Source organism: Bidens hawaiensis, unplaced genomic scaffold (assembly GCF_021521415.1).
Source record: "Bidens hawaiensis isolate Kalapana, Puna unplaced genomic scaffold, B.hawaiensis_p1.1 tig00006905_1, whole genome shotgun sequence".
In the NCBI taxonomy this organism is placed as follows: domain Eukaryota; kingdom Viridiplantae; phylum Streptophyta; class Magnoliopsida; order Asterales; family Asteraceae; genus Bidens; species Bidens hawaiensis.
Genome location: NW_027491471.1, coordinates 312,300 through 384,388, shown reverse-complemented (window position 1 = coordinate 384,388; position 72,089 = coordinate 312,300). Strand labels below are relative to the sequence as shown.

General features: G+C 37.2%; 1 protein-coding gene across 1 annotated transcript; it reads left to right on the top strand.

The window, feature by feature from the left end:
- Positions 1-15,095: 15,095 nt before the first annotated feature.
- LOC143633759 (uncharacterized) lies at positions 15,096-25,981 on the top strand. The gene is made up of 15 exons (XM_077102006.1): positions 15,096-16,260; positions 19,811-19,896; positions 20,036-20,236; positions 20,366-20,647; positions 21,548-21,653; positions 21,980-22,159; positions 22,244-22,443; positions 22,562-22,717; positions 22,803-22,979; positions 23,060-23,179; positions 23,260-23,400; positions 23,480-23,533; positions 23,797-23,856; positions 24,116-24,475; positions 25,441-25,981. The coding sequence occupies exons 1-15, from the start codon at positions 15,114-15,116 to the stop codon at positions 25,600-25,602; spliced, it is 3,432 nt and encodes a 1,143-aa protein (XP_076958121.1). The 5' UTR covers positions 15,096-15,113; the 3' UTR covers positions 25,603-25,981.
- Positions 25,982-72,089: the final 46,108 nt, after the last annotated feature.

Sequence of the window (72,089 nt, the reverse complement as noted above, 5' to 3'; positions counted from 1 at the left end):
AAAAAGAGTTGGATTGCTTGACACATTTGAAAATACAGGGGGTTCCTGCAGCCACTAGTTATTTACATCCACAGGGTTGCCGTGTGCTTGTCGACTTAGCTAGTACACTACTAATAATATGCGTATTCCATTAAAAGATATAGACCCCTTTTAGAGGAAGCTCGATTTTCAATCCGGCGTTTGTTCGAAATGAAGAACCAGACAATGAAGCGGAACTAGAAGATGTGAAAATAATAGTTCTGGGACTAAACAACCAAATTAAAAAAAAGTATATTCACGAATATAATGTCTACTCTTCCGAGCCAATCAAACAAGAAAGAGCCTGAGAAACGAGAGGACCCTTGGGGGCGTCCGAATCTAAACCAACAAGCTAGAAAACAGGAACCCCACCCCCCCCCCCAAATACAGCTCGTACGCCCCTTCCTTGTCACAAGATCCCCCCAAACACAACTTGTGCACTCCGTCCTCGTCACGGTATCCCAGACACAGCTCGTACACCCTGTCCTCGTCACAGAAACCAACACCCAAAACCCCCACCCATTCGTTATCGCATTCCCAGCCTCAGCCCCAATTTAAGATACCTAAGCCACCGAAACGTTCATCTAACAACCAATAGATCGTAGCTGACCTCGGTTTCCCTTTACTACTTAACCAAAAAGGCATCCTAATCATTGAAAAGTATATGCACATCATTCCCACCTGGTCATACCCGTTCTATCAGGAATCACCAATGTAAAAGTCAGATGGTAATTGCAGTTTCCAAGCAATCGCTCTGGGTTTAGGCATGCGTCAAGCAAACTGGAGGGAGGTTAGAGAACGCATGAGCGATGAGATGGACACAAAGAAATCCTGGTGCAAGTACAGGTTGAATTCAGAGATGTCGGGTAATTATGAGACGGTTCATCAAAACTAGACTAGTACACATCACCTTTATTCCAATTACGAAGTCATTGGTTTTCTGTACCCAGACATGTGGTTGCTTAGACGTATGACTGCGTTTTAATAAATCTACACCTGAGTTCAAGTCAAACCGGCTTCCCTATGAGACAGAGTCCGGAACCGCTGTCTCAAATTCTAGTTATAACTATCATTAACGTTGATGATAATCATTGGCTCAACATAAAACTGGAAGGGAGTTTTCCGGTGTCGGTGTTGGCATATCATTGGGCAGGATACACAAATGTAGTGGCACACGAATGGATGGTTTGTATGAAGATCGTATAAACGAGTATATACGAATAAAAGAAACTTGGCAAGTGCAAACTAAACAGTTCGTTGATTTTAAATGACATGGACGTTGTATCACAAATGCTATTGTTTTTCTTAAATATTTGAGAATTTATTAAAAAATTATGATAAAGATAATATAAAAATATCATTAAATAATGCATTACAAATAATATCATGTAAGAATATAATATTTTATAATAATAATAATATAATGTATAATAATATAATAAAAAATAAAAAAATAATATTATTATAAAATTTTAATATTATTATTATATATAAAAACGGTGCTATGATTTGACTTTTAGATCATATCCGCGGTATGGAGGCCTCTCCATCGCAGATATAATCTAAACCAAATCAATATATCTTTAAAAGTAGATGCCCCTCTAACATTCATCCCTCAAAACACAATCAAACACACTCAACCTTACCACTCAAACCACCACCACGGGTACACCACCACCAACATCACCAAAAAAATTTTGTTATGCTCCGGAGAATAATGATGATGGAGTCCGAAAATAGCATCTACACAGCCACAAAAAATTCTGTCAAAAATAAAGAAAATAATTGTGGTTGTGTAAATGCTATTTTGGAGTCTATTATAATTAATAAAGAATATATTACCATCGATCAGACGGTTGGTCAAATGGATAATGGTGTATGTGTAGATGCTATTTTGAAGTCCATTTAGTGATGTGGATGCATGTAGGTGTGCTCTTTCTTGATCAAAGTTTATCTTAAAAGACACATCAAGCGAATTTTTGGTGGTTATGTAGATGCTATTTTGGATTCATTTGCTACCAAGGCGGTTGTCATGAGCCCGAAGAACTTTTAATAAGCCGTCAACACCCTTAGTTGGGTCCCCTTTCATAAATCCCAATAGTGCCAATAATAAGCACTGTAAACTCCGTTGAAACATGGAGTGCAGGGTCGTGACCGTGCCCAAAATGCTACCAGTGGGGGAGGCAGTGTTGCGGATTAGAATTTGATGGGCTAAATGTATTTGATGAGATACCAATTTGTAACAATAGTTGCTGTGTAAATGCTATTTTGTAATGTATTATTACTTTTAATTTAAAATTTGTGTAAATGCTATTTTGTAATGTATTATTATTTTTAATCTCAAATTTCAAGTTTCTATAATTTCGTTTGATTATGATGTTAGTGATGTTGATGATGTTGATGTTGATGATGATGATGATGATGATGATGGCGATGATGATGATGATAATGATGATGATATTGATGACATTGATAATGATGATGATGATGATGTTAATGATTATGATGTTAATGACGATGATTTGATGATGGTGATGATGATATTGATAATGCTGATGATGATGATATTGATGATGATGATGATGCTAATGATGATGATTATGATGATACTGATGATATTAATGATGACGATGATTATGATGATATTGACGACGACGACGATGATGATGTTGTTAATGATGATGATGTTAAGATTAATTTTAATAGTATTACATAACACTATTAATATTATTATATAATAACATTAATAAAGACGTGGGACTATCCGCCGCGGGGAGACCTCTCCGAGGCGGATATTGTAACACCCCGGCTAAAGCAGAAATGCCCGAGTGTGACGTACAGATTGTTCAAAACACATGTGACACTATTAAGTGACAATATTATCATTGATTAATTTAATCATCATATACACAAGTTTGTAATCAAGAAGTATAAGAAAATATAAATACAACTAAAAAATTTTTTCCATTTGTTTAAATAATCTAAGCCTAGTGTCTTCACCAAGTATCATTCTCTAATCACGGTACCTATAACATATGTATAAAATAATGTCAACTATCTACATAGTTGGTGAGTTCCCACAGTTTTATATAAATACATAAAAATCATACAATTCATGGACAAGTGATAAACGAGCAAGTAAAGTTCTTTCCAGCTGGTATCAACCAACATACTCGGGTAATCGTGCAAGTAAGGTCCTTTCCAGTTGGTAACAACCAACGTACTCGGATAAGGAGGCCCTTTTACACTCACAACAAAATGGTCCTGAGTGCAAAGGGGAGCGTATGATCATACTTGTTGAGTCTACCACGTGCAAGTAAAATAAGAGCAAATAATCAAGTAACACACAAGTCCATATAGTGAATTGTAATTTGTAATCGAAATCATAAACACTTGAAGTTTTGTATGATACATATGCTACCCCAAAATATGAAAACGTTTAAAAAGGGGTTATGAGAAACTCACCTCGAAATCGAAGATAAACTTGCAAAATAAAAGGAAAGCGCGTTAATGAAACCAAAGCAATCGATCCTCACGAACTATAATTAAAACAAAAAAAATTCTAACTATCGGGATTGATAAAGTTGAAGAATAATTAAATTTAAAGGGATTTGCATTATTTTAATATATTTTATGGCATTATAATATTATATTTAAACTTTAACGGATTTTAACGATTTCTATTGTATTAATATTACATAATTAATAATCTAATATTAATATGAGAGAATACGAAGCACGGATTTTATCGGAATTTATATCTTGGGAAATCATCAACTTAGCGTGTTATAAAGTTTAGGAAAACAATTATAAAGTTAACGAAAAGGGAATTATAATATAAACGTTTTATAATAATTAAATATTATTTTAATTAGCACTTGAATAATAATTTTAACAATATTAAGAGGAAAATAATATGCGCAGATTACAGATTTTAACGGTCTAATTCTATTCCTGAAAACAACTATTTTAGCGAAATGTAAAGTTATTGAAAAAGGTAAATGATATAGCATTATATTAACTGTTGGTTGCGAAACAAAAAAGATAAAATTTAGTTTCAAATGTAAAATGATAAAATTTAATTTATAAATAATTTTATTTAATTTAAAAGAGTTTTATTTAATTTTATAATACTTTTGTTTGATTTTTTATTCATAATTTTAATGATTTATTAAACCTTAATTATTATAAGAAAAGAATGATAAAAAGACAATAAACAAAAACAAAACTGCTCAGACCTGGGTTCGAACCCGGGTCCTTTGGACCAAAGACTAGATGGTTAACCAATTGGGCTAGAGAGCATGTTCATACCATTACAGAAATAAATATACTTATATAAAATCTCATAGTCATCATCTTCCAAAAAACCCTATAATTCAATTACACAAATCGGTTCCATGTTTGCCAATTTAAGGTTAAGGGTTTTAGTTATCGGCTTAAAAGGATCAAAAACCATATATTACTTACTTGGTATTGTTCTTGTTTGATGGAAAACCTTGGCTGCCGGAATTCGAGCTTTGTCGGATTAATTATGTGTTAAAGAGAATGTTTTAAGTGAAAAGGATGATTGGAATGAGTTTAGATACAATTTGACGTAGGCTGTCGCGGTCTACTCAAACAATTAATTTTTATTAACTTAAATACCTATACTAGTACGGGTAAGTAAGGTCGTCTCCACAGGAACTCAAGGAAAGTGTTAATTTAATATTACTAAAATAATTATTTAACTAAAGCGGACAGACGATGTCAAGCGGTTTTTAAAAGATTAATTAAAACTAAACAATTACTTTTAAGAATTTGTAACTAATATTAATTAAAAGGTATTCATTCTGGGTTCGGGTAATGTGATATTCAACTTAATTCCAGATTTACTTATCTTGATTGCGCAGTAATTACTAGACCTAGTAGTTTGATTGTGACGACAAACGATACCCTAACCGAATTGTTGACACAATTGAACGCGATCTACCCAATTACCAATTTATGTTTTATGAAAACGAATTAAGTGACAATAGTTGATGATTATTAGTCAATGACACAAGAGCCTATCCCTAAGTGTTGATGAACAAAACCAAACAAGTGATGTACTAATCAATAATCGCAAACACAAATTGTTTTAACAACCAAGCAATAATTAAGCAAGACTAAATCATAAAACTCAATCAAGCTGTTAATCTTTAAGTATAATGAATCTGATCTTAAAAAGAATTACACAAAACCTTAAACTAGAATGAAGACAAACGTTTAGCCAAGCATCGACATATCGTTAAAATAACTTATCTTATTAAACATGCAAACCCGAGATGAACCGAAAGCTTCGGGATGGTCAAAAGTCACCCTAGGATACCTCTTTAGCTTCTGGAATTAATGGTATGACGAATGGGGGTTTAGATGGGTTTATATAGTGATTAAACCTAATTTTTTTGGTTTTAGGTCGGTTCGCGTCGCGTTAAGGACAAAATAGTCGGGCTCAGATAATTGACGCGAAGATGCCTCTCACAGATCCTTAGCGTCGCGCAAAGGACAAACTGACTTCATATTCAGATTCGTCTCATTGAGAAACTCGAAATTCATATATTATGGATTTCGTAACTCATTTTCCAGGCTGAGATATGCCTGTTTTACTAAAAGGCACTTTCTTGGTAACCCATCTTGTTCAATTTTCGCTTCGGCTTCAGGTTTCTCATCCAAACCTTTCCCGAGTCCTTCTTAACCATCCATATATGTTTCCCCATACTTCCATCTTCTCGAGGCTTGCTTAATCTTCATCTGGCTGGATCTGAATTAGCTAGTTTAAGCTCCGAACGTCCAATGTCCTGAAAACACATAACAATACTTGAAATACCAATGTTCATTCATTTATTTACCTAAAATTAACTAATTAATATATAATACTAACTAACTTTTACCCAACCATCACATCCCCACACTTATCCTTTTTCATCCCGAAAAATATTTTGCAATGGAACTTGAATTAGAGATCATTCTTACAAAATACTTCTTAGATTATCTTAATTAAGCACAAAGAACACTAAAACCGTGATTACCGATATTGTTGTCCACTTAAACCCATACCTCAATACTTACCGGGAAAAATAAGGCGTGGAAGTTTTCTTAGTTCATATGATTAAAATGAAACCCACACCTCAAAGGCCTGAAGCTGCCTTACCATGCTTCATTATAGTTTTACTAAACCAGATCACCCAACTTGACTTAAACCTTAAGATTAGACAATTAAAATTTTGCACATGTGAACAATTTTTAAGCCCATATGTAGTAGCTAAGAAAATCTTGGATATTTTATCGAATCAAAACCGAAACTTAAGCATCAAAGTCTACCAGAATGGCCATTAGATACGATTAAGTTGCAATTAAGTAACTAACTAGCAAATAATCCCCACTATATGACATACCCCCGTTATCAAGCAATACCTCAAAGTCCATCACCATAGGTGATTAGGCACGAATTCATCTGTAGGGATTACATATGACGTGTCCCGTGTGGTCCGTTTTTTAATGGTAATGAGACGCGAGCACGGGGATCCCATATGACTAACAGCATGTATGATCAAGTCGGTAGTGAATTTGTACTTTTAAAGCACGTAGTGATCATGTTTAATGACTTATGATTTGGCAAATAAACTGCGGGTTTGCTCTTTTTTAAGCTTTTTTAATATAAATAAATCCACTTAGGAAATATGCATACCCAGATGATTAACCGCATACAGACCCATGGTCTCCGAACCCCGGAGCATCCCATCAATACTAGATTTAAGGTTATAAAACCATACGCCTATGAAGTGTTAACCACTTAAACTAGCAGTATTGTTATTTAGGTTTATATCACAAGCCATTTAGCATACTCTAACGTTAAGTCTATCCAAGCATTGTACAATAACTATTCGTATTAAAATATATTTTTAGTGGTCAAATCTAATAAAAGGCTTGAGTATGGCCTAATCTTTCATTCCAGTCCTTACACAGGCTTAGCTAAACAAACAAAACCCTGAAGGTGTTTCCCACTAAAAATCAAGCCTTTTAACGGTTCAATTAAGTCTACAACCAAATATTATCATTTCATTCTCAAGGCTGAGTCTACCGACACATCCCAAATTAAGTGCGTTCCCGTTTTTATTATCTCATATTATATAATATTTTTGAAAAATAACCCCCGATTTTCTATCATCTTCCATTTATTATGCAAAAAATCTTATTTGAAGGAACATTTAAAACTTTTAATTTTTTTTTCCAATTTTCTCCCCCATCCGCACACTTGAGGCAAGCATTGTCCTCAATGTTTAAAATTTGACAAATAAAATAAGGACGGGGTTAAAATTTCACTTTGGTAATTTTAAAACCGGGCTTAATGTGATAATGGTAATTAATTATACACAAATACAATTACACTTTTAACACAAAAACTAATAAAACAAAGAAGGTTATAAAAACGAAATCACCTTACAGAGAATATAACTCTTATGTGCAACTCTCGTGCCCTCGGTGATGCTCTCGGTGAACTTACTTCTTCAACTCTCAAAATAAAATCTGCAAATTCTCAAACATGTAGAAGCATGCTTCTTACAAATTTTAAAAATATAGGTCTTTTAAACCGTTTGCAAAAACCATTCATTTTAAATTACCAATCAATTTTAAATAAATTCATAACCAAATTTGTTAAACTAGTAAAAATGTTAAAAGACCTAACTCACTTTCGTAGGAATCACGATTGCATTTAGCGTATACAACAAGCCCTTTAAACCCCCCGGTAGTCCGGGTGGACGAGTATGGTCTCGTGAGGGTTTATAATGAACTACACCCACAAAGTTCAAATACAAAATATACAAGTAACTGAATACAAGGCCGGGTTGCCTCCCGGCTAGCGCTAAGTTTTTGTTAAGGTCTTCAGCCGGACCATTACCTGATTTGGCGATTATGGTAGTCTAATGGAACATTTACCTATCGAATTTCCCGCATACACTCGGTAGTTAGGGTCCCAATGCTCTTCTTCCTCCTTCATGTTTAGCATTTACGATAAACCAAAACGGGCCGGTGTGAATGCATATTTACCTTTAGAATTTCCAACACATGCTCGATGGTTAACACATCGAGCCCACACACTCTTTCTTATCTTCGAAAAGTCAAATGTTGATCGGGGCCGAACCGAGCATTTTCCAACCGAGTTTCTCATGTAAGCTTAGCATTTAACTTGTCGTGTCCAGACTTGCTTCCTCATGGTTGACACATCTATAGTACCCACGTGAGACCAATTCTTACCATGTTGCCCATTATTCTTCATCTTCACCTTCCTCTTATTCGAGTTCAAATCATCATACCAGACTTTATCAATATGAATAATGTCTAATGGAGGATGATTGGGATAATCTGAAACTATCTTAGTCTTTGATTCTTTAGCGGGTGATACCTCTTCAACTGGGTCTAAGCATTCAACTCTATGCTTCAATAGCTCGGGCTCCTCTCCTACTACATCATAATCATCAAACACGACCTGGGTTACTTCCACAACCAGTTCTTCAAAAGATTCTATGTCTTCAACATGGTCTAAACTTTCAACTTCATGCCCCAAAAAAATTGAACTCTCTCCCTCTATATCATCATCTTCAACCACAACCACTGCACTCTTTGACTCTTCAATGATTGACAGAGTTATTGTGGTATTAATCTCTACAACCTCTTCCTCCACTTCATGCTCTAAAATCACTTGAACCTCATCTATCACTTCATTATCAGCCACAACACCACTAGCCAACTTCTCTCGTTCTCATTTAATTTGGGCCACCTCTTCTAATAGTTGACTCACCAGTTCATCTTGGGCCGCATTAGACGTTTCTTGAAGCTCTAACCTTTGATTTATAGCCTTATTCTAAGCTTTTTGATCTCTCTTCATCTCCTTCAGAAAATCCATAACGTCTTTCATAGACTCTTCATTGTTACCAGGGGAATCTTCTTGATCTTGCTGATAATTCCTTTGATAAGTACCACCATGATTATACTATCGAGGGACTTCTTCGTATATAGGTTAGGGGTACTCATCATAATAGTAGTCTTCCTCCTCTCGATAACTTACAAAAGTTGGCGTCTCAGGTCTATCACTATCATATTCACTTGACTCGTAGTAGCTTTGGTGAAGATGGTTCAAATCATATGAATGTGGATAGTCCGAATAATCATCCTCCACAACCTTATATCCTTCATGTGGGTCATAAACCCAACTCCACGTCTTCTTGAGTTACCTACACACATGAGACACACAAATACCTCGCGTAAAATCAAACGAATAAATAAAAAAATTAAAACAAAACAAAATTTAACTATCGGGATTGATGAAGTTAAAGAATAATTAAATTTAAAGGGATTTGCATTATTTTAATATAATTTATGGCATTATAATATTATATTTAAACTTTAATGGATTTTAACGATTTCTATTGTATTAATATTATATAATTATTAATCTAATATTAATATGGGAGAATACGAAGCATAGATTTTATCGGAATTTATATATTGGGAAATCATCAACTTAGCGTGTTATAAAGTTTACGAAAAGAATTGTAAAGTTAACGAAAAGGGAATTATAATATTAATGTTTTATAATAATTAAATATTATTTTAATTAGCATTTGAATAATAATTTTAACAATATTAAGAGGAAAATAATATTTGCCGATTACGGATTTTAACGGTCTAATTTTATTCCCGAAAACAACTATTTTAGCGAAATATAAAGTTATTGAACAAGGTAAATGATATAGCATTATATTAACTGTTGGTCGCGAAACAAAAAAGATAAAATTTAGTTTCAAATGTAAAATGATAAAATTTAATTTATAAATAATTTTATTTAATTTTAAAGAGTTTCATTTAATTTTTATAATAGTTTTGTTTGATTTTTTATTCATAATTTTAATGATTTATTAAACCTTAATTATTATAAGAAAAGAATGATAAAAAGAAAATAAACAAAAACAAAACTGTCCAGACCCATGTTCGAACCCGTTGGGCTAGAGAGCATGTTAATACCAGATGATTAACCAGTTGGGCTAGAGAGCATGTTAATACAATTACAGAAACAAATATACTTATATAAAAGCCCATATTCATCATCTTCCAAAAAACCCTAGAATTCAATTACACAGATTTGTTCCATGTTTGCCAATTTAAGGTTAGGAGTTTTAGTTATCGATTTAAAAGGGTCAAAAACCATATATTACTTACTTGGTATTGTTCTTGTTTGATGGAAAACCATGGCTGCCGGAATACGAGCTTTGTCGGATTAATTATGTGTTAAAAAGAATGTTTTAAGTGAAAAGGTTGATTGGGACGAGTTTAGATACAAGTATAGGTCCTATTTATACTAATAATTGGAGCGTATGTGCAATAAATGGGTTAATTGATTTAGGCCGAAATTCCGGCGATTTCTACGGCTCAAAACGCACAAATTGGGTTGTTATTGTTAATACGCATTATTATTGTTGAGTACGGACCGTCGTTGTAGTCTAAAGTTTTTACGAACATTTAATTAGATTGTAACGCGAATTTTAGCAGTTAATGAGGGCTGCCGAAAAAACGATGGGGACGGGAGTCACTGGTGGGATTGATTGTTTTATTATATTATAATTATTATAATATATTAATTTAAATATATTACACTTTAGCCCCTAAGGTTACGAAGTTCTTATAATATCATAATTAATATATATTTACATTTTATACCTCGAAGTTTATTATTGCTTTAAGAACAAGAATTAGATTATGATTTACAAATTGGATCCCGAACTTTGAAATGTTACATAAACTTTTTAAAAGTTAATTTATTTGGATTATTTTCGTATTACGCCCGATAGTTTGCGAATCGGTTAAACATTTAAAACTTTTAATCCCAAGGTTTCGTTAGTTGATCTAAAATAATGGAAAATGAACGAACGTTGAACGCCAATCATTGGGAATATATCATTAATGTTAAAAGGATAAATTAAATATACCGAAATAACAAATCGGTCGACTTAACGAATACAAATCTGAATATCATATGAAACGAACGTTGAGAACATCATAACATATATATATATATATATATATATATATAAACAAAACCGAAAATTCAAAAATGGGTCGGGTTTTCGGGTTTGAAAAGTAAGGAATATTACAGATATGATCTAAAATAATATCTGGATCCGAGACGGAGAGGTCTCTCCGTGGTGGGGAACACCACAGATAACCCCTCTCCGTCCCGGATCAGTTTCATACATACACACACAAACAACAACAACAACAACACACACAAGCATATTCAAGATCCAATCCGGCCATAACAACCCGTTCACATCATCTATTCAAGATCCAACCCGGCCACATCATCTATTCTCGTATTCACACATCGAGGTACATTTAATTCTCGTATTTCACTCGTTTTTTATCGGGATTTGATTTAGGGTTTCATTTACGGTTAGGATTAGGGCTTTGAAGGTTAGATTTAGGTACGTTTAGTGCTTTGATTTAGGTATTATTGAAACGGGTTTGGATTTGGGGTGAAACGGGTTTGGAATGCTTGGAAACGGGTCCTGGTTAAAACCTGTTTTGTTAGGGAAGAAAGCCTCTCCGCCATGAAATGGCCTCTCTGGCATATTGGTCTTTATTTGTTATTTGTTTTAATATTATAATTACATATATTATAGTAATATAATTATAATAAACTAACATATTTATAATAAAATCATAATAATCATAATAATATAATATAAGTATAATAAACTAATATATTTAGTTATAATAAATATAGATGGCGGACCACAAATACATTCCCGAGGATGAGTTTCTACTAGACTACGAGCATTTGTAGTTTGAGGAGAACAACACACTTTGTATTCACTTCAAGCGGCTCCGACATAGATGCTGCGGGCCCCCACGACTTTTCCCTGGAGCTATATCGCCGAGTGTGACGAGGGGGATTGGATGGCAGAGATTGTGGGGGAGGCTTCGCCATGGCGCAGATTGTTTACTGTCACCGAGGCCGCGTACCGGGCACTCATGCTAGAGTTTTACTTTACGTTCACTTTTAGGTTTTTTTTTTCTTTTCAATTAACTTGTAAACTCGATTTACCTAACGTGTCACTATTGTTTCAGGCCATGTCCGGCAGGAGAGCCGCATCATCTGATGTTGATTGATGACGCGAATCATGATCAGGCGGATGTTACTTTCCGTATTTTCGGCGAGGATTGTTACCAGTCGAGGAGGAGTTTATGGTGGCACTCGACTTATACACGCCGGAGGAGGTATACCAGCTGATTTTCACGGAGAGTATCCACGAGACACCGGATGACTTGTTGTGGCATTGGTGGATGGCGATTAACGATTAAGGTTTCTCGCACCCCATTACTGAGGTCAAGGCCTTATCTATCAGGGACCCGTTGCACAAATATATTATATTATATTGTGCAGCTACCTACACAAGATGATCGCTTTAACAATGCAGACATCAAGGGGTAGATCGCTGTAACATGCGCGATCTATTTTTTTGCGGTGCCTGCTAACACACAAAAACTGCAAACTGGCTTGCGCATTCGGCGATTACTTCGCGCTATATTGGCGTAAGTAATTCCGTGGGTCGTTGTTCGGTGGCTCATACGTGGCGCAATTGCGCACAGGTTGGGCTACGGGGCACGCCTGGCAGATCTACCCTTTCAACCGCCACTACAGCCACGCGAGCTGGATTGTCGTCAGGCACAAAGCATGAATATCGTCCGGAGGATTGACGGACATTACCGGCTGGTCAATTATCGGGTGGCTGCAGGCCCTTATGTCTTGGTCCCACTAGTCAAGCCTCTGCCATTCGTGGAGCAGGAGGCGCATATTCAGGACGTCGCGGTTGACGCTGAGGTCAGTGAAGATGTTGATGACGGCAATGGCGGCGATAAGGTACTTTCTATTATCGTTTAAATTACTTTTTATCTTCGTGTTATTAACGTTAATTTATCGTGTTGATAAACAGCCGTCGCACCAAGAGGACCCACAGCACGTTCCGCGTACATATCGCGCCGTACGTTTGGATGCGGCCACTGACGCCCAGGTACAGAGAGTAGAATAAAGGATGTTACAGCTCTAGGAGGGGATGTCATAACTCCAGCATCAGATGGCCTGGGTGGTTGGGTTTATGTCCGCCCCAGCAGCGTGGTCATGTGTACACACCACTGGCGCCACGTTTCGACCACAAGGTGAGCACGTCAGGCCATGAGGCGAGCATGTCAGGCGTCAAACGCGCACGAGACGGCGACGACGACATGGGTGGTGCTACAGTTTAGATTTGTTTTTGCATTTTGTTTTTTTTAAACTCATTGTAATGTATTTAATATGTACATATAAATATTATTTTGTTTATGTTGTTTCGTTGCAATTTTAAAATCGAGCCAAATAAATATAACCGATTTTAGAAAACCAAAAAATATTTAAAAATATTTTTTTACACCCCACCAAAAATATTTGTAATACAAAACCAAAAAAAAAAAACAAAATCAAAAAACAAAAAAAATAAATAAATAAAAAGACAAAAAATAAGACTTTTTTAGAAAACACCTCACCTATCTGCCATAGATAAGTTGTGTATTTCCTAAATACCTTGGGTGCCTATAGCAAACATATACATCGTTAAGAATCAAACATTTTTTTGAATATGAAAATAATAAAACTTTTGCGAGACAGTGGGTGTTTCAGGATCACATTTTTTTTTCTTCCTCCTCCTATGCGTTTGTGGCCTTGAGAGCCCAATCGTGGGTGCTTTAGGATCACATTTTGCGAGACAGTGGTATATGCGGGATGGATTCTGATTACTCTTGTGCTTTGGCTTGTCTTCGTGATATGATTCCAAACGTCGATTTTAGTAGTTTCACTAACAAAGAGACCTCCCCCTCTAAAACCCAACATGCATTGGCGAGTGCTCTTTTTAGTTAAATTGTTCACGACATGGAGTCACACTTTGACATGACAAGTAGACAAAAAGCCATTTTTGAGTCTCTACGAGCACCACATGCTCAATATTTTCTTCTTGCTATCCTTATATATGGGTTATGTCGGCATATATCTCCAGTGGAGTATCGTACTATCCTTAAGTATCGCCTAATGATTCCTCTATTCTCGGTTGATGAGACATGTCATGTTTGTCGTAAGGCTAGACTCATATGGGGAGAACACGGTGCATTGTAAAGAGCTTCCGGGGTTTAAGTACCGACACAATCTGATTAGGGATGTGATTTTTGATATATTCAGGACGGCCAGAATTTCTGTTAAGAAAGAAGCACATGTGAATTTCTTGACTGACTCGTCGGATGGAAGATTATCTTTTCGACCGGATGACATTTTGGTGTTTGGATGGATAGGAGGAAAACATGCGTGTGTGGATTTAACAAGGGTTTCCCCTCTGGTGGGCTTAGGGAATAGTGGTTTCACAGTCGGTCAAGCTACTTTAAAAGCTGCTTCAGGTAATGTGACCAAACATGAGAAGACGCGTCTTGACAACCAACATGTATTTATTCCTTTTGCTTTTGACACTTTTGGTTTTCTCGCGCCTGAAGCTGTGGAGTTACTTACCCGTGTTCAACAGGTCATGCATAGTAATGTTATAACTCCAAGAGCAGCAGATGTAGTTTTTAAAAGATTGGATTTTGTGATTTAAAAAGAGGTAACGACACAGCTTTTTGCCGTGTTTCGATGTAATTTAATGTGTATAAAGTAGATGGAGATAAAACTTCTATGATTCAAGTATCCGAGCAGGCGAGCACATCAAAAGATCTGACTTTGTATTTTTATTTTATTATTATCAAAATAATAAAAATAAAATGGAACAACCAAAACGGAATAGACGGACAGTTTCTTTATCATTACAACGACGGATCCAAAATCGCCGATAACACAAACAAACCCTATCTAGCTTCCCCATTGGCGGCCAATCTCATCTCATCTCATCTCCTTATACAATCAATCAACGTTACGATGCGTCAATAAGACCCCGTAAACACTCATTTCGTAGAACTTAGGGTTAGGGTTTTTTGAAATTAGGGCTAGGGTTTATCGAAATGGAACCATGATGTGTAGGATTGAGAACGGATGTTGTGCCACTGAGGATTCACCTTGTCCACTTTCCACTGATGAAGATAAACACGCACCGGTGGCTCAAATTGGTGCAAGTTTCTACGCACAGGCGTGTAAGGCGCTTGCCGTTGATTCGCCTTTTGATTCGGAGGATGTGGAGAAGAAGAGTTCAGTTACTGTTTCCACACTGCCTTGTGGTTTGGCCAGCTGGTTGTGTAAACAGTCGGATAGTCGTAAGAAGCGTAGGAAGTCGCATTTCGCCTTGGATACTAATAGAAACAAGGATAAGGTTAAGGTGAACAGCATTTGGTCTGAAACAGAGGATTACTTTAGGGAAGTGCGGTTGGATGATATTGAGAGGCTAAATGAAGCTGCTTCGGTGTTTAGTGGTAATAGTAATAATAATAATAGTCTCATTTCAATTCCTTATCCTGGAAATGATAATAGTATTAATAATAACATGAATGAAAGGAATAGTCATAGTGAACAAGATGTTAACCATATTATGGAAGTAGACGGTGAAAGTGTTAATGAAGTTTCACAAAACCAGCAAGAGTATAGTGGGATGGAATGGCTTTTAGGTTCTAGAAGTAAGATATATTTGATGTCTGAACGGCTTTCCAAGAAACGGAAGCTGGTGGGTGGGGAAACAGGTTTGGAGAAGCTTGTTGTTGCTCAACCGGTTAAAGACCGAGAGCTGTCTATTTGCTGTGATTATTGCAGCATGGGTGGGACTGATGATCAGTTGAACAGGCTGATTGTTTGCACGTCTTGTGGTGTGGCAGTGCATCAGAGATGTTATGGTGTGCAGAAAAATGATGATGCGGGCTGGTTATGTTCTTGGTGTAGGGTTAGGATTGATGGAGAGAAAAGCACTGACGGTGACAGGCACTGCCTGCTTTGCCCAAAGCAGGGTGGGGCTTTAAAGCCTGTGAAAAAGAAGGGTGATGGGGATGATGATGGTGGTCGCATTGAGTTTGCTCACTTGTTTTGTTGTCAGTGGATGACTGAAGTTTATATAGAGGATACTATAAGCATGGAACCAATTATGAACATTGAGGACGTTAAGGATGCACAGAAGAAGTTAATATGCTATCTGTGCAAGGTGAAATGTGGTGCCTGTGTTCGTTGCAGTTACGGTATGTTGTCACATCAGTTTCATTCTCTTTTTCAGTGGTGTAATGGTCTATCACATCTATTGCTGTTAATTGGTTATGAACACAATAGGACTTTAATGTAGGATTTTTGTATCTGTAACTATGTAACTTTTAGTAATATGCTCAAAACAAATGTCTTATGCTAGTTTGTGTTTCTACTTGTTCTGTGTAGAGTTTATTTGTAGATTCATGTTAAATAAAAAGAAATATTACATGTGTGACTACAGGATAAGATTATTTAGATAACGTGGTTTATCGTGTTTACTGATTTTCAAAGAGTGATAACCTGTTCTCCTTTGATGCGGTTAGACTGCTAGAAACTAGGCATTCTATGCGGTCAACTGAAAATTGCATTAGTTAGTTTGGCTTAACATTTGTATACAGAGTTGCTCGTATTTGAAAGCCAACATTATAAATAAGTAAAGGGTGAGGTGTGCACTCATACCTTCCTTGGTTTATTCCCTATTCACAGCTATTGCCTTTTGGATAACAATAGAAAAGATTTATGGAAATAATGTACTTATGTAATCATCTATCTACATCTTGTATTTGAAGACAAAAGACCACGCAAAAAGGGTTATTCTTTATTATCAGCATTAATGGAAGCAATGCATCTCATAACAATTTGGTGGGGCCCTCTAGTTGGTTCATCATAAGTGAGTATAGGGACATCAAGAGTTGCAAATTAAATTTGAATATTTTTGGAACATGTTGTGAAGTCATTGACTCTTAATTACCAGCAGGATCTCAAATCATTTAACAACATCAAGGTTTTGTTGTTGCTGCTGCTGCTGCAGCAGCAGCATTTGCCCCGTTCTTAAAATATGAAATCTGACTTGAGAAGAATCATAGTTATCAAATGCTATTCTTCAAATAAAATAAACAAAAGTTATTATATAACATTTAATATCATCTAATTAGTACCAAAAGTTCTAAAATAGTCAAGATTCAAATGTGATCCCAAAACTTGAATAACAAAATGTATCATAGAATGCCTTTGCTTTCTCCTAGATCTAAGTTACAATGGCAACCCTTGCGTTTCTTTTGCTAGGCTTTTATGTTCTCATGTTCTTGGCATAGACAATGCCGAAGTGCTTGCCTAGGAACTAGAAGCGCATTTATTGAGCCTCGCCTAAAAAATGGGCCTAGGCGCAAGAAGCAAGGGCTTTTAATAACTATGAGATGAATTCAGCCTTCTTAGAGTTACCTGATGGATGCAAGTTGAAAGATATAAAATGCGTTAGTCGCACTCAAGGCGCATAGGCCTCGCCTAGGGCCTAGGCGCAAAAAAAGCGAGGGCCTGAGGAAAAGTAAGCGCACTTAAATAAAACATTTAAAATATATTATGCACATGAAAAATAATGCTATTCTTCAAATAAAATAAACAAAAGCTATTATATAACATTTAATGTCATCTAATTAGTACCAAAAGTTCTAAAATAGTCAAGATTCAAATGTGATCCCAAAACTTGAATAACAAAATGTATCAACATAATGCCTTTGCCTTCTCCTAGATCTAAGTTTCAATAGCAACCCTTGCGTTTCTTTTGCTCGGCTTTTATGTTCTCATGTTGTTGGCATAGACAATGCCGAAGTGCTTGCCTAGGAACTAGAAGCGCATTTATTGAGCCTCACCTAAATATGGGCCTAGGCACAAGAAGCGAGGGCTTTTAATAACTATGAGAAGAATTCAGCCTTCTTAGAGTTACCTGATGGATGCAAGTTGAAAGAAAGTAGTACTATTATTTTGTTTTTAGATAAGATATTTAAATATGTAAGTACGGTGACATAATATGATTATTAAAACAATACAACAGAAAACAGATGATCCCTTCATATGCATTTGTGTAGGAAACCGACTGTGGGTTGATATCTTGTGCTTAAGGGCTATTGTTGATCTTGGTCTTTTTATATTTGAATTTATAATGCTAAAAGTTCTTATAGAGGACCATGCTCTAATTTGGTGCTGGTCAAGCTAATGCGGCCCATGATAGCCATGTTGTATTTAGCGTTCATTATGCACTAGATTTCTTGTAGAAGCTTTTGATTAGCCATACTTTTCAAAACATCTACTGATTTAGAGGATCCTTATTTTTATGCATTGTTTCCTCAACGATACATCTCATAATTATAGCGTTCATCCTTGACCGATATCCTGTATTTCCACATTAAGTGCACAGATCATGACAGGCGGCATAGCTATATGAAACATATGTAGTTACTTGTACCAATCATGCTCTACATATCATGTTAGCTGGTCTTCTACTCTAATGAATTGACAGTCTTTATTAGCTTTTTTTTTTGTTTTGCTGTTCTCCTTTATTATCAATCCTGGGTCCATGTTCATTCTTTCTGGAATTTGTGGATGTTTTCATATGCAGCAGATAAGGTGACACGTGACAGCAAATAATATTAGAATGATACCTTAAAATGCATCAAGTTGATTTCTGCTGTATGCAACGTTTTTGTACGAAGTAAATATATATTTTAAGAAGTAAGAATTTAGAGCTTATGCAGTTGGGGAAAAATTTACATTCGGCATGTTTATATAGGGGATTAGTGTTACATTGGCAAGGGTTTCTAGGCTTAATGATGGGTTAGTTTTGGACATGGGATGAAAAATTGCCAAAATGTCATTCATTAAACCGCTAATACTTTTATTGCAGAATTGAAATGTAGTAATTACTTGGCATTGTTAAACCCTGCATTTAACAAAAACAATTTTAACTTATAACTTTTCCCTTAACTTCTTTTTATATTGTATTTTTGCAATATTAATTATTGGAATGGATGTGTTTAAATAGTACTTTGGAAATGATGCTGCAACTTTTTTTTATGAGAACCAAGGATGAGTTGGGTGATGAAATATGCATCTAATCAGTTAAATGCCGGTCTTTTGGTCTCACAGAAATGGCTTACATGTGACAAAATATAAGTACTTAACAGTATGCCCGACAAAAGATGAGAACGAAATTGCAATAATAAAATTATATGAATGGTTTAAAACAGTAGACATAAACAGTGTGCAATAGAAAATGCAATATAAAGTGTATACATATACGATTACAAATTAGTCGTATAATGAAATTCATGTCTTTGGTATTAAAAACTGTTGTTTCAATCTACAAACGACTAATATCTATTTGTTGCTAGATCTTTTTGACAGTTTAAAAAAAGCAAAGCTATTAAGATGCAGTTTGCTCTAAGCATTTGTGGAGCTAATGGGTCGACTGGCTTTTTTACGCTTATTTGATAAATGAGTGCATTAGCGATTGCGTAAATAAACAGGGTACTGACACACACACACACACTATCTCAATGTTTGAGAAATGATACTATTTTGGCAGAATTACCTTTTTCAAATGACCATTGTAACTATGTTATCGCTTTTGTAGGATGTGAAACTATACGCTTACAGTTTTCTGCTATTTTTTTTATTCTTAGCCTGTTAATTCTCATCTGCCTAGGACTTTCTTACACTATCCACTGTTTGTGAGCTATAATTTCTTTATCTTTTTTGATACTTGAATAGGATCTTGTCGAACTGCTTTCCATCCTGTATGTGCAAGGGAGGCAAGCCACAGAATGGAAATTTGGGGGAAATTTGGTTGTGATGATGTAAGCTCATTCAGCTTCCATTCAAACTAGAAAGCATCAGTCAATCATTTTATGCTCTCATGAATTATGTTAGTGTGTTTAATTTTTTCACTTAAAATATCTTGATGTGGCCTTTTTTTTTCTTTTTAAATTTATGTAGGTTGAGCTGCGAGCTTTTTGCTTAAAGCATTCTGAAGCCCCAAAAGAAGGTAGTGCATCTATTGAAGATGGGGTGCTGACTACTAGCTCAAACGTTAAAAGTAAGACAGACTTTGTTGATGAGGCGGACTTCAAAGGCAGCAACACCGTTGAAGATGCTAAAGTGTCAGATTCTACTAATCTCACTCTACTTTTAAAGAAGGTTCAGTAAATATTTATGGAACACGTGTTATTATAAGAGTATCCTTATGTTTTGACTGTTTTGTGGGATTATTGTTCCTCTTAGTTAAAATTGTTTAAAAAAGATTCTGCTTATGTTTGTGGCTTGCAGAAAAATTTGAAGCTTAAAGTTTTGTCTGCATGCATATCCAATGGTGAGAAAGAATCTGGTGCTGAAAATGCTATTACAAGAGCACCAGACAATAATGTAGGGAGTTTTTCTGTTATGTTGGGCCCACCTCGGAAGAAAGCCAAAGGCAATATTAGGGTGCTCAAGGATAACAGTCTTATATTGTCTCTTAAAAGGAATTCTGCAGATGGAGTATTAAGGGATGAAAATGAAAATGGTGGCAAGTTTTCTGGTCAAGAGTCTTCTCTTGATTCTAGGGTAAAGGTTGGTGCTTAGTTCTCTAACCAACTTGTAGTTATGCTTACCTTTTGTGATCTTATTGTAGGGTTTTACAATGTTAGCAGCTTTTGCGAATCTAAGATTACACTTTAATGTCATAAATATAGATTTTTAGATAGATGATTTACTAATTAATTTGGTTAGTATGATTCTTTATGGCATATATAATTTAATATACCAAGGTTTTCTCTTATCCGATTTAGTCACCCCTGGTTAATTTTCATTGTTTTCTCGGTGCATGTAGATTTCTTGCTTATTGCTTATTTTTTCTGTTTTATTTTATTATGTTTTTGTTACGAATAATCCACTTTCTTGTAGTGGATATCCAACTAATTTTTTGGTTTCGTTACTGTAGGCTTCTACTGAATCTTGTCAAGTATCTTCTGATTTATTGGTGGGAAACACTACTGAACAAAAAGGTGCATTTTCTGATAATTTATTTTTGCTATGTTTCATTTGGCCTATTTTATATGGGGTTTACTGTCATTCAGTTGATGGTAAATACAACACAATCTATTAGCAAGGATCTGCTATTTGCGGTTCAAAGCGCTGATTGTAGTGGGCTAAGTGTTCGAGATAGCTTTTTTGAGTCCACACCTGATAAGTCTTGTAAAAATGTGCTTTTAAACTGGTTTAATCTGAATTGCGATCATGGTTATAACTTATAAGTAACTGGTTACTTGTTGCAATGACTTTCTTTGAGCAAGTTCACCTTGCAAAAAGATCAATCTACCCTTTAAGTGATAGTTTATGAGAATTAAGTTTAGAGGAGACTGATTGCTTAAAACTTATTAGCCAATTTTCAATATATATTACTTTTTTTTTGTTTAATTTGCTTTTCGTTTGAAATTTTAATATCACATACCAAATTTACCGGTATTGCAGGTGATGCCGTCAAGTGTTCAAGCCCAAGTCAAAATGGCTGCGGTCAAGTTGACAGGCCTATGGACTCCAATTGTTCAATCACTAAGAATAACAGTCTTGTTGCTACGTATGTCTGAAAACTTGAATTTTTGCAACTTGCTAATATCAAAATAAGAAATAACGAGAAAAAGAAGGGGGGGGGGGGGGTTGTGTCTTGGGATCTTTGTTTTAAATGTTTGTGATTATTTGGTTCTGCATGAATACCAATATCTAGACATCTGGTAATGTAGTAGAACAGAAGCTTCACCTGATTCTTATGTCCACCCACTTATACTGATGCGGAAACCATATTTTTCTGAGAAGAAAGTTCACGTGGATTATGGTAACATCTTGCTTCATAAGTATTCCTCACAGTTATTTTGCGATGATGTTATCTGATAAAGGCTTTTTCAGATTCTGGAGTCGGTTGCGATCAACAAATTCGAAATTCGGCTACTGAGTCGAGTACTGATTCGGGAAAAACTGAACGGCTGAGTATTACAAATATGTCTCCAGTTGATGAAGTGGAAGGAGAACTGGTTTACTATCAAAATCAACTACTTTGCAATGCAGTTGCAAGAAAAGAAATAAGTGGTCTCTTCTTTATTTCTGTGGGTTTAGGGATTTTGCTGTATATCCGTTGCTGACTAGACTACTTGTGTTATGTGGTACACGCAGATGTTTTGATTTCTGAGGTCACCAAGCGTCTCCCACAAGGTATTGAGGATGCAAGAAAACGTAACTGGGATGCTGTGTTTGTGAGCCAGTTTCTTTCCGACTTAAAAAGAGTAAAAAAACGGGGTCAAAAAGAAAGAAGGCACAAGGAAGCTCAAGCTGTGTTAGCCTCTGCAACTGCTGATGCAGCCGCCTCATCCAGGGTTTCTTTTTTAAGGAAAGATACGATTGATGACTTAGCTCACCAACAGGTTGTTGTTCTTGACTCTTATTTTATTAAGTGTCAAAAAACTAAGTTATTCATAACCTTATCGTCTTCAGGATATTTTGAAAGCAAAAGAAGTACATCCCAAGTTGTCTGTAACAACTTTACATGAAATATCAACTTTGAAGAATAAAGGGCTTTCTAGGTTTTGTGATGTTTGTAGACGGGCTGAGACAGTTTTGAACCCTATTATCGTGTGTTCTAGTTGCAAGGTTAGTTAAATGCTTGTAATAAAACTCTTTGTTTCCTACCCTTTTTAATTTTGTTAAGATCTAATCATATACTATCTGCTAACAGGTTACAGTTCATATTGATTGTTATCGTAGTATTAAAGATTCTACAGGCCCATGGTTTTGTGAGTTATGTGAAGATATAGGGTCATCTCATGTAGCAGAATGTAGATTATGTGGTGGAGTTACTGGTGCTTTTAGAAAGTCAATTGATGGTCAATGGGTCCATGCCTTCTGTGCTGAAGTAAGTTTCCTTTTTTTTTTGTGTTGAGGATCTACAATGTTGTTTATGATTATTACATGTGTTTCATTTTTATGATGCAGTGGATTCTAGAATCAACGTTCAGAAGGGGGCAAGTGAATCCTATTGATTGCATGGACACAGTCTTCAAGGGGAATGACATTTGTCTTGTTTGCAGCCGCAAAGAGGGTGTCTGTCTGAAGGTGAGTTTACACATTATTTGTTTATTTATTTAAATTTTTTTTTTGTGTTGAAAAGTTGGTTTTAATAATATTGTTCACAGTGCAATTTTGGTCACTGTCGAAGCACATTTCATCCAACTTGTGGTAGAAGTGCTGGCTTGTTCATGAATGTGAGGACTATTGGTGGGAAGTTGCAGCATAAGGCTTACTGTGATAAGCATAGCCTTGTGGAGAGGACTAAGGTGATATGTTTTCTGCCATTTCTCTTTTTATGATAATAATAATAATCACTCTAGTTTCTAATAATTTTGTATATGACAGGCTGAGACTCAGAAATATGGAGTAGAAGAATGGAATTCTTTGAAGAAAGTTAGGGTGAGTTACAGCAGCATGAGGGTCATTTGTATTTATTTTTCATTTATAACCTCTTGCAATGCTTTTTAGTTAAGTTACTATTGCTCTCAGTAATCATTACAAAATTGTGGCTTTATGCTTCTGGGTTTTTTGAATGTGTCTTTTTATTTTGAGTGTTAGCATCTATATTTATTCGTGTGACAGATGAAAAGTTGCAATCTTTGTATGACATGGTATTATCTTAGAACGATGTTTAATTTATATGACCATATTTCTGTGTGCAGGTTGAATTGGAGAGATTACGCCTTATATGTGAAAGAATTATTAGACGGGAGAAATTGAAGGTAAGCTTTTAACAGTGTCTTCTGGAATATAAAGTTATAACCATAATGTAGTTTACAATAACTAATGTTAAAAGTGGAACACTTCTACCAAGTTTAATGACTAGAATGGTACGGGTCAAGGTATGATGACCAAAATGTGTGCATTGTCGTTTTATGACAGTATCCCTTAATTAAATCCCATTTTATTGTTAGTTTCGTTAAGTCTATTCATATTTATATGTTGATCATTAACGCCTACCAAACAATTGTACTGTTGCAGCGTGAGTTGGTTGTTTGTTCACATGACATGCTTCGTTGGAATAGAGAATCAATATCTTCATTCACTCGCGTATGTACTGCTTACGTGTCACCTGATGTTAGTTCAGAGTCAGCAACAACCTCTTTAAAAGGCAGTTACACAAAGAGATCAGATGATGTCACAATTGATGCAACAGTCACCAGGAAGCGACGTATACGGTTTTCAATGGCAATGGACAATGACCAGAAAACAGATGACAGCTCAACTTCTCAAATCTTTATTCATACTCCTACAGTTAGGCCACTAGCTAGCAAACAAATCCCACACAGGCCTTCACACACTGCGGCTGATGACGTGGACCAGTGTCTTGGACATGAAAAGGTAAATTCTTTTTTGTTAGGGGTATTTTAGTCATTTCACATGTGCATCACGTAATTTTTACTCGTTTTATAAAAGGCGTGCGGATTCTGTTTTAATTAATATTAAGGGTATTTTGGTTATTTCACATGCACATAGCAGAACTTTTTTTTTTTTTGAAAGGGTTGGTTTCGTTTGTTAATGCTAAGGGTATTTTGGTCAGTTAACATGCACTTAACATAATTTCTAGTTTCTTTATAAAATAAGTGCTGATTTTGTTTAATTAATGTAAGGGTATTTTGATCATTTCACATGCACATAACAGAACTTTTTATTTGTTTCATAAAAAAGTGTAAATTTTGTTAATTAATGTTAAGGGTATTTTTGTCATTTTACATACACTTAACAGAAAAGGTTAATGTCCATCTACTCTAGGGACCATTGGTGTTACGTTTGTGCAAACGTATGGTCTAAACCTGTAATCTTTGAAACTTAGGGACTAAAGTTGCAGTATAGCCAAATCACAGGGACTTTTTTGTGTAATGAATGAACTTTTTATCAAAATGATTTAGGTGGTCTTATGCTTTAAAGTTACACCCGGGCTACTTTTAACCAATAACTTTTTTGCTAATGTTTTTAATTTTGTTTGATCCTTCAAATATATAAAACATTGCTGAAATCATCCAGTTTATAAATAAATTGGTTTGAGTTTGCAACCTTTACTTTTACTTATAATTTGAGAGGCGGAAAGTTTGATAAGGTTTCAAAAGAGGTAGTGCTAGGTCAAGTCAATTTATTTTGAATTTGTAACTTGTTATTGAATTAGATATGATAACAATAATTATATTATTACAACAATATCTGTAAAAATCCATCTTTGAGGCTGAACACTTCGGGGTACTTTTGGCCAGCCGGACCCAAATTAATCAATTTTCAAGTACGTGTTAAAATTGCACGAATAACTTACAATTGTATAAACATTGTCACAGCATACAGAAACTTTTGAGAAAGAGTTGCTGATGACATCAGATCAAGCATCCATGAGAAATCAGCGGTTGCCAAAAGGATTTGTTTATGTTCCTATTCGTTGCCTCTCAAACGAGGAGGTAATCGTTACGGCTGCTGAAGACAACATGGGACAAGACGATTAAACACACCGAAAATCATTCACAGGTTTTTTCATCGACTTATGCATGGCAAAAGGTCTCAGCCACTGAAAAACCAGAAGCTATTCAATAGCGGCTGAGATGAGACGAAGCAAGCCGTGTTTCTAGTGGCGTTGTGTATTCATCGGGGAAGAAGATGAGAAACCTGTATAGTAGGTGGTATCAAAAGGGGCTTTTGTTGATTTGTTGTAGTATTAGAGTCATTTTGTTTAGCGGTTTTAGTGGCAAGTTGAAGAACTTGTATTCCTATACATGTCGAGTAGCGAGTTGTAAAGTGGTGTACATAGATAGCACTTACACCAAGAAAGATGGCATTTTTGTAGTTTGGCGGAATCTAAAAAGAATTAGCGGAATTTAAAAATCGTATGTTGTATGCACTTTCTATTCTTTTTATTTTATAAGCCAAATAATTACCTTACTCATTACACTAGTCTTTTGGGTTGAGCTATGTTTACTCATTACACTAGTCTTTTGGGTTGAGCTATGTTTGAGCAACTTGGGATTTTGTTGAACCAATATTTGTATGCCAGAAGCATCCTTTGACTGAAACTGATTTAGACTTGATAGATTTTTTTTTTTAATTTTTGAACCAACTTAATAACAGCAATTTCTACAAGCACACATCATTCCAGCTCAAGGTGGCTTTACTCACAACAATTTAACATAACTCTTGAAACAAACCCTCGAGAATTAAATTATATTAAACGCCAAAAGATTGATTCAAGTTCCATGCTTTTCCCCTTGAGGCCAATGACGGGGTCGAACCATCATTCTACGTTTATTTCTGATTACATTGTCAACTCCAGATTTTGGGCCACCCATCTAGACGTGCACAAAAAAACCGGTTCCGTACCCGAACCGGTGGAACTGACCCGGAACCGGTTCCGGTTCGTACCCGGTTAGGGTATTATTATACCCGGAAAACCCTACCCGGACCCATATATTTTCCCAAAAATCGGTTCCTATCCGGAACCGGTTCCAACCCGGTGCCGGTTCCTACCCAAAATAACCGGTTCCGTCGGGTTTTTTTCGAAAAAGAGCCGTTGTAACCGGTTCCATAGGTAATATAGCCGTTGGAACCGGTTTTTGAGCTAAAAAAACTATATCTAGGCTTGTTTGATCACTTGTTTTACCACTCCAACTCAAAAATATCAAGAAAACTTATCGGTTTACGCTTTACACTCCAATTTTTTTCAATTTCATTCCACCACCACTTGATAACTAGTTATTATGGCAAGCCAAAACAAGGGCAAAAGAAAGGCGGCGGCTACCGAGTCCGTTTTTATTGACCCGGTTTGTGCTGAAGATGACACCGGAGTTGCAAGGATCCTTCCTTATAACCGCAACGAAGAAGTATGGCGGAATTGGGATTTGGTTGAGTTGCTTAATGGAGACGTTAAGGCTCGTTGCAAATTGTGTGGCACTTATTTAAAGTATGATTCAAACTCTACTTTAAAAAAGCACATCGAGAAGAGATTTTGCAAGGCGTTGAAAGAAGTTCCCGCCACGGTCCAAGCCGACTTGGGTAAAGATGGGACAATATTTCGTTACAACGTGAAAGTGGTTCACGATAGGATGGCGAAGTTCGTGATTCAACAAGGTTTGCCGTTTAACCACTTCGACAACCCTCAATTGACGGCCTTGATTAGAGAGACTCTTCAACCGCGCTACACCCATGTAAGTCGTACCACTCTTCGACGTCATTGTCTAAAGTTGTAGGAATGTGCCAAAAAAGATTTAATTGAGTTTTTTGACACTTTACAAACGGGTGTCAATTTAACTAGCAATGTTTGGTCAGCACCACATGGGTTACCGGAATCGTACCTTTGTGTCACCGCTCATTGGATCGATCCGGTTTCTTGGCAAATGATGAAACGCACCATCGCGTTTGAAAACTTTCCGTTTCCACATACCGCCGAAAAATTGTTTGAAATTTTGGATGAGGTAATAACAACGTTTAACTTGAGGAAAAAAAAATTTTCAATATCGTTTGATAACGCATCTAACAATACAAAGGCGGTAGACAAATTATATATAAAATATTCACCACCTTGCTACCGAAAGTTTTTTTATACTCGATGTGTTGCCCACATTATCAATTTGGTTGTTCAAGATGGTCTTGACAACGAAACCATGGAAGGCGGTTTGAGATTATTTAGATTGATGTTACAAGATATTTTCAAAATTGGGAAAAGAAGACATCTTGAATACAAAAACTATTGCAAGTCGGTTGATAGAAAAATATTTGGGGCCGAATTGGGACGTTCCAACCCGTTGGAACTCGACTTGTAATATGCTCGCTTGCGCTTTTTCCTAAAAAGAAACTATAGAACGCTTGTGGATCGTTGCGAAGCCGATATGTTTCCCAGCGGTGCTTGGGATAATATCGGTTATTTCTTGGAGTATCTTGATGTTTTCAAAACCGCAACAACTAAATTGTCGGGGGTTTACTACCCTACTAGTTGTTGGGTGTTGCAAGAATTATACAACATCTCCTTGAATTTCAAAGAGTTTGAAAACAAAAATGATGTTTTCAAACATATTGTTGACCCAATGAAGAAGTTCCTAAAATATTTTGAAGGAATACCACCCGTGTTTACTTGTGCCGCCGCTTTAAACCCCTACTTGAATTTTGTCGGGGTTGAGACGTTGATCGAGGAAATATATGACAACATGGGTGCGCACGAGATTGATCCGATGTCATCGACGGAAGCAAAGGATTCTTTCATAATCCCTTCAAGAAATCTATGATCATTATTTCAAAATTTATGGTCCGAGCTCAAAGTCGACTTTTGTGAGGCAAACAACATCAAGTAAGCCATGTAAGGACAAGCTTATAAACATGATGAATGCGGTTTGTGAGTCGACATCTAAGCGGCAAAGGGGTAACACACCAACTAGTGAACTTGGGCGATATAGCGGAGCAAACTATGTAGAAGGTGCAACGGTCGAGAAAGTTCGCAACCTTGATATTTTGGCATGGTGGAATGGAAAGCAAAACGAATTTCCTATTCTTTCCGCCATGGCTCGTGACTTGCTAAACGTCCAAGCTTCAACGGTTGCTTCGGAATCGGTTTTTTCACTTGGTGGAAGGATATTATCGATGCGAAGAACAAAACTCACTCCTGAGTCCTTAGAGATGTGCATTTGCCTAAAGGATCATTCGGACGTGGTAGATCGTATACAAGACAAGGTGAACTTCAAAGACGAAATACCACTTGAACATCCAATTCAAGAGATGGAAGAAGAATCTTCGGGTGAAGAAGATGAAGTCGTAGAACTCGACTAATTTTAATTTGTATTTTTTGTATTTGTTCTAGTAAAATGTATTATGTAACACAAATCAATTAATTAATATAACAAGTTTTTTAAAGTGTTATTTGTTTGTGTTAAATAAAAAACTTGTCTTAAACTAACTTTTAAACATATATATAACTATAGAACAACTAGCAACCGCTTCATTACACAACGAACATTATTGAAAAATGATTAAGTACAAACATGATTAAACATAAAACTAAAAATAACAAACATTGTTTGTTGTTTTCATCCCGCCATCTACGACCATCAAGCTTTGTTACCGGCGACGGGGGCTTGACTTGTAGAGCCGGACAACTCTCCGGCTTCTCCTTTTTTGGCATCCAAATGCTTTTTTTCCTTGCAATACTTATTGGTATGCTTTCGAAGAGTGGAATTCGATCCCGCCTTCAAAAAGTTGCCACAGTATTTGCAGCATCTCCTGTGTGTCGGTCATGACACACAGGTCATAGTGAACCCAAACCTCGGGGCATCTCGGGGTGTCGATAACCATAACAACTTTGTTGTTGGTTGCCATTGGTAATGGTAAGTGGTTTAACAAGTGGTTTAACAAGTAATGGAAGTGTTTAATAAGTTAGGGGAGTTGGTTAACAAGTTCTAAGCCTAGTATGTCTATATATAGTATGTGTGGGTGTGTTTGAACATTCAAAACCGGTTCCAACAGTCTAAAGTTGGAACCGGTTTCCAATGGTCAAATTGGTGGAAAACCCGGTGGAACCGGTTTTCAGGTATAAACCGGACCCGGTTCCTACTGGTTCCTGATATTTGCCTACCGGGTCGGGTCCGGTTCCTACCGTCAGGAACCGGTTCTATTTTGTACCCGGTTCCTACCCGGTTCGGGGTTTTGAATAATACCCGATTTGTGCACGTCTACACCCATCTGGTTAGTAAGGGCCTGAAGCATTACTTGCTTCTTCTTGACTTTATCAGTAATAGAGGTGCACAAAACAACCAACCGACCCGACCCGGCGGTTCCTACCCTGAACCGAACCCGACCCTATTCATCATCTTCAAATATTCTTCCACAATAACACACTTGCTGACTTGCATACTACTAAATCTCACTATATGTTTTTCATTATTTAATTATTCGCGTTATACTCCTCACAAAAATTATATCTGTATGATTACAAAAAACTAAACCAAAATTGGCATAATAGTATGCAACTAATATTCCCCTTTTTTCACATTGCATTTAGAAAACTTAAAAAAAAACAAACATTTATTTAGCTTTGCATTCATTTCTCACCAGTTTTCAAAAATGAAAAATACAAAATGTGTTCATGTAAGAAAATCATATAAATGTATAAAACATACTCTATTACATGGTGTTGGTGGGTGACAATTAGCAGCGGTAGGTGGCAGTGGGCAAGCCATTTGGCTGTTAACCCAAACCATTGTCAAATAAGATGATACCCGTGTTAATAAGCCGATCAAACGTCCCTTTCTTTGAACGTCAGTTCCACGTAAGATGCTACGTCATCCCTCTTTGGGCTTGAAACCGTTGAACTGAATTTGTGAACCAATATGGTGAAGCATGGTACAAGTATAATGTACAGCAGTCCCATGATAAACGGGGCCATAACCAACCATCCCAACAACTGCACGTAATGCCAACAAGTTACTAATCATATGTTTTAAGGGTGTGAATGGGTCGATTTTAGGTCAAACAGCAGCAAAAACTGAAAATTCGGTTTTTGAGTTCTTGAAAACCGTTCAGTTTTTAGTTTGGATTCAGTTTGGATTTTTGGTTTTAACTACGTGCAAAACCGTAACTGAACAGAAAATTTGGTTTCTATGAAAATATAAAACCAGGCCGTCGGTTTTTGTTTGAATTCGGTTATTTTGGTTTCATGCACACCACTGGATTATGTTTGGACGTGCTGTTTTGAAAGTGATTATGTTAAAACTATATGAAAGACAAAATGATCCGAAGATAATAGTAACTGTTAGTAATGGGATAATAATGATGTTTAATGACATACATACCGCATGAACAATGCTTAGAAAGATCTCCATGGAAGCTTGGCCGGTGAATACCTTCCTTAGAGCATCAGAAGTTAAAGGAAAGTGGGGCCCACCCGTAAGAAACTCACCAAACCGTAAGAAGACTATCACCAAACTAGCTCACAAAATACACCAAAATCAGGAAAAAAGCGGCCTATTACGGTTACAAAACCTATGTAATGATTAGAAACGAACATAAGTAAACCTGAGCTCTATTGGAGTAATAACAAAATTGGCGAGCATGACAGTGGGGGCGTTTATAGAAGTCGGGAGCATTGCTATAGCCGCGACACAGAAGAAAAAAGGCACTCCTGTAGGAACACAAAATGAATGATTGATTTGCAAACATAAGCAAGCAAGAAGTGAATCAAGAGCATACCAACAATCGGGAATATTCCTAAAGTGATGCCGAGAGCAGCAGATAATGCCAACTGCTTAGGCTCTGCTCCCCTAAAATATTAGCCAATGGGTGCTTTGATATGATACAATTTGTTATATCTAAATTTGTGATTGTGATTGTGATTGTTTATCCGTTGACTAACCTGGTAAGGATATCCACAAAAGGTTCAACGACCTTCTTATTCAGCCAGCTACCCAATCCAGGAGCCATTAATGCTTTATGCCTCTCCTGTTCCTTAAGTTGCTTCCTTTCACTGCACAAATCTTGGTTATGAAATAATTGAATGAGAATTCAGTTTAAGTCGTCTTTCCGATGACTATTTTCTAGATCCAATTTGCTTTTGATTTTATTATTATTTTTGTTGTTGAATCGAATCTACGCGTCTCAAGCAACCGGAAAATCCGGAATCACGTATCCAAAATCTTCCAATTGACACAAATGTGGTGTTTGGGTAAATTGTTTATTTGATTTTTGAAAAACAAAAGCTATTTTTTAATTTCATATTTTTTTTTAATAAAGAGTTAATTTATTATTATAAATTATTTATTGGATTACATCAAAACAGAAGGCAAACGGGCAACAAGCTGCGTCGCTATCCCTTTTTCATAATTGATTTTACTTTTCAAAAAACAAATAAGCAATTTTAAGAAACTCAGTCACGTCTCTATAATTTGTTGTTTTTTTCACAAATTCATGCATGTTATCTAGGGTTTTAAAAACGGTTCCAGATGAACCGGTAATATCGGGTTTCGCATATCAGACCGGTATTTTGAGTCCAGTATATGTGGGCAATTGGCTTGAACATTGAACCATCGATTTTTTTTTCTAAAATACTGGTTTTAAGCCCAAGAGATTTTTTGATATTTTGCAGCCCATATTTTTTAAAAGCTACTTTTAACCTAGCGATTAACATTGAAATGCGTAAACTTTTGGATTATTCTAAAAAATGAGTGCTTTTTCTATTAATTTTTTATTATGGATTAACTTTTGGATTATAATTAATTATGGAATCATATGTTTTTGAGGTATTTTTTGAGCTTAAGTTGCATTTACATGAAATTACAAGGTAAACTATTCAACCCGGTTGAACTTCCCGATAAACCCGGTTTGATCGGTTGTACCATTTTTTAGCCCACTCCAGTACGAGTTAAAAGCGGTTTTTACAATATCACCAAGGGCCATGCTAACCTTCTTTGTATCGTTCCAATTTTATGGATGTCTCCGAAGGGAGCTGTAACTTGCTACTTGTAGCTTATTGTCTCCAAAGGATTAACACACTATGTTTGATGTCAAAAAGATTAAAGCTAAAGCTACAATACAGAGGTAGAAAATGTTGGGTTCCAGTGATGATCAGTCAACGGTTTAATAATTAAACCCGGTTTTAATTGAAAGGTTTCATATTTATTAATCATATTAATAAAAGATTACACAGCAGAATATTAAAACCAATAATCATTAGTCCATAAATCCAATAGTCTCCAACTTGGACGGTTTCTAGTTAAGTTGCCCAATGCTGACAGGCAGCGATGCTCTAGCCCCAAACAGGTTATGACATTTTAAATTTATTAACCAAAACCATATTAGAATACACTATTGCAAGATAATGAACTTATGGTAATCGTTGTCATCTATCATTTCTGTATAATACACCAATTGAACAATGAGACATGGATCAGGTTCAATCTCATATGGCATTCAATCATTATAGTTCTCGATCTAGAATCAAAGTGGTCGAATCAAACACACAGTAAGTTCGGGTGAGGCCTCACACTTCACCAGTTTGAATCAACGAGGGCGCCAAGATGTCTAACTGTTACATATCATGTAAGAATACAGAATCCCATCTTGATTGCATACAACTCCCACTGAACTTCAGATTATTCCCAACCAATGCCTTTATAGCTGGCAGTTACGCGACAACGGTTGACACTGATCAAATGTAACATCTCGGATTTTTCGCATTTTTATTCGTTTATGTTTAAACCGATTCGGGAATGTAATTCGGATCTCCCGAACTATTTAAAACTTGTATTAATTGATATTTAACTTGGTTTAACTTATTTTATAATTTCTTAACTTTTAATCATGCTAAATAGTCTTAACAACCTTTAAAATCGTTTAAGACGGCTAAAAATCGCATTTTCGGGAACTACAGGGACTAATTTTGCCAATTCTTTCCTATTTTCGATTAAATTAACGAAACTTAAACTCTAAGAAATGTTATTACAGATCCCAAGATGTTTTCTTGGTGTCCAAGTCGAAATCTCTATGTTATTATAACTGATTATGTCATTTATTGATTATTTGGTTTCCTAAAATAGCTCTTTCCTAATAAACAAGTCTTAACCTTTAGTATTTAAACAAGACATATCATAATACCCTAAATTATTACTTCAATACCAGCCCCCATACCTGTAATACACGAAATTCTTCTCCCTTTTTGTCGGTTTCTTCAATTTCTTCAAGCTTTCGTTGACTTTCAAGCTTCAAGACCCTTTGACCTCGATTATATCTTATTTCATTCAACTTTCGGGTAAGTTTTCTTCTTCAACATTGTAGATTTTTATCTGTAGAACAAAAGCCCTCAATCAATTTTGTCGATCGAGGGAGTCTCGGTGGTCAATTGGACTCAAACCCGTTTAAGGGCATAATAGTCAACATCTTTGACTAGTCAATTTCTCATGCTTCTGGTCGGAACCGACTTTCGGTCCAGAAGACTTTTTTTTTTTTTTTTTGAGATTTTAAGTCTACTGACCAAAACCCGACTTCTGACTCGCTGTTCGGATTCTGATCAGTACCGACTCGCTTAAACGTTTAATTTAACATAACCGGAGTTCTAAACATCCGTTTGGAGTGATTCCAGCGGCAACAAGTTCGTTTTTATTCATATTTTCTTACATCAAAGTTTCAGGTTCAGTTGGTTTATTTCATTCAACACATTAGAAGACGATCTATTTAATTCTTAACTTGTTTATCATCATTATTTTTATTCACTTGCCTTCGATTTATGGTGAGTTTTATCATTCCCCTATTTTACTGCATTTTCATAAGTTTTGGGGACATATGCGTATTATCCGTATTTCGTATTATCTATATATCACAAAATAGCAAACGTGTAATTGTGTGTGATATATCAAATATACTTGCTACATGCTTACTTGTTTACTTTAACGCATTCGGAGAGGTCCAACATATTCACATTCATAGTATGATCATACTATTGACTCATGCCCGAATCGCTTGGCAATCGGCTTATTACTTGCTAATGGTTGATTTACCAAACGCCCGATTCGCTTGGCATTGGTTAATTGACACCTTATTTGCTCATGGTTTGATTTATTTACCGGCAACTTATTACGTTTTGCTTATTTCATATATTATTATTATATCATTGCAAAACTGATGATAATCTCACTCAACTTTATGTTGACAAAATCTATTGTATTTTCTACGCATATTCAGGTTATCGATTGACTTGAAGATTGAAGTTTTGGACACTTAGTAAAGACCTTAGAGTTTAATGGAGACAATTTATCTTTAATTTTTGTTTGGGTTATATTTGCTTTGTTTGGATTATTTGTTTATGTATTGGATATTGTGTGCACTTTAAATGAATTAATGAACTTAATAGTTATTGTCATTTTCATTTATGATAGTACCTTTGAGCTGTGAACAATCATGCTCACGTCCCGGCACTTTTGTCGTAGGTTGGGGTGTGACAGATTGGTATCAGAGCCGAAGGTTTTAAGATAGGTCGTTAGAAACTGTCCTAGACATATGCTTAGGAACCCATATGTGCTTATCTGACTGCCTTATGTGCTATTTAAATTGTTTACAGCTTAGTAGATTTGTAACGTCCGTAAATTTCCGATAAAAGGTTTAACCTTGTAGTGTTGTGTACACCTTTCGGGTTTGACCCGGCATTCTCCCGGGAGCTCCTTGCAACCCTCGTAAGCTGGTCATACTTAACTTTTCTTACAAGTTCAACCATTAGTAAAGTGGAGGGGTTAGAATGTGTATTGTTAATATTTTATAAAAAAAAAATATAAACCCTAGCCCCAAGCATTAGTCCGATCGGCGCCCCCTAGACCCCCTTCTCATTTTGCGTGCATTCAGCCACAACCCGGCCTCCAAACGTTCAATTCCAGGTCGGTATTAGATGTCTACAACTCTTTTTCACCTTAATTTATCCTTTTAGCTCGTTTATTCGTTGTTAAACCGCTTGTTTTAGGTTTACTGAGTGGCTGTCCAATTGGGCAGTTTCGGGGCTGTTTCGGCTGAGGTTTTTGCACCACAATCTTCCTAGGTAAGCCCCATATAACATACTTAAAAATCATGTCCATTGGTGTTAGTTTGATTGGTCAACTAGTTGTAGCTTGAAAGTGGATATTCGGTTGTCTAGAATAGCGAATTGTTGCGTTTAACGCGAGTATTGGAGTAATTGATGTGCTGAAAGCGGTCTATAAAAACTTAACCTAACCTAGAACTCTAGTTTTAAATTTATAAATCTAGACTATCCTAATGCTAGACCACTAGACAGGCAAGTGTACCTATCAACTGTAGTAAAGCCTAATGAAGTCTGGATATCGAACCCAAAGGACACTAGCGACACCTAAAACTAGACTCTGACTTAAAACTTAATGATTTTACTTATTTGAAAATTAACTAATTAAACTAATAATTGAGAAAAAGATTAAAGATTATTTTTGGATTTTTATTTATTTTATTTAAAACTAAAAACTAATTAACTAATTTTAAACTAGGAAAAATAATAAATTAGAACTTAAAGACTTAGACGAAAACAATAATGAGAAAGGTGTTACCTAGGCTCGAAATCCTATTTGTGAATCTTGGATGCTTATCGGCTATGGAAACTGTGATGGAACCGGGATCTAAAGATACGACGCCCTGGACATCCTAGTGGATCCCTGATCATTCTCTGGGTGTCACCTAAAAGGATTACCTAAAGGACGTATGACGCAAACCGGTTGGTTGGATTACCTCTCAGTCTCTCCAACAATATTAAAGTACTCTAATGACTAGATTACCTGTCAGTATCACAAATCACAATACATTCGGGAGTGTAAGGGACGTAAGGAGTAACCTAAAGATGCTCAGAAAGACTTAGGATAACAAAAATCAAAAGACAATAAGGGGGAAATCCACTGTCGTGTAATCTATACCCAAACCGCCTAATGAATAAGACAACCCCAACTATCTATTACCTCTCAGTCTCAAGATAGGTAGAACACTTAAAATCTCTAAACCCTCAAACAATAGTTCCTGTGGAATATGTCGACTTATAAACCATAAACTAGTTACGAACACACAGTAGGTAACCTAATACGCGTCTACACAATGAAAGACTTTCACAGACATATATGGAACAATTGAATAAAAGTAAATTAATATTAAGCATGCATGTTCATCTTTTCAAATACCAATAAGTTGGTTACAATAATATTAGTCCAACACCAATAACCAATAAAACCGACAAGCAATCCAAAATTCAACAAATATTCTTTCAAAACCTAGGCAACTAAAAAGGTTTAGCCAATAACCATGTTCGAAAACATAAAATAAATAAGTTCAACACCCAGGTTCATAATAAAGATAATGAAGTTAAACCAAAAGAACCTTATTTAGATGGGTAGGTGTGAACCAAGTGCCTTCACTCGAATAGTAAATAATCTTTCTACGCTTTCGTTTGTTGCTTGGCGTGAGGCTCTTGTTCTATTTTCCTTTTCTCTCTTAGTTCACCACGGGGCAGGGGAGCCCCTGTTCACTTGTAGCCGTCTAACTTTGTTTTTTCCTATCTTAGGGTTTCCGCCCCTTTTATTCCTTCCTTTCTGTCCTTTTTAACATGTCTAATAATATTATCCGACCTAGCCTTCTGTCGTTTAAGGGCCCAGTCCAACAACCTTTCTTGAAATCTAGTTAGTCAAAGCATTTGTTGACCTGAGCGTTTAATCCACGTGATTTCAGCCTACATAATCCATACAATTAGATTAATGACCACTAAAGTACATTTAAACTTCTAAACCCTTTACATCTTTCTTTCTTATTTTCTTTATTTTCATTTTATATAATAAAATTTTCCTACATAAACTAACTATGCATATAGACTGTCATATTCTTATGAAAACTTTATACTTTTATAACATAATAATTATTCCGTACGGCATAAAAAATACATCGTTTAAGTATGAGCACATAAGATAGATCAATTTATTCTTTTAGCTCGCCGTCTCTTAAAACCAATAAAATCTAAATATGAACCAATTAGGTGATTTTTTCTAATAAAAACAACTCTTAAGTTATCCAAAAGTGTAGGAAATAGTTATTATATTTTATATATAATTTAGCCCATATTAGTAATTAACGACCAATTCAGTTCTGGTGACCTTGGTTAGGGTTATGGGCTGTTGAAAAATCATTTTTATAAGTATAGGGGCTGAATTGGTTGTCGGTTACTCAAACGGGTCGGTACAACACGCATTTGCGTTTATTGAATAGTTAGTGCGTTGTACTTGCGAGTTACCGACCCATTTGACTCGTGTAGCGTCGTGTGGACTTTTTGGCTGTGAAATTATCATATTGGGTCCACACGGGGCTGAGTTGGATGTTAAGTGCTTAAACAACTCTTAAACGCGCGTGTTAGTATCACCTAGTGCTTCCGGGGGTAATTTGGGAATTCTTTATTCTCGGGAGTATCTAAGGGTCGTGTTGGTAAACTTAAGGCCCCGGAGGCTGTTATGAATGGGTTTGAAGAGGTCGATGCTTTAGGTAACTTGAACCACGTTGGAACGCCTCGTAGGATAAACGAGTCCTTTCGATGTCGTTAGTATTGATTGTATGTTAACCGATAGGCGTTTGAGTTGTGGAGTTACTTAGGGGCCCTCTAGCTTGTGGTGAATTCGTGCCTTGTGTTAGGTGAGTTCATGATGCCCCTTTTTACTCTTTTTACATTTTGGGCTAGCATACACACCGTATTAAAATTCTACCCGATTTTACGCATTGAAACTATTTGGTTGGTATTACATAGCCTCTTTCGTATATGTGGATTTATGAAAATATGTGTGAACTATATTTTATGCCTTAAGATATTGTAAACTCATTTATGGTCTTATATTCCCTAAGGTTATATATATTACTTGTGGTCTAGGCTCGAGGTTGCTATTAGGCCTAGTATTGATTCCTAGATTATCCATTATTTATGGATTGAATGTGATGATATGGCTTGGTTGAATGTTTGAATTAGATGGATGTAAGTGTGTATGTGAATGTGTATGTGTTGGTAAACTGTGACCGGGTTAAATATATTACTCGGGGTAGACCTGGGTTGAGGAGGCCCGTGTTGCATGTTTATGTCCCGGCGGGTCAAATATATTACTTGGGGATGACCCGGGTGAGGAGGCCCGCCTTCTGTAAACCGTGGTCGGGTCAAATATATTACTTGGGGATGACCTGGGGTGAGGAGGCCCGTATCACATGTTTAGGTATGTTAAACCGTGACCGAGTCAAATATATTACTTGGGGATGACCCAGGGTGAGAAGGCTCGCGTTGCGTGATTTTTGGTTTTATTAAACCGCGACCGGGTCAAATATATTACTTGGGGAAGACCCAGGGTAGGTGAGGAGGCCCGTGTTGCGTGTTTGATCAAGAAAAGATACTTATTATTTTATTCATTTATGATTTTCTCCTACATTTTTATACCTATGGAATTAAATTGTTTAATGAATGTTACTGATTGAAAACTTGAACTCACTCAGCTCAAGCTGACTTTGTGTGTATGTTAGATTGACTTTCAGGTTGAGGATTGGAGATTACCGCTTGGACGTGCTAGAGACTACTCAGACGGTTAAAGGCACATCTAGTCGAAGAATTAATAACGCAAACTGTTTTCTTTTAATTTATTACTATAAGCATTTAAATTTTGGTTTTGGGCACTTTTCCTGGTTTTTGGGAATTTTGATGTTCATTATTCCGCTGTTTAATTACTCTGAACTGATTTTAATAAGATGAACATGTTTGGTCTTAAATTTTTGAGAATTTTTGGATATGATTACCAACTATAGGATTCCCGGGATTCGGGGTCTTACAAGATTGCTTTTTATTTTGAGAAATTCCTTAAGAATTCTCGTGTTTTGTTTTTACTCCCTCACCTTAAAGCATGCGAGTATGACATGTTTGGTAGTAACCGTAGGGGGTGAGAGAACTGTGAGTCGGGCCTTGGCAAAACGATTCCGAGAACCCAAGGTAAGACACTATTCCTTACCTGGAGGATAACCTGACCACAGTACTCGAATCTCTAGGCCAAAGCAAGACAAATGCCATAGAACCGTAACTTTAAGTGGTAAGCGTGACTGGTTAAACGGTTACATTCCTTTTATAAAATCAAATTCGTGGTGGTTCGTGGGTAAATTTTGGAAAACTTCCAATATTATGTTTTATTATTATTATTATTATATTATTATTATTATTTATTTTAAGCTTAGTTGGGTGAAAAGTCCATGGACACTCCAACTATCCATTTCTCAACTCATTTTCAATTTGATTTTTTTGTTGGAACGTATCGTCCGTGGTGGTTCACGTGATACTCCAACTACTCATATTCGGATTCGATATTTCGATATTTAGTTGGGTCAGTTAAATGCATTGTAACGCTCATGGGCCGACCAACTCCATTGATTTGATAATTCGTTAATTAGTTGGGTCAGTTAAATGCCATGTAACGCTCATGGGCGACCAACTCAATTGTTTGTTACTCGTTTAATTGGGCCAATAAAATGCCATGAAACACTCATGGGAAGCCCAATTTACAAAATCTTACATTGTGTTCTTTGGTTGGGCCATTCAAATGCCATGAAAAGCTCATGGGAGGCCAACTCATTTGACATGTTTTATTATTTAATTTGGGTTATCGAGCTACCATGGAAAGACCAACCCAATCACATTTCACTTTTGGATTTTATTTCTAGATAAACATTGGTTGATTAATTTAAACATCTCAAAATTTTTCACATGGTTTTAAATTCTTACGCATCCCTAAGACATGATAATTCACTAGCATAATTCTATTTAAATTCGCGTCCCTACTATCTCACATTGACTCGCTTCCACAACTAATCCATCACCTCGTGAAATTTTATCTTTGGTCCTCATAGAATGTTTTCCCTAAGAATTCATCATCATAATCAACGTCGTTCATGTAACGCCCGTAAATTTCGTTAATCGGCTCGATCGTTTATAAATGTTGGTCAAAAAGCCGGGGTTTCATCTTTCTAATTTAGAGCCTTGTAATACGTTTTAAAAGTCCGTTTGTCCATCCTTTTTCCCAAAACATCCCCTCTTACAACTTAAAGTGTTAGATTAGTATGTAGCACCCGAAAATTTCGTTTAACGGCATGAGACATTTGTAGAGTTTGTATTATATTAGAGAGTCGATCCTTCAACTTGAGGGGCCTCCTAGCCGTTTTTGTAAGTCTATTTATTTAACTTTTGGGTCCAACATAATACATTTTTCAAGTTGGGGGACCTAGATGTAAAAATATTATATCATAAACCCTAAACTCCTTCCTCTCTCTCTCTCTCTAATCCCGATCGCAGCAGCTACAGCCCTCCCACCTCGTTTTCCGTGCAGCTCCAACCAAAATCCAGCCCTCCCGAGTCTAATTCAAGGTCGGTTTTATGATTCCCCATGTCTTTTACACCTTAATTGATCATATTAACGCGCTTATTGTTTTTGATTGATTCTTGATTCCATATATTCTACTTTGAGTCTAGTTTCCAGAAAGGTATAATACGTAATTTTTGGACGAGATTTGAATGGTTTTTATGAATTTATAAAATCGAGTGTCAAAGCTGATGCGGGATGACGGATTCTGGTCTGTCTTCCCGACGTCATAACCTTTTTTTGACAAGTCCAAATTGGTTGGTTTCACTTCTGGAAGTTAGTATTTTGAGTTAGGAACGAAACCCAATTGGAATCGTTTAATTTGGTTCGGTAATGAATTTTATAAAAATAAAACCATTTTGTTGCGCACTGAAATAGCTGCATGTACCTTTCTGTGTTGGAAGAATTTTTATGATTTTTGTGTCCACTAGAAAAATATAATAAAAATATTTTTATAAACTTAAGATATTTATGCAACACTGGTAAAAATTTAATAATTTAATTCCATGGTTTTCCTATGTAATTAAATGCATCTTCGCATGCTAAAATCTGCACGTTTTACTCGTTATTGATCGATAAGTTCGTTTTAGGCTTAACCAGTGGATGTTCAATTGTGTTCTTGTCGGGGCTGTTTGAAGTGAGTTTTTCCACCAAAATCTTCCTAGGTTTGTCCCGTATATCATACTTAAAGATCATGTTCTTAGGTGTTCGTTAAGTTGATCAACTAGTTGTAGTTTGATTGTTATGTTCGGTTGTCTAGAATTGTTGAGTTTGATGCGTTAATCGGTTGGATGACCAACCGAATCAGTTTTCATGGCCCTAGGGGAGTCTAAGGGCTGTGGGAAAATTATTTTTTTGATGCTCGGGGCTATTTTGGTTGGTGCTTGGTCAATCGAGTCGGCGGTGCGCGAATTTTCGTTTAAATGTTAAATTGAGAGTTGTAAAAAGGAACCGTCAACCCTATCAACTCGGGTGACATAATTATGATGAATGAAAAGATTAAAATCGGAATTTGGCCCATTTTGGGCTGATTCGTTTAACAATTGGTTTTAAGGTTTATTACGTGCGTATTCGACTCGATTTGATTACCGACGGGCGAGTTGTGCATCATGGTTAGCCCCGACCATAATCGTAGGGTGGATTTGGTTAATTGAAAGGTCTTAGGGGCTGAGGTAAAGATGTTGGGCCTTGGGCCAAGTGTTGGGTCTTGGGCCAAGTTGTTGGGCCTTGGGCCAAGTGTTGGGTCTTGGGCCAAGTTGATGGGCCTTGGGCCAAAGTGTTGGGCTTGAGCGGCCCATTAGGCAAGTGTGTTCTTGCGGTCTAGTTTAGTAACGCGTTGTGTATAATTTACAAGCCCTTTCTTGTGATTGTGCACTTAGGGATTTCCTAGCTCGTTGCAGGTGTTCGATTGATTCAGGTGAGTTCATGATGCCCGTTTTAATCTTTTTACGTTTTGGGCTAGCATACACACCTTATTATGATTTTAACAGATTTTAATTCGTTTAAACTAATGGTTTGGTATTGTATGATCTTGTTTGTGGTTGTGCCTTTATGAAGACATGTGTAAATTATATTTTATGCCTTATGATATTTTAGACTCGTTTAAGGTCATATATCCCTTAAGGTTATACATTTTACTTGGGCTCTAAGCCTCGAGGTTGCAATTAGGCTTAGTATTGAATGCATAGATTATCCATTATTTATGGATTGTATGTGGTGATATTGTTGGTTGGATGTTTGAATTAGATGTTTGTATGTGTGTATGTGAATGTGTATTTGAATGTGTATGTGATGGTAAACTGTGACCGGGTCAAATATATTACTCGGGAAGGACCCGGGGTGAGGAGGCCCGTGTTGCATGTTTATGACCCGGCGGGTCAAATATATTACTTGGGGAAGACCCGGGGTGAGGAGGCCCGCCGTTCTATAAACCGTGGTCGGGTCAAATATATTACTTGGGGAAGACCCGGGTTGAGGAGGCCCGTATCACGTGTTTGGTATGTTAAACCGCGACCGAGTCAAATATATTACTTGGGGATGACCCGGGGTGAGGAGTCTCGTGTTGCGTGATTTTGTTTTGTTAAACCGTGACCGAGTCAAATATATTACTTGGGGATGACCCGGGGTGAGGAGGCTCGTGTTACGTGATTTTGTTTTATTAAACTGTGACCGAGTCAAATATATTACTTGGGGATGACCCGGGGTGAGGAGGCTTGTGTTGCATGATTTTAACGGTTTTGTTAAACCGCGGCTGGGTCAAATATATTACTCGGGGAAGACCTGGGGTGAAGAGGCCCGTGTTGCATGATTTTATGGACTCATGATTTTCCCCTACATTCCATACTCATGGAGTTTTAAATTGTTTAATGAATGTTGTTTATGAAAACTTGAACTCACTCAGCTTAAGCTGACTTTGTGTGTATGTTAGATTGATTTTCAGGTTAAGAAGAGGATGCTACCGCTTGGACGTGCTAGAGACTACTCGGAAGGTTGAAGGCATTTCTGGTCGAGGAATTCAAATAAAACAAATATTTTATTTACATTTGATTGGACACCTGTACCCGTGTTTGGGATTTTTAAATACTTACACTTTTCCGCTGTTATTTACTCTGAACTGGTTTTAAATACAAAAAATTGTTTGGTTTTAAAATTTTTGTGAAATTGTGGATGTGATTACCAACTGTAGGATCCCCGGGATTCGGGGTCTTACAGTTCATCTGCTTCTCACAATCGCCATTTGACTACTAGAATCGCCAAGGAGTTTGCTGCTGTTATGCCGTTAACCAAACAACTGCCAAGCTCAACAAAACCAAAAAGCCCCAAACAAGAAATCTTATACTAACTCATACCCGCTATGCTCCACTTGCAATTATCATTTTGTAATATTATTTAAATTATCTTCTCTCATTTATTTCAATTTCTCAAACTATAAACTATCGAGTGCATTTCAATCTTTACCTTCAACTTTAATTATAAACATTTTATTTCTTCTTGTTTTCCTCAATCTCATGTTACTTTTCACAACCTATCTTCCATCTTATAAATCTTTATTATTAAAAATTTAATTATTATAATTTTATTTTTAAATTGAATTTTCATCATTCAAAATTAATTTCCACTATTAAATTAAATCTCCTGTTAATTAATTTAATTTTTATCATTTAATTTACTTTTTGTTTGAAACTCCATGGAAAGCCATGTATAACTCAATCACTCATTTATTGATATTTTCACGATTATTGTTGAAATTTCATTTTAATTAAGTTTCGTTATTTAGTTGAAATTAAACGATGGTTCGTAAATATTTCAACTCCCGACTTTGATTTTTGATACGTCTTGAGAATGTTGAACGTTTTAATAATAACTTCGTTAGTTGTTAGGATAGTCATGGTGATTCATGCATTTCTAGTCTCGCGTTTCTCTTATTTTATTGCATTATCTCACATCTCATTTTCATTTTCACTATTAATTTAATATTCGTTATTTACTTGAATTTCCTTTATAAATCATCGAAAATTCAAGTTACCTATTTCATATTATTTTTATACGATTTTGTGGAAATAGGAAGATTCCTCGTAATTCGTAGATTCTTCAATTACCCACCTTATATTTTATCTAAATTTAAAGATTTAATTGGAATAGGACTATCTCGGTGATTCAGGAATATCCGCTTCCCAATTTAATCTATTAACGATTGGTTTGAATACTTACATTTTCGCCTTTTCATTTATATTTCAATTATTATTTACTAATTATTATAATATTTTAGTTTTGTAAATCGAATTAATCTCATCTCAAATTCACAACTTGAAAAGCGATATTTCATAACAATTTCTCTTTAATCTCATAAGTTCTCAACTAACCAAACTTGACTCATCAAAATCTTCGTTAACTTTGTTTAAATTTATACTCTCGGTATTAAGAATTTCATTCCTAATGTTTACAATATTTAAAGATTTCACATGTCATTACTCATTTTAAGATTTATTGCTAAATAAACTTTTGCACATATCATCTCATGAATCAAGTTTCTTTTATCTACCAAGGTTAACTTCTTATAATATCCTACTCTTAACTTATTCTCGTTCATCATAATTCATTTCAAATGCCTGCTTCAAGAAATCCATTTCAATCTTCAAAATTTATATTTTTTTTGCAATAAAAGAGGTTTTAAATCACACTGCTTTATTCATCAACTCGAATATTCATTTTTTAGAAGTGTTTCATACATTGATTATCTTTTGGATTTATATTTAAATTTATCAAAACTTTTGTTCCTCTCAAAAAATTTAGTTTTCAATGTTTTATAAACCACATGATGGGACGGATTATGCAGACCATCTGACATTAAGTGTAATTATGGCCGCGAACATAATTATCCAAGTTCTCGCATGGAAATCATAATACATACAATTGTGTGTCATAGCCTAGAACCAAAAGTAGTTTGAGTAACGGTACGAATGACGAGATGATAAGGACGTGGTGGATATGCCGCTGGTACATCCTATATATAAGTGCCCTTATCGAATTTTCATTTGGAGCGTTGCTTTGGCTATTAAAAGTTTTATGTTATGGTAAATTTTAAATTTTAGTTAAAAATATTTTCCTTTAATTGTTTATAACACGATTATATTGTAGTTTTCCTTAATTTCGGGACGAAATTCCCTAAAGTAGGTGATGTGGGTTGGATAACCCTATAATAATGACCCTCACAACTAAGCTTTAAATATAAAACGAAAATCCTAAAACCACACACAACCGGCAAGTGTACCGATCGCAAGTAGTATAGACCTAGGAAGTCTGAGTATCGAACACGTGGACACGTAAGACGCCAACGATTATTAACCCTAGACAAGACCTACCTTAGAACAATATTTAATTGATTTTTGAATTCTTTTAACTTAACTGAACTAACTAGACAGACTGACAAAACTTACCAAAAATAGAAAACTTAACGGGGGACTAACTGTGTTAACTTAGGATGGAGAAAAACGTCTACCTAGGTCTGAATCAAATTGTAGGCCTAACAAGCTAATGGATTGAATGATATCAAGACACCGGTCCCTAAAGATGACACGACTAAGGATCGCTCGGGCTCACTGGATTACCTCTCGGTCTCACTCAACAAGCCTAAACTACTCAAAATCGGCTAAAACGACCAAACCGGGAAACAATTGCTAACGTGTTCTAATGATGGATCACCTCTCGGTCTCACCAAAACTCGACCCTAATGGCAATGAATACTACACAACCAAGGATAGAGGAACAATTCAACTTAAACTAAAATAGATCAACTAGTCGCTCAAAACACCTAAACCTGACAAGAAACGAACTCGCTCTCGCGCAATCCTTATTCTAGCATGCAAAGATAATGAGACGACCCTACTTCTTATCACCTCTCGGTCTCTAAGAAGGTGTCTAACCGCTGTACTTAATCCAATAAATCATGCAACAAAACCCTACGGTTGTACCTACCGCAAACAAACCCTAAACACGAAGTCTGGAATCAAACTGTAACGATTCTGAATAAACCAGGTATACCCTAACCGGTAGACAATAGTTACGTTATATTTAATGTCGGGTATATGAATTACCCTAGTAAATATACGAGAATACATGGTTCACTATATTGATTGTACGTGAATATATAATTCATCGTATTGAACATGCGATTAATCGATCGATAGTTATTGAAACCCGAACGAATCGTGGGTTCAATTATAGACGATATCTATGACATTTAGTGATGTTTACGGTATTAAAGCTTCGGGATAAGTGAATTGAAGCACATAAAAAGAATTTCGATTTAATGGTACGTCGGTACATTAAACGAAACCTTCAATACCAAACCGAGCAAGAGACGATCGATCAAGCCGAAAAAGATACGCAATTATTAATAATATGATGTTTCAAGCTAATAAATGTCATGGTTTAAGTTTATAAAGTTTTTAAATCGGTTTTATATAAATTTCATTTTTTAGCCGAAAAACGACCGTTTTAGCCTCGTTTTAAGCCGAATTAAATATTTAACGGAAAAACGAACTGAACCAGATTATCCAAAACATTATCCGGATTGCGAATATCCAAATGAGTGGCCAAGAATGGAGAGGTGGGTCCCACCCCACCCTCCTTGATTCCGATCGGCAATAAGGGGGGTCACCCCATTGTCTTGTTATTTTTTTTCTAGCAAACAATTCAACAATCCTTCTTCTCTCTCAACTTCATGATCTAAAACCGAGATTTTGTAGCAAGAAAACAAGGTAATGATCGGGTTATATACGTTTCCATCTTCGTTTCTTGAGTTTATTTGCAAGAAAATGAGGTTTCAAAGATGAAAACCGATTCTTGCATGATCAAGTGATGTATACGGGTTATACAAGGGATCTTGGTCCAAGAAAGGAGTTAAACGAACCAAAAACGAATTTTTACGGTTTAAACTTTAGTTTTGAAACAATAACCGAAACTATAGTGTAAGAGGCTTGATCGTGAGTGTAACTTGCTTGGTATTGTGGTATGTTGGTTGTAGGTTCTGTATTTAGTGGTAGATAAGGCGGAAAGACGAGTGTGTAGCTTGTAGTGGCGGAAAACAAAAGGTATATTCGGTTTATGTTCGGTTTTGGATTTTTGGACAGATTGTGAACGGTTTGGAGTTAGGTCATGAAATTTTACAGAGGTGTTAAATACATGAAAATAAGAGTTCTGTGAATTTTTGGTAATTTTTGGACAAAGGATGAATATTTGGTGAATTTAATGCTCGGTTTTGGCTAAAAATGGTGAAAAATAGTTAAATATCATGAAAAATTCTGGAAAATTGCAGATAATCTTTTTATATCATGTAATAGTCTCACACAAAATTTTAGGTCAGTTGGAGAAGTCTAAGTAGGCTTTTTGGTTAAACGAGTTCTAGGGTTTTCTAGCTCGGTTTTAGTGAAAATGGCATGTAAAAAGAGATTTTGGCTCTGGAAAAAATTACAGGGAACTATGGAGATGGCAGGAGTCATCCAGGAAAAATTTGGGATTTTTCTAAGTTCGTTTGGTATTTACGACATATTTAGTGTTTAAATGGTGTTTAAAAATATATAAATAAATTTTATATATAAAAATTAATTCTGGAAATATTTTTATAAAATTGTCAAAAAGTGATTTGTCCAAAATTTCAAGATCCGAGGTTAAACGGATAATTATTTGTGCAAAAACAAACTTTTTAGGTTTAAAACGCGTAAACCGGTAAAGTTCGCCTAAACGAGCTGACCGGTGTATAAAAACCCTAAAAATGAACTATTTTCATATAACTGAGTTAAACAAGTAAAAATAAATCATCCGAAAATAGTTCGGATGATTTGGGTAATTTTATCCGATAAAACAGTTTCCGGTGCACCAAAGACGGAAACGAGTCCCGCAGCCAATCGGGGCGTCTAAACCGAGCTCTAATTTCACAACTACAATTAAATTATCAGTCAACAACTATCTTCGGGTCGTGTGTGACCAAACTCATTTTTGAAACGTAAAAACGGATAACCGTGCTAGGCACGCAAAACGGGAATAGTGACTAACAGTGATTTTGACTAGTGAACTCTAAACGATATCACAATCTGAGTTCGGAGAAGTGTTTCTGGGTTAACATTACCCCCGGAACGGGTACAGTACTGGGTTAACAGTGTCCTCAGATGTACCGGTTAACACGGTTAAAGTTATATTAATAGTGATTATATAGTAACGATCGTAAGGATCATATTACAGATTGGACATGTTATCTGATAATGACTGTTGTTACCTGCTTGCATGTGCTAAGGTGAGTTTCACGAGCCCCTTTTTCTGAATTGTTTTTAAATATTTTCCCGGGGCGGAAAGCATGTTACTATTGTAATGTTTAAGTACATACTGAACGCATGGATTTGCGTGTATTTATAAATATTTGATTGTACGGGAATCGTACGGAATGGGTACAGTACTGGGTTAACAGTGTCCCCAGATGTCCCTAGAAGTGTTTCTGGGTTAACATTGCCCCCGGAATGGGTACTGTACTGGGTTAACAGTGTCCCCAGAGGTCCCTAGAAGTGTTTCTGGGTTAACATTGCCCCCGGAATGGGTACTGTACTGGGTTAACAGTGTCCCCAGATGTCCCTAGAAGTGTTTCTGGGTTAACATTGCCCCCGGAACGGGTACAGTACTGGGTTAACAGAGGTTTCACTTGTGGGCTCAGCATAATTACATCGCTAATATATGATTATTATAATGATTTGTCACAGTTGTTTAAATTAGTGAAACTCACCAACTATTCGTAGTTGACCCGTTTTCTTACATGCTTTTCAGGTACAATTAAGATGAAGTGATTGCTTATGTGCTAAGTGCTTGATGTGTGTAAGATTTGCGTGCGGGATGTTAGGATACATTATAACAAATAGAATTATGTATCTTATTGTATGATGTGTGTATCACCTAGACGGTAATGAAATACGAGATAATGTAAATTGAAGTTTATTAATGTATTCAGTTTTCTTTATAAGCAATGTGGTTGATATCAGAGGTGTCTGTTGCATCCCGTTTACGTTTCCGCTGCGGTTACGGGGTGTTACTGAAGTTGGTATCAGAGCCATTGGTTACAAAGAATTAGGATGTCTGTAAAAGATACCTAAAATATAACCAGTAGCTCAAGTATTATAGGATCTGAATATCAACTAATAATTTATAGTGACGAGATCTGGATGAACTTGGATGGACAAGTGAGTTATTATGGTCCGGAACATAATAACAGACTTGTCCGCACGGGGGAATTCAGGGGAAGTCACGGGGAACATTAATAGGTAAAAATGGCAACATATGTGTAAAGTATATAATATTAATTATGTGTGCTAATGTGTGTATATATATATATATGTACGTATCTTGTGGGTACATGTATTGAGAAATAGGACCCGGATAAGGAACTGGGGGATGGATAAATAAAAGTACCGAGGATGCTGAAATTTCTAAAGCATCGGTTGATGATAAGTCTGACTTATCGGGCTATAGTTATGATAGTACCAAGTTAGATCTCCCGTTTGACATGAACCAGAAATATCGAGTAACCGTTACTCCCAACCGAAATTAATAAATCCCTTACCCTACCAACACCGTTACCGTATATCCTAATAACCCCCTATGTTCACCTGAACCGCCGACCCTCACGTGCGGAAGGACCTGTACCTGAATCCATTCTTATTCCATTAAGGTAAAAAAAAAGAATAATAAATAAATAAATAAATAAAATAAAATAAAATAAAATAATAATAATAATAATAAATTTGATAATAAATGAGCAGATAAAAATAATATATATAGAAATATATATGTGTATTTCTCACTCTCAAACATATGAGACATGCCACCTCCAGATCGAGAATTACCGATTTTAGTGAACCTAGAACGCCTGAGGACATTGACTGAGCAAGTGATAGAGTTTCCCATAATAGTAATTGATAATATTTGAAGGCAACATGGGTTGCGCGATTACCTTGAACCTTGCAACTCCCTATGTTATCCTTACATCCGTTAGATGCCTATACCCATGAATACTCGAATAGAATGATTACCCATACACAAAGAGGTGTTGGAATCATTATGACACAGTTGGTTGTTCGTTCGTAGGTGGTATACCGTGTATGCCGGGTATACAAATGGACACGGATATTATAACTCCGTGGTACGTAATCGTTTGGTGCTCACGGTGAGCATGTATCGGTTATACTGACATGCAGAAGGATATTGAAATCAAGCATATTAAACAATAATCTTTGTTGAGAAAGATCTATATGTCAGTTGGTGACAAGGGTTATGGAACATATTTAAACGTTAACCGACGTCAGGTTAAGTCTATATATTATTATATTTGTGGGACATATATACTAGATACTGGTATGTGTAATATGTATGATAATATTTGGTGTGTATGTATACCTGCTGTTATGATTGAGCTGGTAACGAGTTATACGGTGAGATTAGTATTGATTACTGCGTACGGGATGAGTACGACAGAATGACATAAAAAGAGTAACTCCAATGATGGAGATTGATATGATTCAGTTGATTGCTCAAAGATAGCAGATGATGATACCGAATGTCGTATCACAGATCACTGCTAGTGTTGATGCAAATGTGATCGCAGAATTATGGATCGAGCAATCACATGAATATGAATATTTCAATTCTTAGTGGTATTACTAAGAGTGATAATGTCCCACCGAATACTATTATGACTACAAGTATTAGTTATAAACTAAACATGAATAGTAGTCGTAATGAATTAGATCCGGTATGAAGGCTATGTTTGTTGGTTGTGTTAAGGAAATTATTAATAGTTTACTGATGGTAAAGGGAGGAAGAGATTAGCGAGTGGGTAGAAAAGATCGAAATGGTTAAGGTTATTGGTAAGAGCCTAGAACATTGTGTAGCGAAATATCCTACAGATATGTTGGTAGATTATGTTGTATCGTGATGGAACACGATGGTACAAAATTATAGTTAGAAAATTATTACTCAGATGATATGGTCAGAATTTAAAATTCTTGTGCTAGAGCACTTTTATTCGAGTAATTAAGTTCCGAGATTGGAAACTGAGCTATGGAAGATAGAAATGTTGAGTGCTGATCACTTAGAACGCGCTAATCGTTTGAAGGAATTGCCATGTCTGGTAACATGGCTAATTACTCCTGAAACTAAGCGAAGTGAGCGCTATGTTGGGGACTAACTCCATCGATAAGGAGTATAGTCAATCCTGTAAGATATACAACCTTTGGAAGGGTTGTGTCACAAGCCCGCATTGATATATTTGACTCCATGGGAAACGGACTGGAAGGACGTTAGGTGAGACGTCGAGTGTTAAGGTAGAGAAATGATAAAGGTATAGTGCATGATAGGCTTCTGAATAAGTAGGTATGTCCTACAACCCAGAATTATACTAAGACTAGTTCTGGTGTGAAAACATGAACCGCATGAAGGGTCCTTCCCTAAGTGTGGAAAATATGGTTATCGGCAGGAAGAAGAATGTCGAGTGATAGTAGGCCACAGGTGTGGTAAGATGGACGTAATGCCCTAATTGTAGAACCCATTTGAAGCCATGTGAACCGGCAACCCCAACCCATTCGTGACAACCACTCCGAACCCAACAGCTTCAATAACAATCCATCCAAAGAAATCAAATCATGCCAAACAGTTGTACTTGCTATGAATGTGGCAATACAGAACGTTTCAAGAGAAATTGCCCAAAGTTGAACCAATGGGTCGTTGGAAGACGAACCTCATGACAAGCATCAACCTCTGATCAAGCAAGGAGCCGTGCTTTTGTGAGTAATTCGAATAGAGCACGTCATGATCCAAAGGTGGTATTAAGTATGTTGTAGTTTTAAATCAATAGACTTCAGTGACATTTTTACGGTCGCCGATAGGAGTTAGTTCCTGTTAACCTCCTATCATTTGGAAAGATACCGATTAGTGAAACTATAGAACCCTATACTGTAGAATCGCTAACGGTAAACCCCTAATGGTTAACTAAATTGTTTGGAAATGTCCTATTATTCTGAACGATTAACCTTTCCTTATTGACCTACGACCAATAAAGTTAAGAAGTTTTGACGCAATAGTTAACATGGATTGGCTAACTCGACATGAAGCTGAAATCAAATATGAAAAGAAGTTGATTAGAAGCTCTCTTTCGGACGATGAAGCGATTAGACACAGAGAAAAGTGTACGATTTAAAAGAAAACATATAGAAGATGTTTCGGTGTTACGTAAATATCCAGAAGTTTTCCCAGAAGAACTTCCTGAATTACCGCCAACCCGACTGGTCGAATTCAGAATCGATATAATGCCTCAAGCTAACCCTGTTGCTAAAGCACCCTACCGACTTACACCAACTGAAATGCAAGAATTATTGGATAAGGTTTTATACGACCTAGTTAGTCACCATGGGGTGCACCAGTGTTATTTGGGAAATGAAGGACGGAAGTGTTAGGATATGTATTGGTTAGGGAGAATTGAATAAAGTGACGATCAAGTATAGGTATTCACTTCTTCGAAGTAAATGATCTATTTAACCAACTGCAAGGGGCGATTTATTTTTTTTAGAAAATTGATCTTAGATATAGTTTTCACCAAATGAAAAATCCAAGAGGAGGACATTGCAACAACAGCGTTTCGGACTCGTTACGGCCATTATGAATTCTTAGTTATGCCTTTCGGGCTAACGAATGCGCAGGCAGTGTTCATGGATGTTAGGACATGAAATGTCACATGTATGTCCCCAGTTCTATCAGGTTGGTTCAACATGAAACAAACGATCGTGAAACCAAGTTAACGTACTGAAAATGTCAAACGAAGCTGATTCGATCGAATCAGTGACTGATTCGATCAAACCAGATCTCATTCGATCGAACCAGATCTCATTCGATCGAACCAGATCTCATTCGACCGAATGAGTCTTCGGTATATAAACGTTACTTGGGAAATTTCACAAAGGGTGCACAGATTACACACTCACGAACCAGCAGCCTACAGAAACTCTCTCTACTGTTCTTCGTGTTCTTGGTCGTTTCCTCCAATCCTAGGCGTCAAACCCCTTTAGGAATCGTACCTACGTGCCCGTTGATCACCACCGAATCGCCGTGTTAGAGGATTCCGCACTCTAACACGTTGCCCCGTGAATCGTTGGGAAACCGAGTCCCGAATCGGTCCTACAAAGTGGCATCAGAGCCTTAGGTTCTTGATTCACGAAAGATTCGTGGTGATATTCGTGTTTTTCTCGTGAAAATCATATATTTTGCTTGAAAAATTTTCGAAATCAAGTGTTTTTTGTTCTTGGTGTTCATTGTGTTCTTATCAAAAACTAATAAAAGTCATATATTTTGGTTTTTGATCTCAAGATTTGGTGTTAAAATTCCGGGTTTTAACAAGAACATTCATCGTGTTCTTCATTTTTTAAACGTTTGATCCATTTTTGTTTGGTTGGTTATTTGTTTATGTGTTAATACACTTAAAAGAGTCAATTTTTGCTTCCAAATCAACTAGGATTCGTGTTAGTGAATTTACAACCGAAAATCTGGTCAAATCTTCTAAGTTTGGAAATTCCATAAATCCCGATCGAACAAGTCGTATTTTTGGAACTCACCAGTTTGAATTTTGACCGAATCAGTTTTTCCCGCCGTGATCTGCGCCAAGTCCATTCGATCGAATCAGTTCATCCTTTCGATCGAACCTGCTTCCAGTCGATCGAACAAGTCTCAGATTCGATCCACCCATTCGATCTCTTTCTTAGTCGACTGCCAGAACCCTTTCGATCGAACCGGACATCCATTCGATCGAACCTGTCACCTCATTCGATCGAACTAGATTGTATTCGATCGGATAAGCTTCAGAAGACCAGAACAGTGAATCAGTCAGTCATTCGATTGAATCAACACACATTCGATCGAATAAAGAACACATTCGATCGAATCAGAACACACTCGATCACATTCGTTTAAAAGATCAAAGATTAAAGCAAAGAAGCAAACATGGCTGCCAGTTCAAGTACAAACAAAAGGATCCAATCGATCCTTGAGAGTGATTCAGAATCTGGAAGCTTCAACAAGCCTCTAAAGTTGATGGCACTCAATGAGTTTACTACCTGGAAGACAAGATTCCAGATTCATATCACAGGTGTGAATCATGGACTATGGGAAGCGGTTCAGACATCGTGGGTGCATCCTACAAACGATGATGGTGAAAGCCTGAGCTACTTTAGGCTGTCAGAAGAACAAAAGATAGCCTTTGATGCTGAGAAGAAAGCCTTCTCCTTACTGTCTCAAGCTCTCTCCAGCGATCTCTTCCATCAGTTTAACCAGTTCACAACAGCATCAACTCTTTGGAACGCACTGGTTGAACGATGCGAAGGATCTGAGTCACTTAAAGAAATTCACGCACGGGAGCTAAAGCGTGAATTTGATTTGTTTGGTCCAGAATCCGGAGAAGACATTGAATCGTTGCTGTCAAGATTCTATCATCTTATGTCAGAGCTAAAGTCCTATAATGTCAAAACAATAGGGACTGAAAAGGTTAGATGTCTCGCTCAAGGACTCCCAACAAGCTGGAACACCTTCCTGACTGTGATGAGAAGAAGTCATCAATTGGAGACGATTCTTCTTTCTTACTTTATAAAAGAAATCAGACAGGAAGACGCTGAATTAAGAGCATCCTCCAGGAAACCCAGAGCAACATCTGACAAGTCGCTGTACATGTCAAACTCTCCAATGTCAGATTCAAATGACCATGCTCCAATGAAGACTGCGTTTGTCTCCTCAATGTCAAATCAATCTAAGGGGACCGAAACGAGATCTTCTGCACCACCAACATCAAATTCCGAAAATTCAAGTTCTAACTCTGGACCCAAGTCAACTGAAAAGGCAACGTTAAACACTGAAGGCTTGGGAAAGGTAACGGTGGAAGTTGCCAAAGAACATATGGCAACGTTAGGCACAATAATTGAATCATACAGTTTAATGGTGGCTGGTAAACTTGGCAACAGTCATCTGGACAGCGATGACTATGAACAGCTAGATGAAGACGATATGGAACGCATCGACATAATGTGGACACTTGGCAGCGCGTTCCGTAGGGCTAGAAAGTGGGCTAAGAAAACAGGCCAAGCTCTTTCAATCAACAATAAATCCAAGTTTGGTTTTGATAAAACAAAAGTTAAATGCTACAACTGTGGCGAACTTGGTCATTTTGCTAAGGAGTGCTCTAAACCAAAGAGGGAAGGTCACCAATATCCCTTCCGAACTACTTCAACTTCATCTACTCCTGCTGCAGCTGCTGCAAATGTCAACAATGAGAGACAACTGGTCCCTCAGAATCAAACAGCAGCAAACAACACAAACATCAACAATGAAACTGCTCTTGCTGTTCAAGGTGATGAAGGCGAGTCCTGGAACTTCAGCATTAACATGGCTGACATCACCATTGTGGATGGAGACTCAGAATCTGGGTCTGATGATTCCTCAACTGATGAAGAATACGTTGTCGAGGAGCCAGCTACTGAAATGAATGAAGGAGAGCATGAAGCTGAAGTGTCATCAGTGGAGATTAAGGAGGATCAAGCAAAAGAGTCAAATGTTCCTCAATCATGTCCAAGTTCAACAATTCCTGCAGAAGCTGCTACTGTTGAAGAAGTCAACAAGGTACTGTCAAAAGCAAAGTCTGCATCTTTTCTGGAAAGAGCAGGGAATCTTTACTTCGCGTTCATTGCAGAGACGTCAAATGATGCCAAGGTAAGTTCTAACCCTACTACTCCCAAACCAGAAAATACCAAATGTTTAAAATGTGAAATGTCTGAACAAGAAATTCATTCTCTGAAAGAGAGAATTGAAGATCTCGAGGCTTATAAACAAGCAGCCTCAAGATCTTTAATTGAACTGACTGACGCTCTTGCACAAAACAAGGCTTGGAAACAGAAAGAGTCTGTTTTTAAAGAAAAAGTTGATAGCCTTAAGCGTCAGAACAAGGAATTGGAGATATGTGTTCTAAATCAACAAGATTCTATAAATTTTCAAATCAATAAAAATAATGTCTTGAAAAAGGAAATGGAGAACACAAAAGCTGATCTTGAATCATTGACTTTCAAATTAAAAAGTTACTCCAATTCCTCTTATTTGCTAGAACACATTATCCCCGAGTTCCGGTGCAAAAAGGAAAGAGGTGTGGGATATCACAATGTCCCACCCCCTGTGCTGAACCAATTTGTGAGCACACCAGGAGCTGTGCCAGATGATGACTCAAATGTTAAAACACCCGAGGACACAAACCAAATTTCAAAGTCCAAGGGTAAAGAAGTCATTGACCCGGCTCCTGAGACCAAACCAAATGTTGTTGCCACAGACTTAGGTTCCACAACTAAGTCAGGCCCATCCACATCTAAATCAAAGGCAACAACAAGTAATTCTCAGAAGAACAAGTTTAATCATAAATCTGAGAAAGTGCATGTGGAACATGGTACCCAGTTTGTCAGAGAGGGTAACTTTAATGAAAAACATAATTTTCCAAAACCCCCTCCCAGACAAACTTCACCCCAAAATGTCAAATCAAAGGGGTACTATGGTAACAAACAACAACAAAGTTATTACTCTCCACCACGTCAAAGGGGGAGAAATTACTGTTTCTCATGTGGAGAGGTTGGCCATATAGCAAGATTCTGTTACAAGTACACGGATCCTAGGTATGTCAAGTCAACTCCTATAAGGCGACCGACCGTTGACATTCAAAGTCAAACTCGGTCTCACACACCGTGGTCGGTTTCTCGTAGGAAACCTCAGTCAACCTCACCACACAGATCACCAAATCCCTCAAGCCCAAGTGTTTCCACTTCAACAAGTGAAAGTCAGTCTTCAACCAGTTATGTCAAACATGTTGAGAAGAAGACTGACAGTTGGAAACAAAAGAAAAACAACACTGTTGATAACAATGTCAAACCAGAAAACAGTGTTAATGAGGGTAAATGGATTGAATTGTTAATTCGTGATGATAATGGAAAACCCAAGACCATAAAGGCTTGGGTTTCCAATGATATTTAAACCTTTTGCTTTTTGTGTGCAGGTTGCTCTGTATGATCCAAGATTCAACATGTGGATCATCGACTCAGGAGCTTCCAGGCACATGACTGGAAACATGAATCTCCTATCCAGTGTCAGACAGATAAAAGGAGGTGCAGTTTCCTTTGCAGGAAATCAAGGTGGTTACATCACGGCCCAAGGAATTGTTTCTAATGGGCGAATTTCGTTTGATAAGGTTAATTTCATCAAGGAGTTGGAGAACAACCTGTTGTCGATAAGTCAAATCTGCGACAAGGGTTTCAAAGTTATGTTTGCTGATCGAGACTGCCACATCTTGGCTAAGGATTTCACCATTTCTGAAGACAAGGTTTTAATGTCAGCCGCACGCCAGAGTGATCTCTACATTCTGGATATGGCTAAGGCAGGGTCATCGTCTCCAACGGCGACATGTTTTGTGTCCAAGGCATCCGAACGTGATACTGTCATATGGCATAAACGGATGGGACACATTAATGTCAGGAACATGAACAAGCTTGTGCACAACAGGCTAGTTGAGGGAGTTAATCTGAGAAGTTTCCGTCTCCCTGATTCGTGTGTGCAGTGCAAAGCGGGAAAGCAAGTAAAAAGGTCCCACAAGTCTAAGAGTTTCCACTCGATTGATATTCCATTGGAACTCCTTCATATGGATCTTTTTGGCCCAATAAGCGTTAAAAGTATCTCTGGGCACTCATACTGTCTAGTGGTTACTGATGAATATTCGAGATTCTCTTGGGTGTTTTTCTTGAAAGCAAAGTCCGAGACATTTGGGTGTATAAATCTGCTAGTTACAACTCTTGAGTCACAGTACAATCTGAAGGTTCGGAGAATGCGTTCAGATAACGGGACAGAGTTTAAGAATGCGAATGTTGAAAATTTTTGCAAAGAAAGAGGCATTGTTCAGGAGTTCAGTGCCCCGTATGTTCCACAAATGAACGGGGTTGCTGAAAGGAAAAATCGAACGTTAATCGAGACAGCTAGAACAATGTTAGCAGACTCAGTGTTGCCTGTCACGTTTTGGAGTGAGGCAATTGCCAACGCCTGTTTCACATTGAATCGGGTAGGCATTGTCAAGCGCCACGGCAAGACAAGCTTCGAGCTTCTTCAGCGACGGAGACCTAATTTAGAGCACCTGGAACCATTTGGAGCTCTTTGCACGTTACTTAAAAGGCAAGTCGGTAATAAGTTCGAGGAGAAGATCATCAACGGCTATTTTCTGGGTTATAGTGTACCTCTCAAACGGGTCTTCAATAGATCAACAAAATTAGTTGAAGAATGGTACCATGTCGACGTTCAACGCTATACAGAACCAGCCAAGGGGTCAGGAGAAGACTGGTTGTTTGATTTTGACAAATTGTTCAAGTCATTCAATTTGTATGAGGTTGCTATTCAGATGATGTATGAGGCGCAAAATGCACCTCCTGATGAATCACAGCAATCTTCACCTCATCCTGGTCCATCATCGTCTTCCTCCACAGAGTCTAGCGACCAAGTTCAAGAGTCATCCGAATCTGAATCTGAAGATGAATCACCAGCAGATGATGTACAATCGGCACCGACACAGGTTACTCCACAACCTTCATCGTCAAATCAAGAAGCGCCAAATGCAGATCAGCCTCTAACGTCTACTTCAGAGGCACCAACCGCTCCAGTTCCTGAGCCGAACTTAACTAACTTGGAACAAAATGTTGTCATTCCTGACAATCCGGTGGTCAGGACTGAACGTGATCATCCACAAGACAACATTATAGGGGACATTCAACAGGGTGTCAAAACACGTCGACAACTGAATTTTGGCCTCTACACTGAAATGATGGAGTCAGGATCAGTTGCGCTAAATGCCCATGAATGCTTCTTAGCACAAGAAGAACCACGCAGCATCACCGATGCGCTGAAAGACGCTAACTGGGTCTCAGCCATGCAAGAAGAATTATTACAGTTCAAGAGACTTGGTGTGTGGAAGCTGGTGGATCTCCCCAAAGGACAAAAGAAAATTGGCACTAAGTGGGTACTCAAATGTAAACGAGACGATCGTGGAGTGATTGTTCGCAACAAAGCCCGTCTGGTGGTCCAAGGGTTTAGGCAAATCGAGGGCCTAGACTACAATGAGGTGTATGCTCCGGTTGCGCGTTTGGAGGCAATCCGGATGTTCTTGGCGTATGCGTCTTTCAAGAGATTCAAAGTATATCAGATGGACGTCAAGAGTGCCTTTTTGTACGGTCACATCGAAGAGACCGTATATGTGGCACAACCTCCAGGTTTTGAAGATCCAAATCACAAGGACAAAGCCTACCTGCTCAACAAGGCTTTGTACGGTCTTCACCAAGCCCCGAGAGCTTGGTACAAGGAACTATCCAAACACCTTCTGAACAACGGGTTTAGAAGAGGAACGATCGACTGCACGTTATTTACAAAGGAGAAAGAAGGAGATCTCATTATGGTACAAGTGTACGTGGACAACATCATTTTCGGGTCCACGAATAAAACACTATGCAAGGAGTTTGAACAAGTGATGCAAGAAAAATTTGAAATGAGCTCCATGGGTGAGATGAAGTTCTTCTTAGGACTTCAGGTTGATCAAACAGACTCCGGTGTCTTCATTCACCAGACAAAATACGTCAATGACATCTTGAAACGGTTCGAGATGTTGAGTTCTTCTTCACAAGGAACTCCGTTAGAGGTTAATCACGGGATTAATCCTGACGAGAAGGGTGAATTGATCAATCCAACTCACTATAGAGGGATCATCGGATCTCTAATGTACCTGACTGCTTCTCGGCCGGACATAATGTTTGCTACGTGTCTCTGTGCACGTTACCAGTCAAAGCCGAAGGTCTCCCATCTTATTGCAGTCAAAAGAATTTTGCGTTATCTGAAGGGTACTCCAGATTGGGGTCTTTGGTATCCTCATGATGATAACTTTGATCTACATGCGTATCGTGATTCGGACTATGGTGGTTGTAAACTCGATTACAAATCAACAACAGCAGGATGTCAGTTCTTTGGAAGTCGTTTAGTAACGTGGCAATGCAAAAAGCAGACGTCAGTCTCCACTTCAACAGCTGAGGCGGAATATATTGCGGCTGCCAGTTGCTGTTCTCAAGTTATTTGGATTCAGCAACAGATGCGTGACTACGGTATTGAATGTTCTACTACTCCCATATATATTGATAATTCTGCTGCAATTTCAATTACCAAAAATCCTGTCCATTTTAGCAAAACGAAGCACATCGAAATTCGATATCACTTCCTTCGTGACTGTTACGAAAAGAAGTTAATCGATGTGGTAAAAATCCCCACTCAGGAACAACGCGCTGATCTCTTCACTAAATCATTTGACAAACCACGGTTTTTATATTTGCTAGAGATCAACGGCGTTAAACGTCAATCAGATGATGTTCCTGAAGATATCATTTAAATTGTTTTTCATTTTTTCTTTTCTTAAAAATTTGAAAAATCCAAAAAGATTTTGTTTTTATAATTTTTAGGGGGAGAAAGGTTTCAAGAAAAACCAAAAACAATATAAAATACAAAAACCCAAAAACATCAGAAATTTTAAAATTTTGAGAAGTTGATCTTGTTACAAGAAAGATGATAGTACACAGACGCTATCATACTGAGACATCAAAAAGATTTTTATTTCTGTATAGCTTATTCTCATTTTCCTTTTATTATTAAAAAAAAAAAAAATCGTTACTATCGCTTAGAATTATGTCGGTTGCTTCAGTTTGAAGGACATATCTTCGGATATGTTTGGTCCTTACTTCTACTAGTAGATTATGAGGATAACCATTAACCAGATGACTGAAAGTGACCGGGGCGGTTTATGATGTGTTTTTATTCTTTCGCTGAAAAATAGTCGTTCATACTTAGTTAGAAGGACACATACTCGTATGTGGTCGGTCCAGCTGATCCATTGGATCGTCAGGATAGCCGTTTACCTGAAGACTTTGACTTGATCGAGGCGAAATAATTAAAATTTTTTTTTATCCAAAAACATTCATATATTCAGAAAATGAGAAATTGTATCCAACCTTTGGGAAGTGATGGCACACTGACAGTAGCATGATGTTAAAAAGATATAAAGTGAAAAATTGGTCATGCATAGTACTAATGTGATATATTGGTAGGCTTATCTTACTGAATTGAGTCTGGATTTGACCTATCTAAATCATTTAGATTGTCAGCTATGGGTGTACATCTAAGATAAATTGACGAGACGTCACTGTCTAAAGACCAATATCAATTGAGGATATGTCTTATCACGCGTACACGAATTACCATCGGCCCAAATTGGTTCCCCCAAAAGCTAAATTCTTAAAGAATGTTAGATCTTCGTGTTGCAGGTCTGCTTTCATCGAAAGTCCCTTCTAAATCAAATGCTTTAAACATTGATTAAGGAGGAGTATTAAATATTTTATACTTCACCGGCTTTGGAATGATCTCCCTCTGTGATACGTAAGTATCGACCTGGACAGCGCTCTTCCATGCTGTGATATCTAAAGTTATTATCTCCCTCTGTGATACGTAAGTATCGACCTGGACAGCGCTGATAACTTGGATATCTGTATTAAATATCTTATGCTCCACCGGTTTTGGATTGATCTCCCTCTGTGATACGTAAGTATCGACCTGGACAGCGCTCTTCCATACTGGTATATCTAAATTTATTATCTCCCTCTGTGATACGTAAGTATCGACCTGGACAGCGCTGATAACTTGTATATCTCCTAAAAAAAAAAAAAAAAAATAAATGATTTTGGGACAAGTAGATGAATACTGAACATGTATGTGAAAACATGATAAAATCATCAAGTTGCTAATTAAATTCGCAAGAATGTGAAAAGCAACAAAATTTGATGAAAAGCGAACAAAGGGGATCCTATAAGCTTATGGTCGTTTGTCAAAATAAGATGCGCCGATTTGACTGTTCAATATGTTGTGAGGTCCTACATGAGTCAATCAAAATATGGTGGGATACATAGCTGTGATCACAAGCAATTATCAAATGGTCATTGACAGACGAGAGGAAGTTTGTTTAAGTTTAAATGGACAAATATACCCATAATCGCATCGGTAATATGCATCGACCAAAAGAAATTATATTGAACTTACTGAGTGCTACAATGTCAGTACTGATCCCATGTTCAGATCTTTCTCACAAAAAGAATGTTCATTATGTCTAGTTTAATATTGTATACTCTTTTATTAAGAAAAATCAAAAACATGTGAAAAATCACGAAAAGTCTCAGTAGATAGTCAAATAAGTCTGTATGATTTCTTATTATAGATCCTTCTCAACCAAAAATATTGTATTTTAAATTTTATACAGTTGCTTATTTCAGTTTGAATATTATAAAAAAAAAATTCAAAAAGATTTTTATTCTGAATTATTTTTATTTTTATTCTGCTTTAATGTTGATGAGAAATCATCCTGTGACAGGTAGTCTGATCCCTGTCCCTCCCTGTAAATACTTATAAAAAAAAAAAAAAAAAATCAAAAAGATTTTATTTCTATTTATTTTTCATTTTATTTAGTTCTGTTTGTTTGAAAATCGATGAGAAATCATCGTGACAGGTAGTCTGATCCCTGTCTATTCCTACTAAATGTTTATCCAGTGTGTAGGAATGAAAGAAAACTTCATGCTGGCTGCTAAATGTTTATCTGCGCAACCGACTGTGCATGAAAGAAAGAAGAAGTGACAAGAAAACTCAAAGATGGTTGTGCCTGATATTTTTCCGTGTGTTTACTAATGTTTTATGGTCTATATGTTCTGCAGGAACTAAGCTCTCATCATCGGAAAATGTCTAAGAAAACTAACCAAGTGTCAAAAGTTTATGTTTTCTTGCAGGTTCAAAAGGCACCACGATCGATGGCGGGGAATAAAAAGTTTAAAAGTTTATTTTTTTCAAAAAGTTTTCCCTCATTCGATCGAATATGTTGCTATTCGATCGAGTAAATCGATCGAATGAGCCGATTCGATCGAGTCAGTTGTTGTGAGAATGAGAGGTGTTGCGAGAGACTTATTCGATCGAATAGACTCTCATTCGATCGATTGGTCCAATCGAACAAGTCCATTCGATCGAATGAGTCCAGAAACAGTATAAATACTCAGACTCATTCGATCGGTCAGAATTATTCGAAAAATTTTACAGAAATTTACTCTCAAAATTGTTTACGCGAAACCCTCGTTTTGATCCATTCATCTTATTCGATTTTTCACGTACATCACTAAAATGTAAGATTTTTTGGATTTTAACCCTGTTTTGATCATGTTTTTGGTCGTTTTTGTTCTCGGAAACGGACTTTAGAACGAAACTGATATTAAACTGTTTTTTACCGTTTAAGTCTTGTAGTTTAATGTTGATACATGTTCATAAACTTCAACTGATGCTATCTGTGTGTTGCGTATCTTTAAACGATCAAAAATGTCGATCGGGTTTCTTCACATTCTGGGCTGAGGTTGAAGGAGTCGAATCAGTCTATTCAGTCGAACGAGTCTCTTGTTCGATCGAATGAGACTTATTCGATCAGTAGTTCGATCGAATCAGAGGTCAAAGATGATATCTATCTCATTCGACTGTCTGTGATCGAACTAGATCTCACTCGATCGAATGAGTAGCTCACTCGATCGAATGAGTAGCTTATTCGATCGAATCATTGCTCATTCGATTGAACCAGTCCAGAAAGTTTGAAAATGTTAAACGCATTCAGTCTTTTCGATATCTGTTCGTTCTAACACGTTTATGTTTGCAGATAAAATGGCTGAAGTTGCAGAAGTTTTCATTCCCTTCAAAACATCAATCAAGCACAACATAGTAGCCTTTCTCGATGAAAAGGCAAGCCATGGGAAAGACTTTGCAACAATGATCAAATTCCTGAAACGGTCCAGGATTCACGGACCTATCTCAAGGGTAGTAGAACCCATCATGTCAATTCAACAGGAATTCTGGAGGAATGCCTCGCACGACAAAACTGTTGTGCCGTCGGTAATTCGCTCCAATGTTAGAGGGCACGGAATTGTTGTATCTGCCCAAATCCTCAGGGAAGTCTGTGGGTTTGCTGATGCTGATTCAGATCCTACTGGGTTATATCCTGCTGGAACCAGAGGATGTTTTGCAAGAATGAAGTACGACGGTGACCTGAATGCCGGTCTACTCCATAAAGCCAATCTGTGTCCAGAGTTCAAATATCTGGCACACGTGGTGATGCACTGCTTAGGGCCTCAAAGAACAAGTTTTGACAAATTGAGGGAAAGCATGCAGTTCACAATGGCTGCATTAGTGATGAACCGCCCCTACAACTTCTCGCAGATGACCTTCAGCCATATGGTGGAAAATCTGACAATAAAACAAGGGGCGGGCGAGAAGTTTCTACAGTACCCGAGATTTGTGCAAATGATCGTCGATAGTCAAGCTCCGGGTCTACTGAAAGAAAATGAGGGTGATGTGGTGAAACTGGACCACATGAAGAACGAAACCCTCAACCGTTTAAAATCTTACAAGGATCGCCCCATAAGACCACCACACAAACGGTGTTTTGGGCACGTGACAAATCCGTCTTACAAGGCTCCTCCGAAGAGGAAGTGGAGGAATGCCGCCAGTGATTCAGATGTCGAGAACTTACCTTATCAGAAAACCAGCGACGAATCTGACACTGAGGAGGAAGCGGTACCGGCAGACACCAGAACAGATGCCGAAAAAGAGGCTGATTCATTCTTTAACGTTGAGGTTCTGGATGCTGGTGATGAAGCAAGTGCATCGGATGTGCACTTTGCTGGTGAGGTTAGGGCCGAGGATGTTGCGGGCGAAGAAAGGCCTGCGAAGAGGCAAAAGAAGAAGGTTACAAGGAAGTATCGGAGTTTATTTTCTGATCTCCCACGTCCTCCAACGTTACAATCAGTTGGGACTTCGTCTGCAGCTCCTCCCGTTCAACAAGCACCGCCACCAACACTGCAACCAGCAACACAATCAGCACCACAACCGACTACTCAACCTCAACCTGAAATGTCTATACCTCCTCAGGTTGAAACAGAACTAGCTGATCTTCACAAGGCTATGATGAAGATGTTCATGTTCAAGACTGAGCAAGAAGAGCTGAATAGACGGCAAGAAGAGCTGAATAGACGGCAAGAAGAGAAAAATCTACTGAAAGATGAGCAGATTGCCCAACTTCGAGCCGAAAACGACATGCTCAGAATTGAAAACAGTCAGCTGAATGCGACTGTCGCTGATCAGGGCTCTTCTATCAAGGAACTAAGAGAGTCAAATCTAAGCCTTGAGGCGAAAGTAACCGAATTGAAAGGAGATGTTCTACGTTTGGAAGGTCCAACAAATGTTGATGTGGACACAGACGAACTTGACTCTTCAGATGATGGAGGTGAAGGTACTAAAGAGTGAATTGAGTGAATGTAGTGAGGATTTAAATGTTAAATCTTGTTAAATGATGATTTTTGTATAGACTCAGTTTCATATGTAATGATATTGTATTTCATGTTTATGATATTACATATGTTTACTTAAAATTGTTGTTAAATTGTGGTTGTTTAATCAAACAGGTGATGATGATCCGTTTAATGTCCAACCGCTGCAATCAAAAACTGCAGCAGAATTTTTCACGTTTCTACTGGACAATCCAAATGAGCAGCGAAACTTCGCAAGTGGAGACTTGGAAGAAGGTGAAATTTCTCATAATTTCACAGAAGAAGAATTGGAACAAATGTTTGAATTATCCAACGTAGAAACAGGCAAGTATCTGGCTTTGCCTCCAACAGAACAAATGTCTTCTTCTGCTGCTACACCTGATTCATCATCATCAACGGCCACTGATCCCTCACACGTCGATCCCTCTCAATTTGATGAAGTTGAAATGGAAGACTTGTCAAAGGAAGAGTATCCTGAATACTATACGTCTCAAAATGACGATCTTCCTAACTCTGCAAGTTTCTTCCAAAATGTAACAGAGGAGGAAATACAGAAGAAGGCTGAAGAAAGGTCAAACAATATGGAACAGCCTTCTTAAGCGGATCAAGCCGATTTTTTAGAGAAAACCGAGGAATGCAAGAAAGCATTCAATGCTATTCTTGAGAAGATAAGATCCAGACGACAAGCGAAGTGGACCATTCCTCATACAACGTCATATAAAATGAAGGGTCGCAGAACTTCAGGAGAAATTATCGCTTGGGCATGTCTGAAGGATCTTAACTGCGTAGCTGTCAAGAGAGAAAGGGGGGTTGAATACTTTCAACGTATTACTGATTTGAAGACCCTTCCTACTTATGATCTAAACCGTCTGAATTATCTTGATCTGCTATACGCCAACTCATCTCCATTTGCCACGTATTATCAGAGTGTATTGCGAAAAGAGTACAACACAAAATGGAAGATGATCACACCACAAAGGCCGAAGAGATATATAAGCAAAAAGGAGATCGATCCGATCACCAACAGGCCAAAAGTTATTTTGAAGTACATGCCACCACTCACAATGAAGAAGATTCCTCTTAGAAAGATGAAGCAGGACTTCTACAAATCATTCAGGCATTGGTACTATGATGGAAGACTGCATGAGGCAGTTATTGTGCTCAATGACTATGGAAACTGGAGCACAATTCGTATTTTTGATCCAATGTGGCTCACAAATTTGTCAAGGGAGGATGTCTATACGTTGTACAAGACAGAGATTCTTTATGCTCCTGAAGACATAGAGCAAGCGTTAACGTACAGAAATGTCATTAGGATTTGCTTTGCCTATGACATACATGCAGGATCAAATTGGAAAGAACAACAGAAGAAGTATGCCCAAGAAACTAAAGATTAATTGTCATGTCTTTCGTTTATCTTGTTTCTTGTTGTAATTCAAAGTTAAATCTTCTGATTGTAATTGTTTTGAATTGAATGAAATATGATTTGGAATATTGTGATAGATTACGCTTTAATGTCAATTTTACAAATCTAATACAATTGTGCTTAAATGTTAATCCAAAATTCCAATTGACAGCGTCTCAGGATATGCGGAACCTATGGTAAGTCTGACTGACTGTACCATTTGATCAAGAGAGAACTCCATGAAGAAAGGAGTTTGTGGATGCAACGTATGCACCACTAGTTTTGAGAAAAGAGAGAGTGAGATAACTCCAAGGGGGAGTTACGATCGAGCAAGAGAACTCGATTGGTTACAGGCAAATAGAACTGGCTCCAAGGGGGAGTTTGTTAGGACATGAAATGTCACATGTATGTCCCCAGTTCTATCAGGTTGGTTCAACATGAAACAAACGATCGTGAAACCAAGTTAACGTACTGAAAATGTCAAACGAAGCTGATTCGATCGAATCAGTGACTGATTCGATCGAACCAGATCTCATTCGATCGAACCAGATCTCATTCGATCGAACCAGATCTCATTCGACCGAATGAGTCTTCGGTATATAAACGTTACTTGGGAAATTTCACAAAGGGTGCACAGATTACACACTCACGAACCAGCAGCCTATAGAAACTCTCTCTACTGTTCTTCGTGTTCTTGGTCTTTTCCTCCAATCCTAGGCGTCAAACCCCTTTAGGAATCGTACCTACGTGCCCGTTGATCACCACCGAATCGCCGTGTTAGAGGATTCCGCACTCTAACACGTTGCCCCGTGAATCGTTGGGAAACCGAGTCCCGAATCGGTCCTACAATGGAACTCATGAACCGAGTCTGTAAACTTTATTTTGACAAATTTGTCATAGCATTCATTGACGATATTTTGATATATTTGCAACGTAAAGAAGAGCACGAACGACGGTTAAGGAAAATTGTGGAAGTGTTAAAGCAAGAGGAGTTGTACGCGAAGTTCTCGAAATGTGATTTTGAATACAGAAAGCATAATCCCTTGGTCATGTTGTAAAGCAACAAGGATTTCACATAGATCCAAATAAGGTAGAAACCATTAAAATTGGCAGTCACCCAAGGCGCCAAAGGAAATGCGCCAATTTTTAGGACTAGCCGGAGACTATCAGTGGTTCATCGAAGAATTTTTAGCATTACCCAATTCATAATCCTTTGTACGACGCAAATGTACAAATTTTATAGATGATAAGAGACCGCAGTCTCATATTCAACGAAGATGGGTCGAGTTGTTAAGCGATTATGACTGTGACATCCGTTATCACCCCGGCAAGGCTAATGTCGTAGCCGATGCCTTGAGTAGGAAAGATCGGGTTAAGCCATTGCGAATGCGAGCGCTAGGGATGATAGTCCAGTCGAACCTTTCGGACTTGATTCGAGTCGCTCAACGTGAGGTGTTGAAAGAGGAACAATTGGAAAACGAGGGACTTTACGGCAATGAGAAGAATTTCGAACAACGCGTGGACGAAATTCTCTACTTCAAAAATCGGGTTTGGGTCCCGACCCTCCATGACCTTCGTGAATTAATCATGGACGAAGCGCATAGATCGAAATATTCCATACATCCGGGATCGGATTAGACTATTGATGATATGAATATCTGAAAGGATTTTATTAATGGCCGAGTTTGGAGAAAGATATGGTTACATATGATGGTGAATATTTAAGTTATGCAAGAGATAAGGCTGCACACCGAAAACCCTAGGGAACGCCACAACGACAGAAAATTCGCCAATGTTAGTGGGAATTGATTACAATGGATTTCGGGACGCAAATTCCCAAGATATATCAAAGGCATGATGTAAATTGGGTAATCGCGGATCGATTAACCAATCCTCGCATTTCATCCTAATCCATGATGATTACCACAATGAATTCTCGTCCAAATTCATGATGGTGAAATGGTATCTCGACGTGGAGTACCATTTTCAATTATCTCAGATCGAAATAGTCATTCTACTTCCATTATTGGAAGGCGGGGAAGGAAGCATTGAGAGCTTGAAGCTTTCTATGGGTGAAGTAGTTATCACCAATTAGTTGAATTGAAAATGGGCGTCGCTCAAGCCATAAGATTTGAATCGATTCGAGAATCAACCAATCGGATTTATAATATTTAAGATAAGTTGAAAGCAACGGGAGATTGGCAAAGGATTTATGCCAACATTCGAAGGAAACCATTGTCACTGGAAAGAGGTGACAAGGCATTTTTAAGGCATCACCTTAGAGAGGCGATATGAGGTTTGGCAAAACCGAAAATAGCTCCTTAATATATTGGACCTCATGAGACTATCTCCAGGATTGGTCATTTAGTTTATCGATTAAAGTACTCCAGGGGATAAGTACTATACGTGACGTTTTGCCATGTACACGGATTGAAAAGTACCTAAGCGATGAGGCAACGAAAGTACTAGTAATGGAGGTACTCATAGAAGACATGCTTGATATCATAAATAATCCCGTAGAGATAGTAGACGGGAAAACTAAACAGTTTGGACATACCAAGCTTTATTGATTAAGATTAAGTGGAATTCACAGCGAGGACCAGATTATATCTGGTAACGTGAGGGGGAAATTCTGAAGGAAAAACCCCCACCTTTCTCTCGGAAGGGGATAGTGGGCGTGTAAAATTTCGAGGACGAAATTTCTTAACGGGGGGAGAATGTAACGATTCCGACTAAACCAGGTATACCCTAACCGATAGACAATAGTTACGTTATATTTAATGTCGGGTATATGAATTACCCTAGTAAATATACGAGAATACATGGTTCACTGTATTGATTGTACGTGAATATATAATTCATCGTATTGAACATGCGATTAATCGATCGATTGTTACTGAAACCCGAACGAATCGAGGGTTCAATTATAGACGATATCTATGACAATTAGTGATGTTTACGAAGTATTAAAGCTTCGGGATAAGTGAATTGAAGCACAGAAAAAGAATTTCGATTTAATGGTACGTCGGTACATTAAACGAAACCTTCAATACCAAACCGAGCAAGAGACGATCGATCAAGCCGAAAAAGATGCGCAATTATTAATAATATGATGTTTCAAGCTAATAAATGTCATGGTTTAAGTTTATAAAGTTTTTAAATCGGTTTTATATAAATTTCATTTTTTAGCCGAAAAACGACCGTTTTAGCCTCGTTTTAAGCCGAATTAAATATTTAACGGAAAAACGAACTGAACCAGATTATCCAAAACATTATCCGGATTGCGAATATCCAAATGAGTGGCCAAGAATGGAGAGGTGGGTCCCACCCCACCCTCCTTGATTCCGATCGGCAATAAGGGGGGTCACCCCATTGTCTTGTTATTTTTTTTCTAGCAAACAATTCAACAATCCTTCTTCTCTCTCAACTTCATGATCTAAAACCGAGATTTTGTAGCAAGAAAACAAGGTAATGATCGGGTTATATACGTTTCCATCTTCGTTTCTTGAGTTTATTTGCAAGAAAATGAGGTTTCAAAGATGAAAACCGATTCTTGCATGATCAAGTGATGTATACGGGTTATACAAGGGATCTTGGTCCAAGAAAGGAGTTAAACGAACCAAAAACGAATTTTTACGGTTTAAACTTTAGCTTTGAAACAATAACCGAAACTATAGTGTAAGAGGCTTGATCGTGAGTGTAACTTGCTTGGTATTGTGGTATGTTGGTTGTAGGTTCTGTATTTAGTGGTAGATAAGGCGGAAAGACGAGTGTGTAGCTTGTAGTGGCGGAAAACAAAAGGTATATTCGGTTTATGTTCGGTTATGGATTTTTGGACAGATTGTGAACGGTTTGGAGTTAGGTCATGAAATTTTACAGAGGTGTTAAATACATGAAAATAAGAGTTCTGTGAATTTTTGGTAATTTTTGGACAAAGGATGAATATTTGGTGAATTTAATGCTCGGTTTTGGCTAAAAATGGTGAAAAATAGTTAAATATCATGAAAAATTCTGGAAAATTGCAGATAATCTTTTTATATCATGTAAAAGTCACACACAAAATTTTAGGTCAGTTGGAGAAGTCTAAGTAGGCTTTTCGGTTAAACGAGTTCTAGGGTTTTCTAGCTCGGTTTTAGTGAAAATGGCATGTAAAAAGAGATTTTGGCTCTGCAAAAAATTACAGGGAACTATGGAGATGGCAGAGGTCATCCAGGAAAAATTTGGGATTTTTCTAAGTTCGTTTAAATGGTGTTTAAAAAATAGATAAATAAATTTTAAATATAAAAATTAATTCTGGAAATATTTTTATAAAATTCCCCACTGTCAAAAAGTGATTTGTGCAAAATTTCAAGATCCGAGGTTAAACGGATAATTATTTGTGCAAAAACAAACTTTTAAGGTTTAAAACGCGTAAACCGGTAAAGTTCGCCTAAACGAGCTGACCGGTGTATAAAAACCCTAAAAATGAACTATTTTCATATAACTGAGTTAAACAAGTAAAAATAAATCATCCGAAAATAGTTCGGATGATTTGGGTAATTTTATCCGATAAAACAGTTTCCGGTGCACCAAAGACGGAAACGGGTCCCGCAGCCAATCGGGGCGTCTAAACCGAGCTCTAATTTCACAACTACAATTAAATTATC

Coding starts and splice junctions, on each gene's coding strand:
- LOC143633759 (XM_077102006.1), top strand. CDS start 15,114: ATGATGTGTAGGATTGAGAACGGATGTTGTGCCACTGAGGATTCACCT. Junction 16,261..19,810: donor CTGTGTTCGTTGCAGTTACG/GTATGTTGTCAC, acceptor ATACTTGAATAG/GATCTTGTCGAACTGCTTTC. Junction 22,444..22,561: donor ATGCAGCCGCCTCATCCAGG/GTTTCTTTTTTA, acceptor TATCGTCTTCAG/GATATTTTGAAAGCAAAAGA.